Here is a 71,873-nt window from a genome sequence, read left to right as displayed (position 1 = left end):
TTTCATGGATGTTATCAACAAGATATTTGGAAGTGTTGCTGCAAGTCATCATTATATTCTAATAATCTCAATGCTTGCTTGTTGCCTTGCCCACTCTAATCCTTTTTTTTCTTTCATAAAAAATCTAGGTACTATGCAGCCAGAAGGACCACACTATGGAGCACGCCAATGGATTATCTGAAGTATTATTTGCTTCGGATGACAAGTCAAGGTTACATAGCTAGTAAAAAAGTGCACCAAAACTGAAATTTACTCGTTTGGAATATTTGTGTTTGATATGAGGTCAATTGAGAATATATTGGTTTCATAACATTTGTGCATTATATTCCCATTTTTACCAATTCCATGAGTTAAAAGGGATATGTCAGTCATATTCATTATTAGAGAGAACATTATATCTATATTATCCTACACAATTCCTGATGATATAATACCCCATGTGGTCCAAACCTTTATATCTAAACATTCTCCCTCAAGCAAAGCCTAGATATGGATCAAAGTCTAATTTGTTGCACAAACTAGGAAAATAAGACTGATAAGAAACTTACTGAAGATAAAGAAAATGCAATACTTTGCTACTGTTGAGAGATTTTGACTGCACAATGCTTTGTGCTGAAGTTGGAGGGCTGAGAATGGTGGAGGGAGAGGGTGATGGCACACTAATCAGGAGTCACAATTCATTGTCAATGGATGATAAATCTGCCATGTCTTATTGGCCTGACTTGAGACATGTTTACTTCTAACTGAATGCAACCTGTTTATTTTACGTTAATAGTTGTCAAATGAATATAAAATGATTCTAAATGTGTCGTCCCGATGTAAGCCATTTAGTCAACAGGTTAGACATATAAGTCGGATTATGTCACACAACCTATATTTATAGTGGCTCCATTTATGAAACCTGAGCATGTCTAGTTTAATTTTAGTCCATTTATCACTCGACCAGTCTAACACTAACACTCTGACTTGTGTCCAAACACAAATTTGAAGATTGGGCTATGCCATGTAAATAGGGTGTATCATCTTTACCGCCCCTAACTCTAACAGAGTGAGATGAGAGTGACAATGTGATGATGGGGAAAAACAGTTGTGAAGATGAGGGAAAGACAAAGCATAGAGGAGGGTAGGGTTATAAAGGAGCCAACCTGAGCTTGTTTTATTCAAGCTTGCTTGCCAAGAAATAGATAAACTCAATTTTTTATTTTTTATTTATTTACCGAGTTTTTTTTTATTGTTCAAGCTTGTTATTAAAATTCTTTGCCTATGTCCTAGCTTTAACTGAGCTCAAGCTTTTACTAAGTTCAACTTGGGAAAAAAAATGTACCTATAAGTTCAACTTTCAATTGTCATAACTAACCTGAGATTAAAGTATTAATTCTAACACCATGCTTTCAACTTGTTTGAGGATGTACATTTACTAACACCGAGAAGTGTTTCTATACCTTTAATAAGATACTTATAACATTTGAGTCATTTGTATTATTTAATTGAATGAATTATGCAACTTCTTGGAGTTTGGGGATATTTCATCTAACCTCTTTCAATTCGAAGATCTCTTTTCTTATTGAGGATACTGACATTCATTGGCAATTTGGCATTAATGACGCTCCACCTTCTAGTCCCACATGACCAAGTGCTGACATCCTTGGAATCTCCCCGAGTGATTAGTCACTTTAAGATGGATTGAGGTTTTTCCTTGCTCTAACATCATACCAAAGTTGGAGCCCTATTGCTCAAATCTTGCTAGTAGAAACCATATATTTTCAATTACGTTGAGCTAAATTTCTTTGTGTTTTTAGTAGAATTAACATTATTAATAGCTTACATCATATCAAAGTAGGAGCCCTAGTGTTCAAATCTTGCTAGTATAAATCATATATTTCCAATGAATCTGAGACAAATTTCTTTTTGTGTTATAGAATTAACATTATAATGCTTCACTATTGTTGATTATTGGTGTGATTATTTTGCTTTATAAATTTCCTCTTGTAGATTGTTTGCTTCTGGTTTAGATGGCAATGTTTATGTTTGGGATACACGATTGTCCAATCATCCATGCCTCACGCTTACAACTAATTCACGAAGAGAACTTAATAGCATTGCACTATACCAAGATCAGGTTTGTATCATAAATGCAACTGTAGTTTGTCCTAAATTATTCTATTTTACTTCTTGCGGTTCTGTTTTGCTATTTCTAATTTCTTGATGAGTAAATCCTTCTATATTTAGGTTGTATTAGGGGCAGACAAATGTGGATTTATTCACTCTTGGGATATTCGCGGAGGACAGTCATCTCATGCTTTTCAAAGTCACAATCAGGTGAGAAGCAAATATATAGAAATCTCTTCTACGAATCAAGTTGTCATCAGTACCTTGTTAATACTGAATTTTTGTTCTTCACAGTTAACATGGGCATGTAACTTATCTACCAAAAAATATTTTTCACATTATAGCCTCTCTAACACACTCCTGTTTATATATTCATATATCTCTCTTTCCAAAAATATCCTTTTCATTCAATCAAAAAATAAAACTTTTCAAATATATCCAAATGGTTCTATATTCATATGAATGTTCTGATGTCAAATGTGGCTGAAAATAGTCCCAATTAATTGATAACCACCAATGGTTGATGCTATCAAATTTTCTAACCCCAACCACCCCTTTGGTAAATAGGTCCCTAGTGGTTTAAGTGAAAATTGTCTGCAATATATCAAAATATTTCCTGCTTGGATAACTCAAATATAACTTTTTTGTACTATGAAATGTTGGTTATTAATAGTAAAGAAAATATGCAAACAATAGAAATTCATGGTTTTTCAAGTGGGACTCATTTATATTTCTAGATAAGTCTTTGTTTCCCAGTTTCTCTATATCATCATAATATTATCTCATTGAACCTTTTCCAGAGGTCTCTTTACCCTTCAATATCCATAAAGTTATCGTCTGAGCTGGAGAAAATCTCATCTTTGAAGGTACAATAACAAAATGATTTATGCTCATCTGTCCTATTTAATAGCTACTATTCCAACAATTTTGGATATTGATGTTAACACTGCGAATTGAAATATTATTTGTAAACTTGTCATATGTGGAAGACATGACTGTGCACAGCTCTCTAGTCTCTACATGTTTAGATATCATATAGTAACCTTTAATTCATCTAACTATTTTTCAAGTATAGTCCTTGTTGCAACATATTCCATCATGTTGAATCCTTCAGTTCAATTCAACCCGTGCATCCAGTTTTAAATGTATTCAGAGTGAAAATATTTTGTTAACTTTCAGGCACAGACAGACATTCTTCCAAAAGAAATCCACAGCATCAGCATCAATCCATCTTGTTCCAGGCAGTTAGCTTTCCATCTGGTTGATGGCTGGTAATTCACATTGGTTTAAATAGTAGCGTTTTGTTCAGCTCTTGGAATTTGCAACGTCTTCCCTTGTTTTCTGTGTTACACATAAGGAAAAGGCCATTGTTTTTGGTTGAGTGATTTATCTGAACAAATTCTTCGGTTGGTTACAGATAGTCCAATCAAGCTGTTACACGCAAGGCTTGAATTTTCTAATATACTCTATGATTTCTTACAGGTCTGGGGTTCTGGATCTTAGCGATCTTGTGGTGACACATGTGCACAGTCCACCTGCTGTGTTGTTAGTTTTTAAACTTGTGCCCATGCAATTTAGAGGTTTTATTTGCGTTTTTCCCTTGTATGACATTCTGATATTTCTATTATTCAAGCAGGGATGGAACAGTTATATCAACAAAGTCAATTATAAGAAGACCGTCTTGGTTCCCAACATTCTCGGTATGTTTTCTCATTACATTGAATCTAACACCATTTACACAAGATGTACTGCTCCAATCCCATGCAAATCATTGTTAGGAGTTGATTAAAAACATCATTTGTGCATTGTTGGTTGATTAAAATTAGATTTTTTTTCTTGGATACAACCACAAGACAACAGTTAACTTGTCCATAACAATTATCTTGTCTTCAGACATATGCAGTTGGGTCTGTTGCAGATAAAGGATTGTATCTGCTTGACTTCTTTCCAGGCAAACACTCAGCATGCCATGTGGATTTCGAGTGAGCTCTATTGTTTATTTATTTATATATTCTTAGGAGATCTGCTCATAAAATGAAGATGGGCTCTAAAATCCCTCGCAAAATTTCACTTGCACCTAAATCTTTTTACGACAACTCGAAAAGGCATGTAATGCTGATTTTCTGACAAATTCTTATTTGTATTTTTTTTTATTGCTAGTCCGGAATCAAGGAGCAATTCTCCAGACTGCAGTAGAATTCCAGAAAACAAATATATTCCTGTATCAGAAAACATTCTAGCTTGTGCAATTCATCCTCATAACGATACCATAATTGCTGGGACTAAGGTAAATAAACTCAAAACAAAACAAAACAAAACAAAAAAACTCATGTTATTCAAAACTTGCCCACTTTTGTGTCAGCATTAGAGTGAGAACAAAAATAGAAATCATAATTGATTTCTTGTTTGTGTTATTTTTTATCTCAAGAATCTACTTGATATTGCTTACCCAAGTAGCTACAAGAATGCCATTCACTCAAAACATTCTCCAAGAGATAATAACCACATCCTGACTTGCCCAATTTTATGTCCTTAGCGTAATTGATTAAAGTGTTTTTTTTTCCATCTCAGGAATCGTCTTTAATAGTGATCTCTCAGAAGCATAAGGTTGACAATGGTGATTAAATGCTACTAATACCTGAAGGCGGTTAAGTTAAGATTATAAACCAAATGAAGCTTATGAATTGGCAACGCTCTCCCTGGTCTGCACATAGCAAGTGAACACTCCACCATGCTTTTTAACATACTGCTCATTTGTTTACTACAAGGCTCATGATGATCCTAGAAAGGGAAATGAGGAAGCACTTTGATGAAGCAACTGTGAGCCAATTCAACCCCTTACGCACTTGAAACCTCATAAGTACTCCCTTCTTTGTGGTTTTTCTGATGTCTATTACCTTCATAAATGGTAGGAACCATTTTGAACCTAACCGATATTCCATCAGTGATATGGAGAATCAATTCTCCAAAAGAACGAATAAAGCAAACATTCGCGTTGGCATGAAAAATTCATTTTGCTAAAGAGCATAATATTTGGATTTTTCCTACAGAAAAGTGATTAGATGATCATGTTATCACTTGATTTCTTTCCCACTTGATCTCTGTTTCTGTTATCACAAAGCTCTGCATTTTCAGTGGGCACTTCAAGGATGGTGCATCTCAAAAATAAACTTTTACTAGAAGAATACAATTATAAAGTACATATATATCATATAACCCTGGTTAGTAATACAAGTTTCTCATCACCTGTGTTCAAGCTGAAATGATGATGTCAAACGTGATGCTTAGCTTATCAGAGTTTGAGCATAACACAAACTATATATAATAACAGTTTAGTAATCCAGGTTATTGTTGCTGCTAGGAAATTACAATGGTTAAAGAGCCTTTTCAGTATTTAATTAAAGCATACAGAATAAAGCTCGAAGAAATGATAGTCTAAAGTCTAAAGCTTTTGGATCGTGTATTTAAGAATCAATTCTTTGTGGAAGTGTGCATGGAATAATCGACCTGGCTAGAAGCACAATAGAAGCTTTTTTAGTCAATCCAGAAACAAATCTACCAGAGCCAGTAATTGTATGTTTTTTTCCTCACCTTGTGACACAATAAACAGTGAAGTCGCTCATACGAGTTGTCTAAATGATCATTTTTTTTACTTTATTCCTCCACTTTCTTCCTTCTTTTAAATAAAGAAAAGATCGAGCCCTTCCTCCTTCGACACTTCACTCTCATCTCAGCGGAGATTAATTTCTCCATGAAAGCAGTCATCTTCTTCCCTGCACGAATTGCAACGAAGAAACACACTCGAAAACGGTGATCCCTGCTACAAGATCGACGAAGCAACGGAGGTAAATTTGTAAGTTTAAGATTTGGTTGCCAAGGTAAAAATTTATTTGAGTTTGTTCTTGATGAATTGAAGACAGTGTTGCGTAGAAGAAGAACTGCACATCTCGAAAGAACAAAAAACCACGTCCTCGGTATTGAATCCGATTCGATGCCTTCGGGAAATGACCATGAAAGCAAGCATTCGATGTTCCTACTGTTCCAAATAGAAGTCGAAATTCTTCTCTGAAACAGGCTGATATAGTGGAGCAAAGCAGAGCAGAGCAGAGTAGCTAATCCATGGCGAACCAGCAAAACCAACCGGGACGCGGCGACGAGTACAAGTTGAAGGACACGAGCCCGAACCTGGGTGAGAGGTGGCCGCACCAACGGAGCAGCGGCTGGTTCGGGATGGTGACCGGCGACAAGCTCACCAGCACCTACGACCTCGTCGAACAGATGTACTACCTGTACGCGCGCGTGGTGAAGGCCAAGGACCTTCCCCCCAACCCCGTCACCGGCAGCCTCGATCCCTACGTCGAGGTCAAGCTCGGAAACTACAAGGGCACCACGCGCCACTTCGACAAGCGCACCAACCCGGAGTGGAACCACGTCTTCGCCTTCTCCAAGGAACACGTCCAGTCCACTGCCCTCGAGGTCTTCGTCCGCGACCGCGAGATGGTCGGCCGCGACGACATCATTGGCCGGGTGGTGTTCGACCTCAACGAGGTCCCGACGCGTGTGCCGCCCGACAGTCCGTTGGCTCCGCAGTGGTACCGGCTGGAGGATCAGCGCGGGGAGTCCAAGGTGAGGGGAGAGGTCATGGTGGCGGTGTGGATGGGGACGCAGGCCGACGAGGCGTTCCCGGAGGCGTGGCACTCCGACGCGGCGTCGGTGCAGGGGGAGGGCGTCGTCAACATCCGCTCCAAGGTCTACGTGTCCCCCAAGCTCTGGTACCTCCGTGTCAACGTCATCGAGGCGCAGGACGTGGCCCCCAACGAGAAGGGCCGCCTGCCGGAGGCCTTCATCAAGGCGCAGGTGGGCAACCAGGTGCTGAAGACTAAAGTCTGCGCCGCCAAGACCACCAATCCGACGTGGAACGAGGACTTGGTGTTCGTGGCGGCGGAGCCGTTCGAGGAGCACCTGGTGCTCACCGTCGAGGACCGGGTGAGCCCCACCAAGGACGAGCTCCTCGGTCGGCTTGTGCTCCCGATGACGCTCTTCGAGCGGAGGCTCGACCACCGGCCGGTGCACTCCCGGTGGTTCAACATGGAGCGGTTCGGGTTGGCGGTGCTGGAGGGGGGCGAGACGAGGAAGGAGCTCAAGTTCTCGAGCAGAGTGCACCTCCGCGTCTGCCTCGAAGGCGCCTACCACGTCATGGACGAGAGCACGATGTACATCAGCGACATCCGGCCGACGGCGCGGCAGCTTTGGAAGCAGCCCGTCGGCGTTCTGGAGGTGGGCATCCTCAGCGCGCAAGGACTAACTCCGATGAAGTCCAAGGACGGCCGGGGAACCACCGACGCCTACTGCGTCGCCAAGTACAGCCAGAAATGGGTCCGCACCAGGACGGTCATCGACAGCTTCAACCCAAAGTGGAACGAGCAGTACACGTGGGAAGTCTACGACCCCTGCACCGTAATCACCTTCGCCGTGTTCGACAACTGCCACGTCGGAGAGAAGCCGGCGCCGGCGACGGCAAAAGATACGAGGATTGGGAAAGTGAGGATTCGGCTGTCGACGCTGGAGATGGATCGGATCTACACGCACACGCACCCACTGGTGGTGCTGCAGCCGTCCGGAGTGAAGAAGATGGGAGAGCTCCACCTCGCCGTGCGCTTCACTTGCCTCTCCATCGTCGGCGTCATCTATCTCTACATGCATCCTCTGCTGCCGAAGATGCACTACATACACCCATTCACGATCACGCAGGTGGATAGCCTGCGCTACCAGGCGATGAGCATCGTGGCGGCGCGGCTGGGCCGAGCAGAACCGCCGCTGCGCAAGGAGGCGGTGGAGTACATGCTGGACGTGGACTCGCACATGTGGAGCATGCGGCGGAGCAAGGCCAACTTCTTCCGGATCATGTCTCTGCTGTCGGGGACCATCGGAGTGTTCCGCTGGCTGGAGGAGGTGCGGCGGTGGCGGAATCCGGTGACCACTCTGCTCGTCCACGTCCTGTTTGTGATATTGATATGCTACCCGGAGCTGATCCTCCCCACCGTGTTCTTGTACATGTTTTTGATCGGGGTGTGGAACTTCCGGTGGCGGCCGCGGCACCCGGCGCACATGGACGCGAAGCTGTCGTGGGCGGAGGCGATCCACCCGGACGAGCTGGACGAGGAATTCGACACGTTCCCGACGTCGAAGCCCCACGACGTGGTGCGGATGCGCTACGACCGGCTGCGGAGCGTGGCAGGAAGGATACAGACGGTGGTGGGCGACGTGGCGACTCAGGGGGAGAGGCTGCAGTCGCTGCTGAGCTGGAGAGACCCGCGGGCCACCGCGCTGTTCGTGGTGTTCTGCTTGGTGGCGGCGCTGGCGCTCTACATGACGCCGTTCCAGGTGGTGGCGCTGCTCGCCGGATTCTACGCGCTGCGCCACCCGAGATTTAGGAGCAAGCTGCCGTCGGCGCCGAGCAATTTCTTCAAGAGGCTTCCTTCCCGAATCGACAGCATGCTCTGAGAGAAACCGATCTACAGTTCCACGTCTTGTATTTCTTCAAAATCTTCTTGTTTTTGCAGAGCTATCAGCATAAAATCTTCGACAGCATTTAGACTGATTTTGCTTGCTGTTTGATATATATTTCATTTTATTTCCCAGTGATTGCAAGGATTGAGAAGTTGATCTAATATTGTGAAAAATGCTTGGATAATAAATAAAAAGGGCAATAGATGTTATGGAGTTCAATGATGATCCACTGAATGTATACTGTATCAACTATTTTTTTTTTAAAAAAAAAATCATAGTAATGGATCAAGCAGATTCGGCAGTTTAAAAATTAAAAGAAGAATTGTAAGAAAGTAGACTTGGAATTGAAATGCGCAATATAGCAAAAGAAAATTTTGATTAGCCAACCTCCAAAGCTGAGAAATATATATGAACTATTCTGATTTATGAATAATTATGTTGCTAGTTGAGGAATAACACTAGCAAGAACTTTATATTCACTGAAAGAGCATAAACTAGGCTACTCTTCAAGCTAGCATATATACTAAAACTTGCACTAAGCTTTATTAGTGGCAAAAAGGTCTTTGATCTCGGACTCCCCACACAACCAGCCTCATAATTATTTGTAGAGAGAAAAATCACAAATGACTTCTTTTTTACCTTTTGAATATTGACTATTACACGAGAAAGAGTAGAAATCTGACAAGTATTTCGTTGTCAGAAATTGACCTCTAGACCTCTTGATGACAACGTCCTATGTAATAATCATCTGTCCGTCTTATGGGGACTCACAATGAGTAAGTTTATAGAGGCATTTATCTCGGCTTTGTCGAATTCGAACCCCAGATTTCATGGTGTCAACACCTCATGTGCTAGCCACTGGACCGTCCCGAGAGGACACAATGAGTAAGTTTTATGCATCTACATATGGTGTAAATAGGTTAGGATGTTGTTATATCACGGCATCGTGTTATGTTTGCCAGAGGTCAATCTATATGGTGATAAAAAATGCTGGAGCATTATAACTTCATCTACCACAACACAACTACACTAGTATAAGAGCAAAATACACTGAAACATATCAATGCCTCAAAGGTGATCACCACAAGATCACTGAACATAAAAGTTGTTTGAACGTCGACTTTTCTGGTTGTCTTACAAGTAGTTGTTACATTCTCTACAAGAGCTTGTGTGTCGCTCTGCATATTATGTCCATCATCCTTGGAAGAAGTAGATCCAGGAGCATCTTCAAGGCCATCGATAGAATACTCATCGTTACAGCTGTTTGTCTCCTCCCTCTGCTCTACATTACCACTGCTGATCATGAACTTAGTGGTAGCTCATGCATTATGAAATTTAGTGTTTGCAGAAAAAGAAAAGACTGTTCCATTTGGAAGAGAATGTTTACAGTAAGGTTATAACTGCAAACCTTAGGACTGAAAGGATTTACTTTGTGTGTTTTATATCTTCTAATTATTTGCCCAGGTCAAAGAAGTCATATTGAAACAGCAAATGAAACAAAATGCCAATGTATATGATCTGATGCAACCTCATATATCAAAACTCTTGTTGTCTATATCTCCAACTTTGCCAGTAACACGTTACTGTCTAGACAAGGAGTTAAATGCAGACCATGTGCATTTAGTTTGTTACAGAATCATTAGTATACAACCAAACAATGGCAGTGGCACCTTTCTCTCTCACGCTGTCTCTCTCTTTTTAATGATATAATGCAAATAAATAGCCCTTCTCTGAGAGCCTATCAAATTTCAAGAGTGCAAAAGGAAGGCATGTGAATTGCATTTGGATCAGAAATCTGTCCTTGCACTGCAAGTTAAGACTGTCACCAAGGCATGGTTGCCACCTGAACCATAGGCAAGACATTCATGATACATCAAGGGACTTTGAATTTGAGTTGGTTACAACCAACTTAAATCTTATCAAGCAACAAACCAACATGATCTCAAACTACCAAATGGGGTCAGTCCTTGTTAAAGGAAAGTTGGTAGGTAGTTGATGGTGTATGCACGAACAACATAGGGGAGATCAACACGAATCAACAGGGTTTCTATCTACTGAATCTGACAAACGACAAGTTTGGGAAGTCTCTTTAGTAATCAGTAGTAACAAATTAAAAGTCAGAGTTTTAGTTTTCATAAACACTGAAGAACGATACCAGTTCTCTAGTATGGCAAATGGCACGATGAAAATCACCTGGGAAGCAATGAAACAAGAAAACCAAATGTTTGATAGTAGTACACCGAAAAGCATACTTGAATCTTCCATGTCTCAGAAACGTTACAAAAATGGAAAACATAATGAGATTACTTCTTGTGACTAATACTTTCCATCTTTAATTAGATGGCTTGTATATCACATAGAAACTAATTTGATGATCTTCATAAAGACACCAAGAAAAGTCTGCATGTAAATGGGTAAAATGGCGTTTCATCACTAGCAGAATGAAACTGAACTATGTCTTGTTTACTGAGGTTGTTATTTGGGTTAAGATGGTGTATTATTCCAGGAAAACATATTCCATCCAACCAAGACAAGATGAAGCAGTTATTGAAACAATGTGTGAAGTCTCCTTTAGATTGAAAGTAATGACAGGAAATTCGTTCAGAAGGAATTAGCTTTATAATGAAAAATGAAGAAAAAGATAAGTTAATCAGAGTATGGTATTCTTACTTAGAGTTCACATTAATCTGTACTTCATGTACTTTACTTACCCCCTATATATATATAGCACCAAACTAACTGAATGACTCGGATATTACTCAGGCATATCATAATCAACATGTCAATGAGTTTGATAGTAGACACACTTGCAGAGTAGATTAAATGATATATGAACAGTCAAAAAAGAATGTACAGAAGGACCAAGTACTCCTCACAATGTCGATAGAGAAGCATGGAATAAACAAGACACTATTCTATCATAGTAGGGGGCCAACTGATACAAACAAAGATTGACAGAAGAAAAATAAATGTATCTAGTTTCACAGCAAACTCCACTTTGAACACAATATCGCATTATTAACCAAACCAGTGCAACAAAATATAGGAATGTGAAACAATCAAAGATAGCTGAAAGTAGTCAACTAAGAAGAAACAGATACATGATTAACATCTAAAATGTCCTAATTGGCATTTAACGACCCTGCAAAATTTCAATGTGAATGAACCAAGACAATAAGAAATTTCTAATTCTACAAAAAAAAAAAAAGAGTATCAATCATGAAGAATAAAATATTTCAAGATCCTCATTATAAAGGGGGGAAATCAACTATAGCTAGCTTCTAGCTCTTCTTTGATCATGGAGGATGACAAGGCTAATAGCAAGAAGTGAACTGCCATGGATCAGCCATCAGGCATATTTTACAATGGAATAGTACAAGGACTCAGAAGAATCGGTCGAAGTGCTCACTTGCACACAACTCCAACTCCGGCAGCCCTACATGGCTTACCTTTCCGCCGGCTTCCACTCCGCCGAAAGCTATTAGAACTACTTGACTGTTCCATGGATTTGGATCCAGCACCATTTTCAGTCTTCACAGAGTTTTCTTCTGATTTTGAGTCTCTCTTCCTCCTCTTCTTAACCACTACTGTTGGTCCCTCAACCTCTTCCTTTGGTGCGCTAAGTTTCATATCATCTTCTCCACCAATTTTTTCAGCATCATCTTCATCAATGTCCTCCTTCAAAGGTTTCAGGGTCTTTCCTCTTCTAAATGCAGTGAGCACCTCTTCACCATCATACCCCCCTGGATCCTCATGAGAAGTGGATACAGTCAATTTCTTCCCTTTTCCTCTGCCTCTACCCATCGACACTAAATCAACAACACTTGGACAATCCGATATGCTGCGAAGAAAAGACAAGGGCCAGTTTGATAAGTATCACAAAACTTTACTGTTGTATGATACATGCTCTAGTATTCAGTAACTAATTTACATTGTCAGAGCATCGGCTGATAATTGTTTTAACAGATGGAAGATGCATAAGCGATGATTCAAAAACTAATATCCAGGACCCAGATCAAATATCTAGAGGTCAAGTTAAAATTCAAAGAGGAAAACTCTAAAATGCTAATAGGGAAAGCCAGAAGAAAAGTGAGATTGGATGCATATGAAGAAGCATCAAGGGAACTGGAGATGAATTCCAGTAATTATAAAACGATAAAACAAGATTACTCTTAATCCTAGCCAACGTCCTCCCCGATGAGAACACTCAAAATCAGTACCATAATAGAGGCGTAATAAAAGAAGAATGAAAACGAAATCTTTCAACATCAACGATCTCAATCGATGCCGACAGCCGCAATCGCACAAGTTGAACAACGCATGTCATCAAAGGGACGAAAAAAAAAAAAAAAATCCCATCTGAAGCGATATATAAAATATTCATTGTGGGAATCATCCAAAGAGTTACAAAATGGCACTTGTAGTTCTTGAATCGAACCTTATAGGATCAGCAGTTCTTCGCCACTGGCACCTCGCGCACGTTTCCTCCCTGTCTGAGAACTGGAGGAAGGAGGCGTTAAAAAGACCAGCTTTTTAGGCTCTTTGCTGGCACAAAATCGACGCTGTGAATGCCAAAGACCGATTCTTATTGGGAGAGAGAAAAAAAAAACTCGAAGTGATGAAGATGCGTAGTAAAAGAGAATTATCCAACTTAAATTATTATTATTATTACTAGAATAAATTTTGTTAGAATAACTGAAATTCTATTGATTAGGTCATATAATTTATATATTAAGTAAAAAATTTATCTCTCTATATTTTCTTAACTACCATATCACCCAATCTCAAAGAGAAGGAAAGAAGAGCAGAAAAACCGGGGAGGCAAGGAAAATAATTGATTGGATGACCTTGGGAAAATCCATAAATACTGGCCGCGTTTTTTTTAAACATTTTATTGTGATATAAATGATTAGTCAAATAAGGCCTTAGATCACAAGAACCAAATCTAAGCTATATTTACTAAACATACAAAGAAAACCTTTCTCTAAGTAAGGCCTGATGGTTGCAAGGTGCCCCCTCCTCTCCTCTCCTCTCCTTATTTCTTATAACGAACTTAAAATTCTCATGCATCAATTATTATTTCAAGGATTAGTAACTATTTGTCATTTATCTCCTTTGTATTGATCTAGGACGGATTAACAAGAACATTGGAGATGAACATAATCACCTTTTGCTAACTAGCACTATAAAAATACCCGTAATTAACGAAGGGAGTAGCGACGGAATTTATATTCCGTCGGTATTTTCCGACTGAACTAAATTCTATCGGAGTATACCGACGGAGATATATTCCGTCGGTAATTACCGACGGACTATAAATTCCGTCGGTAATTATCGACGGAATATAACTTCCGTCGGTAATTACCGGCTGATATAAATAATCAGTTGAAAATTATCGACAGAATGTAATTCAGTCGGGAATACGAACAATAGGCAACGGATCTGGGTTAGCGGTCTTCGTGAATTACCGACGGCCCTAGAATTCAGTCGGGAAACACTGACTGAATTATATTTTCGTCGGTGAGTTTTCGCCCGCACCCGCTAATTTTAAACCCGTTAAAATTTTATACCGATAAACTTTACTGCTTACCGACGGAAGTCATTATTCCGTCGGTAAATACCGACGGAAATATAATTCTGTCGGTATTTCAGTATTAGGGCACCAAATCGGCTGCTTTCCTCTTCGCGCGATCTGCTTCCTCCTTCTCTCTCGGCGATTTCCGTCCACGACTCGACGATTTCCCAGCGCGTCCTCTCCTCCCCGTTCACCGGCATCTGCAACCAGCAGTCAGGTATGCTCCGTGCCCCTCTCTCTCTTCGTTTTCACACAGCCGGCGGCCGCCGCGGCCTGCTCGCGGCGAGCGGGGCGCCGCTGCGGCAGCCCAGATTCCCTTGTTTGCGGCATCCCAGCGGTCGCAGGCACCTGCTCGCTGCCTAATCGCGGCCAGCCAAGTGAAGTTGATAAAGTTAGTGTTAACTGTTAAGCACTTTGTTCATTCTCTTCCATATCTAAATTATCCTGCTATTGAACAAACCAAGTGAAATTGATGCAAACTTGATATGTACACAAAAGCTTGTATTCTCTTTTAATGTTATAATTAGAAAAAGTTGTCTTATAGCAAATCTTCAGCTGCACTATGATATATCATTTGATTCTGCTTATGTAATGGATCACTGGATCACTAGCTCTCTTCCTTGGTTCATTCTCCTCCCTTATTTCTTTCTTTAGTTGTATAAAGTTCTAATGCTTGGAAAGAAAATGTTGCTTAAACTTTCACTTTGAATTCAGATATATGATATGTTAGTTGTTCAACAACAATAAGAAGTCCCTTCCTATTGGTTTTGAACGAAACGGGCATTACTTTATAGTTTGCATTTTGGAGATATATTAGTTTCATTTATTTGCTTTAGTGTAGAGGAGATTTATTGTAATATGATATGATGATTGTGAGATGAAATTGTGCAAATTTAAAATTATTTCAAGTGATATAAGTTTAATAATGTTTCAAATTATATTCTCTTTAGGTTATAACAATGTATATGAACAAAACTTGGATGTACAATCGATTAGATAATGGTTTTATTAGAGAGGATTTTATTGCTGAAGTTGACCAGTTTGTGACCTTTGCTAAAAGTCATCCAGAATGTATGAATGGTGCTGAGTTACGGTGCCCCTGCAATCATAAAAAATGTCAAAATAGAGCATTTCGTGATGAGGATACTGTAAAAATGCACATATGTAGAAATGGTTTTGTGCCAAATTACTACAATTGGTACTATCACGGAGAGGCTTATTTATATGAACCAATTGGGCCTTCTGCTGGTTCATCTTCTGGGACTACTGTTACCGCTCCTGAAACATCAAATAATATTGATATTTCAATGCAATCAATGGTTCAAGATGCGATGAATGCAGTTGATTATTCAAATATAGATGAAATACCAACCCCTGAATATCAGCAACTATATGAAATGTTACAGGCTAGTGAAAGAGAAGTGTGGGAAGGTATTCCTTCTGGTCATTCTCAACTATCAGCTACTGCAAGGTTATTGAATATGAAAGCAGAACATCATTTCTCAGAAAGGTGTTACGATGACATTTGTCAATTGATGTCAGAGTTGCTCCCTGCTGATAACATAATGACTGATAGCTTCTATGATACAAAGAAATTGATCAGAGGTTTAGGTTTGCCTATACAGAAGATTGATTGTTGTATAAACAACTGCATGATATTTTGAAATGAAGATAGTGATTTGAATGAATGTAAAATATGTACTCACCCGCGTTTTAAGCATCGTACTCGCATACCAGGGAAGAAAAAGAAAAATATTACTTGGAAAGTGATGTATTATTTTCCATTAACTGCTAGACTGCAACGCTTGTATGCATCTGCAGTTACAGCTGGCCACATGTTGTGGCATCATGAGCATGAGCATGAGCACGATGGAGGTATAATGTGTCATCCTTGTGATTCTCCTGCATGGAAACATCTTGATACTGTGTTTCCCTCTTTTGCAATGGAACCACGTAATGTGAGATTGAGACTTTCTGCAGATGGATTTCAACCATTTGGCCAGTCGGGACAACAATATTCATCTTGGCCAGTTATATTGACACTGTACAACTTACCGCCATGGATGTGCATGAAAGATGAATTTATGTTCCTTACCGTGCTTATTCCGGGTCCAGCTAATCCAAAAGATAAGATAGATGTTTTCATGCAACCTCTAATTGCTGAGCTGAATGAATTATAGAATGTAGAGTCGGTGACTTATGATATTGCAAGTAAAACTAATTTTACATTGCATGCTGCCTTATTATGGACGATCAGTGATTTTCTAGCATACTCAATGTTGTCGGGATGGAGCACGGCGGGTAAATTAGCATGCCAACATTGCATGACAGAGTCCGATGCATTTTCATTACCTTGCAGTGGGAAGGTATCTTGGTTTGATAATCATCGTAAATTTCTACCACTGGATCACCCTTTTAGGCGAAATAAGAAAAATTTTCTAAAGAATGTTGTAGTCAGAAAACCTCCTCCAGCAGTCCATGCTTCAGGTGAAGAAATCATTGAAGAAATAGATAGTTATGGATTTCTCCCAGTATCTCAGCCTAATTCTGATGAGATAAATAAATATCTTGTTAGGATGTGCAAGTGTGGTTGGAAAAAAAGGAGCATATTCTGGGAGTTGCCTTATTGGAAGTATCTACTCATTCGACACAATATAGATGTGCTAAATTTTGAGAAAAATTTCTTTGATAATATCTTCAACACTGTGATGAATGTACTTGGAAGAACTAAGGACACTGTAAAATCACGTGAGGAATTAAAAGAACTAGTCAACAGACCAGAGTTACATCAAAATGAAACAACCAATAAGTTTCCCAAAGCGTGTTATACATTGGACAAAGATAGTAAACAAGCTTTATGTAGTTGGTTAAAAGAAATTAAATTTCCAGATGGATATGCTTCGAATATGACTCGATGTGTTGATATGAACAAGTTAAAAATGTTTGGAATGAAGAGTCATGACTTATTTTTTTAATTATTATTAATTCATTTTCTTTTTTTAAACATATAGCTTATGTTTTAAAATTGTTTATATGCAGATTTACTCCTGACGTCCATCGAGTATCCACATATATTACAAAAAAAATTAAAGAAAGAGTCTGCATTGCTGGTACTACATGGAGACATGTAGATAATGCGACTAAAGATTTTTATTTTAATGAATTTCTGGTAAGTAAGTTGAATATGTACAATATATTTAATCTTTAATATACTAAATTTTTAACTTCTATTTGCAGAAAAAATATACATGGGAGGAAGGACAGGAGGGAAAATTTGTAGGGACTTGGAATATTTACTGTACCAAGTTATACAAGGACCTTTTATATTATATGAGAAAGGATGGCACTAGACCAGCTTATGTATCTGAGGAGATTTGGAGTGCATGGACGACCACTTGGTCTGCAGAAAAATGGCAGTCAAAGGCTCTAAAAGCTCGAGAAAATAGGAATACAGAGCCATGTGGCCCGAGTACCGGATCTGCTCGCCATACATCAGGATCACGATCTATTGTTGAGCACGCCATGGATCTGGTGAATTGAATTTAATATTTTGTAATTTATATTTTTATTTATTAACAAGAACCAACTTATTTGTGCATGCAGGAGCGTTCTTTAGAAAGACAACCGACTTGCCTGGAGGTTTTTCTTAAGACTCACAAGAGAAAGCATGACACATACGTAGATCTTCGATCGAAGAACATTGGGGTTTGAATTTTTAACTTTATTATAATTAATCGTTATTCATTATTAAATAACTCTAGTAATTGTGTACAATATATAAATTGTATATTTTTTCCTACACAGGAGGAAATGACAAGTAGGGTTGCTCAGGCATCTCAGCCACCAGTAGAGGGAGGGGAGTCACAGGATCTATCCACCCAGCAAATAAATGAAATTTATTATGATGTTGTGGGTGGAAGGACAAAGAACTCCTCCCTCTACGGTCTTGGCTCCCAGGCCAAGGTGGTATTTGATCGCTTGAGGACTCCTAGGGGTCGTGCCAGTTCCTCTTCTTCTTCTTCTTCTGAGGTGGAGTCATTAAGAAAAGAAAATAAAGATTTGAAGACTCAGATGACTACCATGGATCAGAGGTGGGAGGAGAGATGGGCTGCTCAGGAGCAGGCATTGTCCCAGATGCGAGCAGTCATTGCTAGATGGGACCGATCACAGCCACCCCAGTCACAGGATCCCCAGTCAGAGCATGGTATTGAGTCACAGGAGACTCGAGGCCCATTAGACCCTGCTGATGATTAGATTTTCCTGAGGTATTCAATCAATTACAACTAAATTTTTTTCTTAGGGCAATCATTCTAGTTGTTATTAATTCAATATTAGTGTTGTTTGATTGTGAACCGAACATATGGTTTATTTTCCCATCATAAAATTTCTCATAAACATTTAATAACCATTTGGATTAATTATTTATATTTTTAAATCATAGTATTTTTTCTGTCATTTGTCTTATTCTAATGTTTATTTATTATATTTTTAATTTTTCTTCTCATGTTCCAATAATGTGCAGTGTACAACTTAAGTTTCATTTTTAGTTAAAGCATGAGTTTAATTTATATCACTTTCAGTTTTGCATATTGTTGTAAAGAAAGGATTTGAAAATCCCATCACCTCTGACTAAAATATCTGTAAAGTTAAATTGCTTTTATTATAACACAACTATTAAAACTTATAGCAAGCTTATTCAATTGCTTTATGGTATATATAGTAGTTGCTAACAAAGCTATTATTACTCATTAATGATAGCACTATTGTATCAAGATACATACTTCCAAGTTTTTGCTATGTCTTGTGTATTTTCAAAATTCAAATACCAAATGCATGCTGAAAATAAATCTGACACTACCATGAGCATATTGCATACATCTTGCTTTCCACTAATGCTTGAATATGATTAATTGTTTCCTTAATCTCTTATAAGATAGAGTAGTCATAACAATTTCATATTCTTATTAGGTTTAGATATTTATCTTAAATTGAATTACATTTTGCAGGAGTCCGTATTGATACAATCACCACCGTACTATCATTGGATATCTACAATATAATCTAGGTATTTTATTACATGCAAAATTACTTATATATTACAATTCTTGAGGTATATATTACATTTATATCCATTCAGTCTGATTATAATCTTTTATATTTGACTTTTATAGGATTATATTTGGATATATGTGTAGGTGATGTATCAGTGTAAGTTTGAATATTTTGTATTTGATGCTAACTTGTTAGTACTTTTGGATATTTTTGATTGTCAGTATGTTTTGGATATTTAGAATTTTGGAGATATGGGCACTTGTTACTATATTTTGTATTATTTTTTAGACAGTTTTATTATTTTTTTGTAAGCATATTGTATGTTGTGTTGATTGTGTATTGTATGGATTGTTATTATATATGATTTGAGTTTGTGTTACCATCGTTTGTGATGGTTTTTATTGTATAAAATTTGTATGTATGATAATTGAAAAATGCAGAGCAGACATTTCAAAACTTACTGGATATTACCGACGGAATTCAAATTCCGTCGGAAATCACCGACGGAAATATTCATTCCGTCGACAATCTATCGAATCGCAACAGGTATTTACGATACAATCACCGACGGAATTCATAATTCCGTCGGTATATTACCGACGGAATTGAAATTCCGTCGGCAATCACCGACCGAAATTACTATTCCGTCGGAAACTATCGAATTCCCAATACTCATTTACGATACATCACCGACGGAATTCATAATTCCGTCGGAATTCCGTCAGTATATTGCCGACGGAATTATGAATTCCGTCGGTATATTGTCGATGGAATAATAATCCGTCGGTAAACTCCGTTACCCGCCGTTGGCCCTTTCTCCGACGGGAAACTTTTCTGTCGGTAATACTTATCGACGGATTTTATATTTCCGTCGGTAATTACCGACTGAATATAGTTTCCGTTGGTAAATTGACCGCCGACCCAATTCTTTCCGATAGATAAAACTCCGTCGGTATTCCGTCGGAAAACGCATTTACCGACGGAATACCGACGGAATATTCAGTCGTTATTCGTGACTTTTTTTGTAGTGTAGAACGGGCTTAAAACCCTCCCCAAATTAATCATTTTTTTTATTTTGAGTGAATGATCTTGCGCTAGATTTTCCATCATAGATTTTCAACATGACATAATCCTCTCTAGAGATTGATTGAATTTCAAAATGATTTTAAGGAGATTTTATAGAACATGGCCATGAATAATCGTTTTTTGAAATGTCACCAAATCTCTTAATATATACTAGTGATCGTGCACACGCGTCGCGTATGTAATATAATACATTGAAATCACATTGACGCTTTATAATGAAATTATATTAATTAAAGTATTTTAGCATTAAAATACTAAAAGTAGAGTCATTAGGGTAAAGTACCTTACTTTTGAAAATCTGAATTATTTGGGTCTTTGAAAATCCGAATTGTTTGGATTTTCAAATGTTGCCCTTACGACTTTCCTATGAAAAAAATTAATTTAATTTAATATTATACTTATCTTAGTAAAAAAAATTAAGAAAAGTATATTTTTTAATATTGTTGGTCTAAAATATTTATAGAAACTTCTTTGATTATAGTGTTGTCAATTTTAAGATGTGAGACTAAAGAGAACTATATTTTTTTATATAAAACAATTAGAGAAAATTAATGATGAGAAAAATTCATAATAATATGCCGCAATTGAGTCTCGAACTCTAGATAATTGATTGTTTCGCTTGTGGAATTACTAATAAACCTTGAAATTATTTTTAGTGTGAATAGAAAAAAGGATATTAACGTAAATTCATTTTAGGCTTCACCAAAGTTAGTTAGTAAAGGGGGGAGATTTTTAATAAAATAGTAAGATATGGTGATTAATCCATAATATTAGTTCATATGTAAGCATAAGAGTAAAACTAAGTAATTATCATTGATGCAATGGATATAAATTTAATGTTGGTATGCTAATTTTTAAATTCTTTTCACAAGTATTTAATATAGTTATGAATCTCCAATTCAAAGCGTCCATCTAAGAAGCACATCCGGCAAAAAGAATATCGAAATGAAAAAAAAATACTTGATAGACTTGTTTGGTGAGAGATAATAAAAATATAGATCCAGGTAGCCTAACAAATTGATAGATTTGAGAAAGTAAAAGTGATTACGTTCGAGACATCCTTCATAGCCACAAGATTAATTTATAGTTGATTATCAAATGGTTAAATTTATAGTTACAATTTACAACTTATAATCGACCATTAAATGATTAGAAATGGAAGGAATTATTTCTTTGAGTGCATGTGCCCATCTGGAATTGATCTCATACACCATTATAATAAAGGTATCATCCTCTACCCAATTGGACACATCGTGAGATATAAATTTATATATAGTTGTAGCAAATGATAATATTAGCAAAGGACAAAAATTTATATATAATTTAATTTGTAAAAGGTGAAATTCGTCACACTGACAATCCCCCACGACTGCCTCATATTATTAGGAGGGAGTAAATTTAAAAATTAAAGATAGTCATTATATGAGCGGATAATTCTCGATCTTTGTCGGGATTAAACTCTTACTCAATTTTATAAATTTGTCATGTGAAAACTAACTAGTCTATGTCGGGGTAAAAACTTATATATATCGTAGTATATAGATTTAGTTGATACAATACTAATAATTTAAAAACAACTTAAGTTATGGTCAAAATTATGATAACTATATACAAATAACATTTTAATAATTTTTAAGATACTTTAATATATATTTTTTTAAAAAAAACTCTCTTGTGCAACTACCCAGAGTAATAGTTTATAATATGAAGAATAATAATATAATATAATAGATATGGTGCAACAGTCAATATGTTAGGCGACGTTTTGTGCATGATCGTGAGCGACGTATAGATATGGTATTGCTAGCTCAATTTCTTTATAAGAAAACTAGTCCTTTTATTCTCTCTTCTCTTCGTCTTCTATTCAAATCGGCGGCGAGAGAAATTTTCCAAATTCTAAATTTCTCTTGTCGCTCTCTCTCTCACTCTCGCCTCTTCCTTCGCAGTCATCTTCCTTCGTAGCATGCTCCTTTCGGACAAGAAAAAGCAAAGCCACTGCAAACTACTTGGACAACTTACAGTTGCATGCTTGTTCTCGAGCTGACTGGAAGCTTGAGAAACTACCACCGGACACATACCCTATGCTGGTTTGCTTACCACCCCTCTCCATTCTCGATCGTAAACTTTTCTCCACTCCACTGTCTGGTTTTCAGCCTGTACAATGATATATCCTACAACACATAAACCCTAGCTACTTTCTTACCAGTTTCTGCTTATGTAATTTGCAGGGAACTTGTCAAACATCAATTCTCATATTTCATAACCAATGATAATTCATTTCATTTTAAGTTGTAATTCTCGATCGTGATCCTAATATATATTAGAAGGAAGGAAGGATTTATGCTATACGTGTAAGGTCGACAATTGCTACAAATGCCTGCAGCCATTTGGACAATTAGCTGCTGCACGTTGTAGCAGTTACTTCGACAGTTAACTGCTATACCTTATAACAGTTAACTGTCCAAGTAGCTACTATTACACCTTGTAGCAGCTAACTGTGCAAGTAGCTATTACAACATGTAGCAGCTACTTGGTAAGTCGTTTCATTTTAAGTTGAAATTCCCTCTCCTGTATACCTATTATATATTGTTTATACGTGATTATCTTTATTGGATGTTCCGGGTGTTTTATTGTTAATTAATTTCATAGCTAGTTTCTACATCTTTGTAGCAATTACTTGGAATGTTAGTTGCTACAATATTGTAGCAGCTAATTCGACGGTTAGCTGCTATAACGTTGTAGTAGCTACTTGGAATGATAGCTGCTACAACGTTGTAGTAGCTAATTTAACAGTTAACTGCTACAACGTTGTAGCAACTACCTCCACAGTGTGGGTGCTACAACGTTATATTAGCTACCTCGATACTTCAAACAACCTTTTTTTATAATTTTTTGTTATAAAATTTGCCAAACATCATTTTCCACAAACCATTTGATGGTAATTTCAAGGTAGTTACTTAGATGATATTATACTAAGTAAGTAGTAGACATTTATATTTAGGATTTAGGGTTTTAATTTTTTATGATTTAAGTTGTAACTTCTACAACATGTATCAGCTTTCAATCGTGTAGTTACAACACCTTATACTAGCTATCCGACAGTAGCTGCTACATAATGTAACAACTACCCTACAATAGCTGCTCCACATTATAACAACTACTCTACAATAACTGCTCCACATTATAGCAGCTACGCTACAATAGTTGCTACATGTTGTAGCAGCTACTTTGATACTCCAAATAAACATTTCTTACCAATTTTTGTTATGTAGGTTATAGGAAACTTGGCAAACATCATTTCTCACAAACCTTTCGATGGTAAGGCTTTTTTAATATAAGTTGTAAATCCCTCTAATCTTAATATCTATTATCAGGCACGGGCGGAGAAAGTGAAAATATATTATGCAATTACCTTTTTACTCCCAAAGGCAAGATGTTTCACTAATTCTAGGACTCATAAACCAAGACGACGAAGTAAATTTACAGAAGCATGTAGCCACCACCCCATTATTTCTTCAACACTTTAGTAATGTGGAGTGTATACAAAAGGAACTAAAGAACAAGGTGATCAACTTCTGCAAACAACCTTTATCTGTTGAATCTGATACTCTCTTTTGTCAATTTTTAATATTGTATTTCTTTATTTATGTTTTATTTACTACTACTACTAGTATATCTAGATTTCTAGTATAATCACTAATAGATTGTGCAGATGATTTTAATAATTTAGGTAGATATAATTGGTGTAAGGCTGTATATGACTATATGAGCTCACAGTTGGGGGTCATTGGTGTGATGCTTTCATAGAAGCCGAAGCCAGAGGGCCTTAAGGGAAATCAAGCTCCCATGATCAAAGGGTTCACACATCTCTTCGCTGTAAGTTCTTAAATATAATGATAGACTCATATAATTTATGCATAAAATTTTATATTTAGCGATTTTTATTGTATTGTAGGTGTGGATGTGTGAACATGTCAGAATAATGGATTCTTACAGACAACATGCCCTTCCAAGAATATGTAGATAGAAGTGGTCAGGATCCCGTGTAGAGACAATAAAATCTAGGATTGTAGAAATACCTGCTACTAAAATAATTGTTAATTTAAATCCATCGGATCTAGAGACACATCTGCTCTCAAATGATTCCCTAAAAGATGTTGTAGAGCATATTGATCAACAAATTACTGAGGGGTTTATACAAGGAAAATCCTGAACATGTTTTTGAGCAATTGCTTGAACAGGCAGCCGAAGCTCAGAAATATATTGCATAATGTATTCAAGAGAAAGAGACTTGTACAAATTATCAAGTAAGGGAGCACGAAATTGATCATTTGGAGTTTGTGGTTAAGGGCAAGGACCAGCTCATTGCAAAGATGGAGGTCAGAATTAGTGAGTTAATTGATGAGATTAAAATCTATGCCAGTGATTTAGAAACTACAATAGCTGCCAAGGATAAAACAATTAATGAAAAAGACATAATTATAGTTATAAAAGATAAAATTATAGCAGAACATGAGAGAAAAATCAAATATCTTCAAACTCAGTTACTTGACAAGGATATAGAGGCATTACCTGCTAATCGGCCAATAATAAGGTCAAAGAGGAGTGCTACAAAGAGATTCACACCCCCACCTATAAAAGGAATTAAGGGAGTGCTCGTGGCCAAAATAATTAAAAAAGTCAATTTCCAAGATATGCATGAGACAAAGATGCACAAGGACAAATGAGATGAAAATATTGAGCATCTTGTTAAAGTTCAAGAAGCCCCTATCTTATGTACAAAGGTAGCTGCCACATCTTCATCATCTAAACTCTTGTATACGCTTGTCAAATAAAAATTCAAAATCATGAAGGTACGATTTAGGTTGGTTAAATGTTTTGTCTTTTATTCCTATATCACATATAATTACTCATGGATAAAACTTTGTCTATGTATTTGTTCAACAAGTGAAGTCATATTTTAAGAAAAATAAAGATGATGTGGTGACAGAGGCATTATTGAAATTGAGTCGGCTAAAGTGAATCAAATGTTTGTGGAGTTATACACTTACTGTAATACAAATATATGATGAATTATGGTAATACTTCTATTGTGAACACAAGGATAAATTACATTGGAATTATCTTCTTATTGTATAGTCAAACAAACATTTTATATTATTGAATAAAATCAATCACGGCTAATTTAGAAGTTGCTATAACACATATAATTTCTATAACTACTCCAATTGTAGCAGCAATATGCACTAGTATTGTAAAACATAATTTATGGACATGTTTTATTTTTTGTTTATGTAGGGCTATGACAAAGGTAATATGATCCAACAGAACGATTTCATTGAATATGTCATCTTTCCTGTGTGTTTTTGATTGGACCGTAGCCACATATGACGATTTCATAAATACATATTTTGCAATCATTGTAGAGGAAGCCAAAACCTCTGTCATACTATATTGGCCATCTATATTTTGTGTTGCTGGTTTTGTTGTAAGTATAACACCAACTGCTACTACCGAGTTTTTTCTCTCCATATATTCTTTTAACAATGTGTGTCTGCATACACAGGATTTATTTGAAATGCTATCTTATGAGACATTTAATCTATCAGCAAACACTGACAATGACAAGCCAATTAAATATATATTCTATTTATTAAATAACACAGACGATCACTGACACCTATTGATCATAGACCTTCAAGAAGCTCACTATATATATTATAACTCCTTGGAAGCCTCAGGTCCAACATCTAATTTTTAAAGTTCTATAAGTACCTGCTATGTTGAAGAAATCAATATGTATTTGATTTTAGTGTGTATTGGTTACAAACTTCAATCTAATGCAGGTGGATTTTTTTTTAAAAAATATGGACCCATCTTACTACGATATATGGTATCCAGGGTTACATTCGTTAATGTCAAGAGACTTTAATATATCTATAATCCCAGGTCCAACACAAGTAAAATCGTAAGTATATGTTTACCTATATTTTTTATACATCTCCATATTTTTCGTTGCAATTAGATTATTAACAGTGTGAAATCAACTCTATCTTTTAGGCTAGATTGTGTTTTTTTTGTTATACGGTACACCGAGAGTTTAATGTACCGAAGACCAATAAATTTTGGATAAGCTGAAATACAAGAATATAGTTTTCATGTTGGTCATAAAATTTTTACTAACAAACATTGAATTACTGACGAGTTGGTGGTATACATTTATTATAAAATTGATGTCAATTTAAGTTACCATATCATTTTTTCCTAGGTGGTGTAAATATTTTGTAAAACTACTATAAATATCTTATTAAACTACTACAGGGTGTAGTAACTACTCTCGAGTAGTTGCTACATGGTGTAGCAGCTAATATTGAGTAGCTGTTATACATTGTAGCATTTAATTGGTAGTAGCTGCTATAACATATAGCAGCTACTCGGTAGTAGTTGCTACAAGGGACAAATAAAAGCTAAATTAATCTATTGTAAATCACTTGTAAATGTATTGTCAAGTTGTCTAGTGCATGTTGTAGCAACTAGTTAGTTGTTGCTACTACACCGTGTAGACCAACAAACTTTAGACAAGTTGGAATGAGAGAATTTAGTTTTAATGTTAGTCATAAAATTTTTACTAGCGAACACTGGATTATTGACAAACTGGTGGTGTAAATTTATTGTAAAACTGATGACAATTTAAGTTACCCAATTACTTTTGCCTAGGTGATGTAAATATTTTGTAAAACTACTGTACATGTCTTATCAAGCTACTATAGGGTGTAGCAGCTACTCTCGAGTAGTTGCTATACGGTGTAGCAACTAATATCGAGTAGATGCTACACGTTGTGAGTGAAGTCAGACAGATGGAAAGATCTGGTGAGTGAAGCCAGGCACGTGTGTTGATCCCTTTGGAGGCTGGCAAGAGGGGAGAGGTGAATTGCCCTATAAAAATTAAACCAAAAACCTTTCTCAGATATTCAACTAATTAACATACACTTGTAATAAAAAAGAAGAGACTAAATTAAAAGATCAGACACAAAAGAGTTTACTTGGTTTGCAATCAGAGGATTGCTAATCCAAGGCAAAGATGACACACTATCTGATTCTCCTCTAGACGTAGTAGCCTCTTACAGCGTTGACAGTACAAAAGAATAGAAAGCACAGAAAGAAATGAATTACAAGTTCGTTGATTTAACTGTGCAGATCAGTGCTATATTTATAGCACTGGTCGGGGCGCCCCGAAAGGGTTCCGTGCGCCCTAGGGGGATAAAATTTTATCCCCCAACGATCAGATCGTGTTTGACGTGATCCTGGTCAAAATCCAGGTCCGGGCGCCCGGAAGGGTTCCAGGCGCCCCGGAGGGCTCCGGGCGCCCCGGAGGGCTCCGGGCGCCCCGGAGGGCTCCGGGCGCCCCGGAGGGCTCCGGGCGCCCCGGAGGGCTCCGGGCGCCCCGGAGGGCTCCGGGCGCCCCGGAGGGCTCCGGGCGCCCCGGAGGGCTCCGGGCGCCCCGGAGGGCTCCGGGCGCCCCGGAGGGCTCCGGGCGCCCCGGAGCCCAAAGTCAACAGATGTTGACTTTTTCGTCCGGGATCTCTTCTCTGGTTCAGTCCCGCCTCGGTCCGGTTTTTCTCCTCCGGATCCACTCGCTTGGGTGATCTCTGCAATTCGGAAAAGGGCTTACCCGAACCCAAGTTCCGGCCTTCTCCTCGAGCAGCCTTCCTTCCCGGTTTCTCATCCCTCGAACGCCGCGCACGTTCTTCTCATCCGCCGGTATACTCTTCCGCGAACACCTCGTTCCTCGGATGCACCGAGCCCGTCGGCTCTCTCCCCGTGTCGTCCTTCTCGTTAGTCGCGTCTTCCGCTCGACTTCTTGTGTTCATAAGCTCCTGCACACTTAGACAACGCAGGACCTAACTTAACTTGTTTGATCACATCAAAACACATTGTGGTTCCAACAACGTGGAGATCCAGGTGGCTCAAAGTTGACCAGACACCTGGTGTTGGAAAGCCCAAGTAGGTCAAATGATTGACCGAATACTTGGCACGAGAAAATCCAGATGGGTCAAGGGTGACCGGACATCTAGTGGAAGTCTAAGTGGGTCAAGGTTGACCAGACACTTGGCACTAGGAGAAAAGTCCAAGTTGGTCAAAGGATTGATCGGACACTTGATTAAGAAGTCCCAGCAGGTCAAGGTTGATCGGATGCTAGGCATGAGGAGTTCTAATAAGTCACGGTTGACGGGATGTTAAAATTGGGGATCCTAAACTTGATTTAAGCAAGTCAAAGGGAGGTCAATCGATCAACCAATCGATTGGACCGTAGTCCAATCGATCGATTGGTTGTGTGCGCGAGTGAAGGCTGACCCAATCGATCAGTTGATCAATTGGTAAGCAAAATCACAACCACAGAGGAGCTCCTAATCAACCAGTCGATCAATTGGGCACCGTCAATCGATCGGCCGATCGATTGGAGCTAGTTTTCTCATGTGGTCGCGAGAAACACAAAAGAAGGCTGAATCGATCAGTCGATCGATTCAGCTTCCCCAATCGATCAACTGATTCAACTTCCCCAATCGATCAATTGATCGATTGGGATGTGATCGTTGCGCAAGTTAAAGCCGTTGGCGAGCGATTTCTTTGTCATCTCTTCGCCAGCTCGATTTAGATTAATACAAAAGTTTCTCCACAACTCTCCACCAGTTCTTGAAACTTCTTGGAGCAAAGTATTGCTGCACTTTCAAGGTCAAGAGGCGTTCTACACAAGGAGAAGAAGAGAACTAGGGTTTTCATTTGTGTAAATCTTGTAAGAGATTTTTTTATTCGCTTCTTCTTTCTTTCTTGTTGTATTGAGAGTTTGTATAAACCTTCTCCGCCTTTGATAGTTACCTTAAAGGAGTATTTTTCATAGTGGATGAGTGAGTGAGGGTCGGATCCTTGGATTAGTCAACTTTTCTTGAGGTGGATATCAAGTAAATTCTTTGTGTTAGCATTGTGAGAGTTGCTTGAGTATTTTCCGCTACAACAATATTATCAAAGTAAGCAACTGAAACACGACGAGTTATTCCCCCCCCCCCCCCCCCCCCCCCTCCCTCTTTTAGCGGCATTAAGGTCCCAATAAATAGTACCACAATCCCATATAGTAACTTAAAGGAATTATATACCAACTATTGTAAAGGAATGTGGAAATATCTATAGATTTCGAAGAAGAAAGGAGGTATTGGAAAGCGGAGACCAGCATACAATTGGTCTTTAAAGAAAAGGAAAAAGTCATTCGTAGGTATGTGGGAACGATCATAGGCAAAAGGAATAGCGATTTGGTGATCATTAGGGATATGAGAGGTTATTCTCATTTGATCCACCTCATCGCTATTGAAATCCAACAAGGTGGAGGTGAACCATAGGCTTGGGACAACAGGAGGAGGAGAAGGAGAGTGCGCCATACAGAGGAGAGGACAAAAGATTAAGATCGAGGACTAGAAATGGAAAAGAGAAGGAACTTACTAGGTTAGAATCGTTGGCGATGAACAGAGAGCAAGGAGCAAAGTGAATGAAGGTAAAGATGAAGGTGATACAGGGAAAGGAGAAGTAAAGGCTTTAAAATCCCGGTCGAAGGTTATCCAGAGCCATCTGATCAAGGGCTTAGGAAAATAAGAATCAATCAGGACTGTTAAAATTCAAAAAAATGGTTATCATATCGAATCCCAATAGTCACCTATCACATCGAATAGTTAACAGAAAAGGATGATGACACGTGGCATTCGACCATAGGTGGCATTAATGAGGAATGACAATGATCAGTAGAAGTATAATTAAAAAGCATGCTCGACGTACTTTACATTAATGACAAGGGATTTAAGCGATTTATGAGAAATCTGGATGACGTCAGTAGTAATTAAAAGACACTATGAGTATGGATGGCTGCTTAGGGAAGAGATCAGAAAAGAACTAACAAACAGCTACGTGTCATTCACATCTGGTCCGAGCGGCATCAATCTCATAGTCTCCCGACCAAGAAGAAATTAGTTTCTTTAGGAAATGAAAGTGTAGTAACTGTGCAAACCGAGCAGTGGCCCTAGACCCTGGGACGCCCGGTCAAGAAGAAGAGTTGTAAAAAATACTAATTGTCTAGTCAGTCAGACTTACAGTCTCTTTCGACAAGACTTAAGGAAAAGACTTGTGATACGATGATAAAGATAGACCCCTCCAAAAGTGGGTCCAACCAGTGAAGACCTGCCGACGTGCGGTCAAAGTCAAATGGTCAAAATCACAGAATCAGGTGACTACGAAACTAGAAACTGTGGATGGCGGAGCAGGCCCCTAGAGCCAGTAGAAGGTGAAAGGTCGACCAGACCATTCGAGTAGTCACCCTCCATAACTTGCAGCTATGTCAAGAGCCAAATATTAAGTTACCCGGATCATCGCCCTAGCCGATCGAACCTTAGGTCCGATCGGGCATAATGCGCCTCTCCGACGACAATAGAGCCGAGTGAAGAACAGGTCGGCCGCTTCACTCTATACGGCCGAGCTAGTGACGTCCTGGCTGAGCATCCTCCGATCAACCTACAACAGGACCCACATTCATATTTTACCATACTTTTTTGAAAGTTTGTGCCTCTGACAATAAAGAATGTCCAACAAATAAATAGTACTTTAGAAGCTTCTAACTTGTCATATTAGATATTTACGTGCTCGTTTAAGGAAAGGTGTCAGAGACACTTTTCGACTTATCTTTCTTAGGATGCTTTGAAAAATGTGCATATACTTTAGGATGCGTGCACAGACGTTAAAGTGGTACTATAAAAGGGAATTTGCATCCACAGACGAATCGTATGCAATGTTTCACTATTCTACACGCCCTTTGTTACTGTTCATCTCTACTATTCTTCTCCACTGAACCAAAAACTGACTTGAGTGTAGAAGGGTTAACGCCGAGGACCCCTTCTTTAGCCCGGTGCTAATACTTTTGGTTTTACATAACAACGTGAAATAATCTTCTTTTAGTTAATACCATAGCACATTCCTAACTAACCATCTTCTCAATTTTTAGATAGAATGCCATAGGCTTTGAGGACCGAGTGGGGAGAGAGTGGATCCCAAGCTTACGTAATTGTGAGAGCTTTGAGCTTCCATTAAGGGACTACAGAACTTAAACACGCAAAATACATGAATAAGGAAGAGAAAGGAAGAAGACGACGACATCACCTATATATTATGTTTCCTGCATATTTCTTTATATAATACTTTACTTAACTAGCCATTAAACTACTAACAGCACAATTAATTAATTTGATAGAAAAGTTATTCGTATTTCATATGTATTTTCTTCGTATTATTTTTTTGTGTGATTACTTTTTTCGAACAACAAACTGCTCATTTTATAATAGGAAAAAAAAAAAGACAAACGAAAGAATATACATAAAACTTGATGACAAAGGATAAGGATGATGTCCTGGACTAATAAATCTGACAATAAGTATAACCAACTGATTATATATATATATATAAAACAAATAAATTAAACAAATTTAAATATCTGCCCGACTATTATTACGCAAATGAATATGCATCAAAGACTAGCTCCTTAAAGAATAAAGACTAATGGCCATCTCATAAAAGAAATTGAAAAATATTTAAAAATCAATTGAATCCCAGTTTTAAATGCGAGAGATTTATTGCGCTGGCCTTATTTGAAAATAAAAAAAAAATGACAGTTTTAAATATCAAAAACTCACATTCGTTTTCTGCCTGAATTTTTTCTTTTTGTATTAAAATGAGAAAAAAAGGTGAATGGTTGACATAAACCTTTACAACTACGGTAAATCTGAAAGGATAAGAAAGCCAGAAAAGCAGAGAGGTTGAAGGTCTATCCATGAAATACCATGCATGCAGCTTTGTGTTAATCAGATAGTAGAATAAGAAGAATAAGAATCACTAGCCAAGCACAGACCTTCACCTTTGGAATACTGAACGAGAACCAAAAGGTGAGCTGCAGGGTTCTTCCATAGAGATCGATGACCATTATATTTTTCTTGTGGTAGTTAGAGCTCCTGAAATAGATCGCTTTCAAGAAGATCAATCAGCCTCCACAGTGTGCAGGGAATGTTCAAAACTCCATCAAAACATCAAAGGAGTTAGATAAAATGGTTGGCCTTTACTTCTCTGAATTCCAAGCTTTGACCCTTCTAAGTATAGATATTCGATTTACGTCATCCTCAGCTTGGACTCTTCTTCTAATTATAGATGTTCATTTAGGTCACTCTTCAGCTAGTTGTATGAAAATTCATTTCAAGTCACTCTTCTAATTATAGATGTTCATTTCAAGTCAGATTCAGATTGGAACTTCAAGTCACTGCAGTAATTGATTTATTAGCAACCGGCCAATTGAGCTCAGGATAGACAACGACAAAAGATAAAACTTAACTCGAACAACAATTAAGAGGAAGTTTATGTTTGTTTTGACGACTCAAAACTTATTTTTCAGCCTAAACTTAGATAGACACGCAACGCACATGGTGAAGTTAAAGAGCAATTTGGAATCCTTAAAGACTCAGATCTAAATCTTCATCGTTATGACTCTTCTTACTCTTTGCATGAGAGTTAGCCTTCAATATTATATTCCACCAAGAAGATCAAGTGTTTGTAGCTCCTCATCGTCACCATGCAGACGATGCACCATAACTGTACAGAAACTGTTGCTGATCATGTATTGGTTGGGTGCAGCATGATCCTCACCTCCATTTCTAGGCTTCGATGTAAACTGATGAATTAGAGCAATTTGCACCTTGTTTTGGAATGGGACGACTGATGAACTGAGGATTTGAAGGAGAGATTTTATCACTGCTGTGTTCCAGTTTCTTTAATTTCTGAGTAGCTATTGAAGTTGATGGAGTCGACAATGGTGGCAGAATTGCTTACTTGATCAGAGTTCGGCGAGGTGCCCTCCGAGTGCCTGGCCATTTGTGAATCGACGAGCGCACATCTGACGAGTGTACAAGTCATTCATCACAGTGTTTTCATATGACAAAACCAAACCTTCTTGAGTGGATAATCTTGCGATTGATTGATTGAATGAATTTCAGAATAATTTAAGGAGTTTTTATAGAACATGGAATTAATTAATGTGAGTCATTCGTCATTTTTAGGATTTAAATTTATGATTTTTTATCATAAAATAATAACTTTATTATTATTACACCAAATCTCCCTTCCACAAGAGCAAAATAAGTAATAAGTATAAATCTAGAGCAAAATAAATAACAAGTATAAATCTTGAGTTGATGTGCTAGATTTATTTATTTTGACAAGTATTTAATAAAATGATTCATTCTCCTACTAACCAGAGGAATAATTTACAATATGAGAATAATAATCCAATAGAAAATAATATAACAGCCATAATATAGACACACTTTTGATGGATATTTTTAAATATAAGAAGTTGCGAAGGAGATATGTATGCGCGATTTAACCCTTATTCATGGGATCGAACGGCTGAGAATAAAATCCGACGTATGCGATTTTGCATAAAGCACCCTTCATTCTATTATTTTGCATTCGGGACCACGATTTGAGGCATAACGTATCCCCAACTGGTAGCTACTCCGGCGAGGCTACTTCCGCCTCCGCCTCCTTCTCCTTTGGGTATCTTGATGTACGCCGTTCTATTGACGAAGCCTCCGGACATCCCATTCGACATCGGATGCCGCTTCTTCCAGCAATCGCCCGTCGAGTTCCAAAAGATCACGGCGGCACATAAACAATCCAGCGAACACCATTCCTTGCACTTCTCCTCCTGCACCGGCCAGAAGTGGTCGTAGCCAGCAAGAGGCCAGTCGACGTTCGGCATGGGCATCAGCTCAAACATCGACGACTCGTCCACCTCGCAGCTTTGCATGCGGAAGTCCTGTTTGCAGCCTCCGAATGTCCTGTTTGGGTCGAAGTAGGAGTATCTCGGAGGGCACTTGCAGTCTACTTTGTCTTCGTTCATTATGCAGTAGCTGTTGAATCCGCAGATCCCGCTGCCGTAGGTGAACTCCGCCTTGCAGATCCCCTCCGGGAAGAAGGCGACGGTTTTCCATCCCATTGTCGCGTTGTTCTTTGGGTGCGCGTAGTGCCGGAAGACTCCGTCGTCACCAATCGTCGCTCTTTGGTACATATCTCTCTCTGTTTCCGGCGATGGCGAAGTGATGCTGATAACCGATTCGTTCATTAGATTGAGGCGAAGTCCCGATTGCTGGAAGCAGAGTTGTGTAGCAATAGTAGACGTGTTGACCGACCAATAAAAGCCGTAAGATGAGCCGGACAGCGTGTTGATGGCGTAGAGCGCGAGGTCGCTGCCATTGGCCTCTAGAAGGAGCTCGAACCTCCTGTGCAACTGCAAGAGGTCCGTCTCCATCGACCGGAGCTTGTTCCCGGGCAGGAGAGATTGCCCCGGTAACAGAGTGTCCGTCGGATGCTGGAAGCTCTGCCACCGCGGCGATCCGTCGGGACCGGCGAGGACGAAGTTTCCGTCGTCGAGCATGGCGGCGTGAGAGACGTCGTCGCTGACTCCGGAGGAGTTCCACAAGATGCGATTTTGGGCGTCGGTGAGGACGAGTCGGCCGTCGGTCTTGAGCTCCAGCGTCGCCTCTCCGGTGGCCGATGGATTGACTTCCGCAGACCAGACCACGGTTTTGGGGTCGGTCTTGTCGAACCAGATCGCGAGGAGGAATCGTCTGGTGGCTCTTCCGTCCTCGACGACGGGAAGGAATCCGAAAGCGAAGTCGCCGGAGGAAGACGACCATGAGATTTGACGACCAAGCGGAGAGAGAGAGGATCCCAAGCTTATATTATGAGAACTTCGAGCTTCCGTTGAGCAATTACAGAGGATGAACACGCAAATCTGAATAAGGAAGAGATACGAAGACGACGACATCTGCAAATTTTTTTCCTGCAAATTTTCTTTCCAGAGCTCGGAATATATAAATATATATACATATAATTTTTTATTTTTGCAAAAAAAAAAAAAGGCTGCTTAGTTGAAATTTCAACTCAAAAAGTCAGATGATAGAGGATAAGATTATCTTTGGATAGATATAACTTACAGATTATAATAAGAAATAGAATGAAATTTCTCCTCGATGAAGGAATAATGTTTAACTCATTATAAAAAATTGACAAATATTTGAAAACCCAGAAATCTGCCAAGTTCTCTTAAATGCTAGAGACTTATTGCCGGGCCAGGTTTTATTTGAATACAAAAGTCGCACACTTTTTTTTTTCTCTTCTGAATTCCAAGCTTTGACTCTTCTAAATAAAAATATTCGATCGAGGTCATCCTCAGCTTGGCCTCTTCTGATTATGAATGTTCTTTCTCTTCAGTTAGTTGTATGAAAAAACAATTCTTTACCCATCAAACTTGAACGTGAGTTAGACATAAGATTACAAGAGATTCCAAATCTAAGGTATAAGAAAAAGAGTATATCAGACAAAAACTAACAGGAAAAGAAGGTTCAAAAACCTCACTTCTCCTGCTCTCCATACACCAAACGCTTATTCCCACACCGTTACATATCATCGATTAAGTGTTTCTTTTGTTATTACAATCTTAATTAACAAAACTTGGAGTGTTGTTAGTGTGCTTACACAGATACAATGAACAAACTATTTAGCAAGCTACCAATTGTGTGCATGAAAGATGATTTACCACAACTTATTTCAATCCAGTACAAGATAGAAAGATGTAAAGGAGTTGTATTGCATTCCATTTTCTCAAGACACACTTATTCTGATAGCAACTTCAATGCCCAGTACCAACACTGAGGCAAACAGATAGTTAAAACTCTAAAGATGCAAAGTGAGATCGAAATCGTTCTGGCAATCACAGATAACTTCCTTGCTATCAGACTTGAATTTCATTCTGCTGAGATGATCTCGAGTTTGCAGGCTCTCAGCACCATTCCTCTGGCCACTTACTTGAGTTAAGCTCCTGCCTGCACAATTAGGACTCAAAGTAAATTGTTGACTTATTTTTGCATAATCAAAGTGAGGATTATAATGAACTTTATGATGTGAATTCGAGTTACTTATTTCCAAGTGGGAGTTATTGAATCCAAATGGGGTGGTTGTTTGTTGCTGGCTTGACGGTCTTGGGGCCGAGCGGGCCGTTTGGGTATAGTTTGTTGAGACAGCAGTCTTTCTTTGTTTCTTCATCTCCATGCGACTATGGGAAGAAAGGTGACCGCCGAGTTCTTGGCCAGTGAAGAAGCAACTAGAGCACTTTGGACAAGTAAAGAAGCTATCCATCTTCAATTGTGGAGGAGGTGGAGGAGGAGGAGGAGGAGGCGCATTCCCCTTGGCGCCATTATTGTTGTTCCCTTGCATAGGCCTCATCTTTAGTGAGCAATGAACAATTTGGATTGCAACTCTCAGAGGGTATTTATATATATATATTTGGAATGATCACTAAATCTTTAATAGATATGAAAAATAAATTTAGTATGTATAGTATATAGTATATGAAAGAAAATTAAACACCAATCATGCGTAGAATCTATGTCATGCAATGTATAATAAATTATGTGTTCAACACAAGTGATTCCATTTTATAGGGGATTTAAACTAGAAATAGAATCAATATAAATTTTAATATATCTTAGTTGAAATTAAAATTTTAATGAGTTTCCGATACGACAAGGCCCGATACGACAAGGTCCGATACGACAAGGTTACACAAAGTATAAGAAAATACGAGTATTTGTGTGTATAACTTATTAACTTTGCTTATAGGCCTAAAGTTATGAATCTATTTAGGGAGATAGTGGGAAGATTTGATGGATGTTGAAATCTATAAAACCTTGGGCTAATTGAATGAAAAAGAAAATGTGGTGCATCTTTTATCAAGATTTTGATTCCTTTTTTTAATTAGGGCAATCAAAATTTAGTTAATATATATATTTTTTTAAAATTGACATTTATTAAAGGATAAAAGGCCTTAGAATTTATTTAAAATAGTATATCTTATTTTCAAAATATTTTTACTGTTGTCAATGCCTCTAAAATGTTTAAAATTTTTTGATAACCTACAAGGGGTCAAACTTAATTAACCCTAAGAAAAATAGTTCAGTCAAAATTTAATTAAAAAACAAAAATATAAATGAACTTCTAAAAATGTTATGACTGTAATAGTGGTTTTACCATTACAAAGAAGATTAAAATGCCATTTTGACCACTAAAGTAAAAGTATGAATGCACGTTTATAAATGTAAAGATGCTCTCATATATTGGTGGTCTTCTAATGATTAAGATGATAATGTGATATGATTATTATTTTCATGGTACTTCAATAAATCTATTTCGATCTTTACTTTTTATTTTTATCAACTAGGAAGGTCGTTAAAGTATTTTAGTTAAAATGTCTCAATGATGTTTTTATTGTCACGACGAAATTATTATCGCGTTTATGATGCTCTTAGAAGTTTATTAATGTCCTTAAATTTTAATTTTAGTTATTAGAAGGCAATTTAGTATTTTGATAAAAGCATACAAGATCATGATGCTCTAAGGTGTACAAGACCATCAAAGTGTTTTGACTAAGAGACTTTGATAGTATTTTAGTAGTCAAAATGATAAAAATAAAACCATTAATAATTCATTAGAAACGATCCTAAAAATAATATGATTTTGATCTTTTAGCTAATATCATTTTGATATATCATTTGATTGATTTGTATATTAAAAAGTAAAAAACTAAAGACTTCTATTTTATTTATTTTTTTACAATGAGCCAAATTGAAATCAAACTAACTAACTCAGATCAACTTAAAAGTTTATCAATTTTAGTTGGTTTGATTTCTATTGAAAACAATGTAAACTTTTTTTTTAAAAAAAAAAAAAAAACTAAGAGACTGATAAATCAGCGTGGCCACCTCCATGGTTCATGCATGAAAGACAGTGGAAAGCATAACCCTCCCATTCATCACAAGTTCCCACAATCGCATCATAAATCTGATCCAATGACATTGACCCGTGCAGTATTTGATTGAATCTTGTACAAGAATGCTCTGGACAGGTCCGGTCCCTTCCCTCTGCTATCTGTTGTTTCCTTTCAGCAACATTGAAGACAATATGATGATGTGCTTGTCAGAATCAAAATATATATTCATTCTTTTTTACAATCTCAACTCCATTTTTCATATTGGATGGGGTGATTCTTTGCCACCGTGAAGAAACTAGCTCAACTCAATGGAGAAGAAAATGAAATAATATAATATGTACAGCAGGAGAAGATAATAATACCAAACTTGCGCCATGGTCTAATTCATGACAGAGATCACTTCTTTTCCTTTGTCACTTTCTCTTTCCCCTTTTCCTTTCTTTTGCATTCCTGCTGTTAATAATATTTTAACTCACCTTTTACTTTATTTCCTTTCCTACAATTTCCATAAATTCCTAACAATACTTTGACACAAAGGCAACAAAAGCAAGCTTGGACTCATTAATGCTTTGTTTACTCAGGATGACAATCTTCGAAAGCATGATCTTGCATCTTCCCTTTGATTACTTTAGAGGAATTCATTGAGGAAGGGGTGGATTGTTATTTGTTATAGTTTGTGCCCTAGTCGTGATCACCCTCCTTGTGTTCCTCTGACAGGTGGCATCCAATGCAAGCAAAGTGATCAGGCCTTGACTTCCAACAATGTCGTCAATAACGAACCTTTGATGTATGCAATCATGATAACACGGGCAAACCCCCTCAAATGTCTAAGATTGAGGGCCTAGATTGGCAGGTAATGATAAAGTTTGACAACTTGATTGGTGTGGATAAAAACGAAGGTAGACTGCCCATGGTTGATCAACAATTAGACAAGACTTAGAAGTGTTGGGAGTGTTAGAAGATTTGTAATTTTCTATCCTTTCCATCCCTTTCCATTTTTCCCCCCTTATTTATGTTTTCTCCTCTTCTCCCTATTCCTTTCCTTCCCTTCCCCTTTCTTTTCTATGGAGTAAACAGAGCCTGATATCCACCTTCATACATCTCTCATTGCCACAACTCCTCTGTCTCTCTATCTTTTTCTCAGGGCAAGCCTTGATTTTTGAGCTCACCTATGCTTCCTTTAAGAAAAGCAACAGAAACAGAACAAGGAAGCTCTCATTCCCTGATTGAACTCTTGGAATCAGTAGACCAACTTTGGCCGCCCCTTCTCTTCTGGTACCTCTACACTATATAAGCAAGCCTTCTCTCATACAAGTTCTATTGATTCCCATTGCTTTCATTTGTCTACCATTTCCTTCTTCCACACTCTTCCACAATCACTCTCTTCAAATCTTGGAGTCTGCATGGAGGTAATAGTATGTAAGATACAATGTCTTCTTCACAATTTTGTTCATAAGAAACAATGCAGATAAGATTCAGTTCATAGTTTAAAAGAATGGTTGAACGCTATGGAACCCCAGAATTCATATTACTTGGTTTTCTATTGGTTGGAGTCCTTTTGTTTTGTTGATAGATCCCCATAGTATTTTGTTGTTGATGAGTCTATGTCAGCTCATGTCCCTAGTATTGTATTAGCACTTGTCTTTGTTTCAATATATCGTGTGAACCTCTTTAGTCTTCCATTTTCTTCTGTCAAAAAAGAAAATATCTTTTTTCATGCACAGGCTATTGAGTTAAAGGTGGACATGGTAGCATTACATGAGAAGAGAGTGAGAAAATGCCTGTCCAAAGTGAAAGGTTAATTGGAAGGATTATTCATCATCTCAAATTGTTTCTAGTTATAGAAATAGGCATTCTTGATGGCATTTGTGTTCAGGGATAGAGAAGGTTGAAGTTGAGGCAAGCATTCAGAAAGTTGTGATCACAGGATACGCAAACAGGAACAAGATACTCAAGGCACTGAAGAGAATGGGGTTGAGAGCAGAGTTGTGGTCTGCACATAATGAAATTCTCAGTAATTATGCCACTGGAAGCTTTATGTTCAACAACTACAGTTTCTTCTAGTAAAGCATTATATATATATATATCTATATATGTATAATACCCTTCAATTAAGATAACTTTGTTCTTTTAATCTTTCTTTCTTTTGTTTGTTTTTTTCATCTCTTTGCTTGAGAGTAACCAGTGACTATATAGGCTAAGAGAGGCTTTGTTCATCCTAATAAACCTATGGTTCTTTGGCTAAGAGATGGTAAAGAAAATTGTAAGATTTTGTTTGAATTGTGTATGCATTTTTATCATCAGTAAGTCCTGTTTGTCTTAATTTTTAGTCAGACTACAAGAATTTATACCTGCATTTCCATATAGGATTATACATCATTAATATTTAGAGTAATTGAATCATTTTTATTATACGATTAATATTCATCTGCTGTAAGTATCAAATCTATTAGTTTAGTGGATATCTATTCAGAGTTATAGCTTAAACATAACAGTGGGATGCCCAGTAAATTTTAGTTTATAGCAAGTGTTTGAGACTAAGGATGATAATAGGTAACTACAATACCTAAGTATTTGAGGTGGAAAGTCCATGAAACACTGTAACTTCACAATGATAAAACATACGATAAAAAATTTGATGTTCTCGTTATCTTTGGTCTAAAAGAACAAACTTAGAACTTGAACATGGAAAAACCGCTACAGATCACAGCTAATGTTGTTCATCATCAATTGTCTTTCCTTAGGGATGGAAGCAATAAATAAGTAACAAAAGTTGTAAAGATAGCTAGACTTCTTTCAAAGCGCCAATTCTTCTAGAGAAAAAAAAACATAATGGCTTCATAATAATAATAACAAACAAATATTAATCAAAACTTTTCATAAATAACTGATGTAAATCTTTAAGTCAGGTTACAGAGGACCAATAAGGAACTTCAAATGCCACTCACTTCAAAGAGTTACCTGACAAAATATACAAGATTCCTCTGTGAACCTACATCACTCATTATTTTCACTTAGCTTGTAATTTACACAGAAGGAAGAAACAAGAAAACTCTAACACGCACTCGAATTCTAACAGCAATTGCTAGATTTAAGTACGCAAACATATATGATATAATAATATTTGCATGGCGTCATCTTTCTAGAACACAAAATAATTCCTCAAACATGAAATATAAACTCTGATGCATAACAAATCTTCCCAAACAAAAATATAAAGCGTTTGTGGATGATCAAATGAGTACTAAGCAGCCAGAACTACAAATAATGCAAGCTGATGATGATCAAGCATTTCTTTGCGCACCAGGTGGAGCAGTGGGCATGGGGAAGTTGTAGTTAGCACCAGTAAACTCGGGCCTTCACCACCTATGGACTCTGACAGTGACAATAAAAATATATACGTGGAGTTTTTAATGAACTTATCCATTATATTTGTTCAGAAAAAACAGTCGAAATGAAGAGAAATAGTATAGATCCCTCAAACAGATGGAATATTATAGCAATGCGTTATATTTTCACAGAAAAGCAGCACTACCTGTGTAGCTGTAGGCTTGCACATGAAAATTGCCACCATTGGATCCACCATTTCAACCCAATTTGTAACGTGCCAACAGTGATTGTGATTCTTCAGTCCATTGTTAAATTTAACCCTCAAAGAGAACGCAAAGAACTTAGTTTGTACTCGGAAAGTTTCAGAGGGTCAAAATTTACTACAATTGTTGAAAAAAAAGAACTAAGATATCGGAGGAAGAGGAGCATACCTTCATGGAATAGGCCTTCTTCATCTCGGCCTCGAGGCTGATGGGCTGACACCAAGCGCATCACAGTAAGCGGTCTTCTTAAACATCTTTCCAGACGTCGCCTGAGCCTCCGCGTTCTCTTCTCCTCATGCTCCTCACCTAGCTTCCTACCTGAGCCCAAGTAGCAGAAGTAGCACTGCTTGGAGAATCTGCTCCTTGTTGAGGAATCAAAATCAAATCTTTCTTTTTTTCCTTTTTTACAAATGCTCCCTCTCCACGTCGTCAATCGTTAGCTCCACAAACTACGGGTGTCAAGGGGCCGATCGGTAGGGGGACGGATCATGCGAGGCCAAGGGCAGCCGAGATGATAAAGAGGAAAGGGGAAAAGCGATGGATCAAAACATGTCTTACTGCGGGCAGACGGAGTGGAATCGTACGTCGGCGCGACGGCGTGACGGCCGTCCTTCTGCGGGCGCTAAGTCAACTCAGTTAAATAGTTATTTTAAAAGCAAGCTGGAGTGATTTATTCAGCCGAGAATGATTTTATTAAATAAAAAAAAACGATTAGAAAGTTGATGCTTTTGCAAAATTCCCAACATAAAAAATTGTGAACAAGATCTCAGTTAAAGTTGTGAACAAGATCAGGTAGGTGAAATGCAATCCATAAGTAACTTATAAAACAGCACGCTTAAATAGAAATTGGATATAGCCATTGTAAGCTTAGCAATGCCAAATTTAGGGAAGAAGAACAGGAGAAGGGAAACTAACTCATCTTGGGCAGCGTAAGAGCATTATTCACTAGCCAAGATCAGTTCAGCAGCCGCGCCCATTGCCATAACTCCACCTTTCTCGAGAAGTGCAAGCGCAAGCTCACCCTCATTCAATTGCTTCAGCCCTTGACTGACACTCGTCAAAACATGCAGCTCAACCTCGAGCACCCAACTCGGCGCACAATCCACCACTAAACTCACAAACCCAGAAACATAAGCACGCCATAGCACCCAATCACATCCTAATGAGATCTTCCCTTCTAATGCGCTCGCCAAGAACTCCATGTGCGATGTGATGACCCTTGCGCGACGCTTAGAGACGGATACTGAGTCAATGCCCCAGGCAAACATTCCGCAGAGGACAGAAAAGTAAGCCAGTGCATGTCCGATCAGCATACATACGATACCCCCATTGCCTCCTTCCTCATCTAACTCATGGGCTGAGATGAACCATGAAGGGAGCATCTCTTGTAGCAGACACTGGACGATACCTGATCCACCAGATAGCCACACAAATGTGGCTCCAAGAGTAGCTATTGCTTTAACACGTGCCATTGCGGCGGCAAGTGAGACCTGACCATATTTCATCCCGTACTTTGTTTTCTTCAGTTTCTCAGATGTCTCCTTTGAAACTACAGTTCCCATGATGTCTTTAACTGAGGCCATTAATAGGGAGAGTGTCATTTCGGTTAGTAGGAAGATGTTCTTGATGCATCTGTAGACTCGGAGATAGAGGATTCCCGGAGCAACAGGGGAAAGACCGCCAGAAAAATGAGAACCAAATCCATGTCCAAGAAGTCCGCCCACACCTCCATGGTTTGGTATTTGAGGAGATAGACCGAGCATCGCACCGAAACAACTTTTGAGAAGCTGAACGACTGCATCTTTGTTGTGGTGGAAGACGGTACGGGATGCAGAAAACACTAGGAAATCAGTCCATCTCTTCACCTTTTGGGTCCACAAGGCAGCAACGATCGGCATGCTTGGCCAAGGACAACTAGCTGCGAGATTCTCCAACGCCGGACCAGCCAGGTTAAGGAATCGCTCCGAGGCTTTGTCGAGTTTATAAGTAATCGTGAGGCTGACAAATGCTGCTAAAGGTAGTGGAAGAGTAGCCAACGAGCTTCCTCCTGCAAAGGAAGTCAGCATTGACACTTAAACGTGGATGTTGTTCAATACATAAGAAACATTGAAGATGATCCAAAAAGAGACAGTTGGACAAAAAATAAATTAAATGTGTCATCGGATACCTGCAACCAGACTAGGGACATCAACACCGGTGGTGGCCACTATCTTTTTGATATTCTCCTCGACACTGGACAAATTTGCAGCAGGGCTAGGCCAATCTGTTCCATTCATATAAGCTGGCTTCCAAACACCACGAGTTACTTCAGCCGAGAAGTAACTCACGATGGTGGCCAGAGATGCAGGAAGGAAATCAGCAAGATCTTTGAGGCCTAAAATTGGCAGGTTGAAACTGATGAATTTCTGTCTTTTCCAAGCACATTTTTTGATCCACCACTATAACATCCATTTTAGTACAAACTTACAAGCTCACATACATCCATGATAATTATGTTATTCATCTAGCTTTTACATGCATATCTGAAAACTTTGGGGCGAATGAAAATACAATATTGGTCCAATGACCGAACAATAAAATAATGTGCAATTAGTTGGAATGGTATGAATACTATGACTTAATGAGAAGCTGGTTATGGAATATTAGTACCTATCCTGAAAGTCAATGTGCAATTATGAATATTAAGACCTAATATTAGTACTTATCTTTCATCGCACAATCTGATTCTCTAAAATACTTCAAATCACCATTGTAGCAGAACTCCTAGTTTAAGAAAGAGAGCTCAATACTGCAAAATCTACTTTATCTTGCAACATTAAGTAAACTTAACAAACCTGTAGCTAATTCCCGTGGATATAGCCTTCCATGGGAACAAGCAGTAAGAGCAGCATCAACTACAAAAGGAACAGCTTCCATAATATCCCAGGCAGCTAACTTGGGTCTAGAGGAGATGTCATCAGCAGGGCCAGATGAACTGCTTAAATTGCTATTTCCAGATGTTCCAGACACAATTGTTTGGTTACTCCCTCCGGTGAATTTCCCAAACATCATGTTGAGAAGAACATCCACATTTTGATGAACTGGAGTTCCGTGAACAAGTCCAGAGAGTGTTGATGCTAAACATGCCTGATGCTGTCGGTACCATGTCTTTAGTTTTGGAAATGAATCCATAAAAATGGGCTGCATAGAGGATGAACTTGTGGCAGCTGAGAGTGGTTCAGAGCTGCTTCTGTTCTTTGTTATCTTTCCATTTGATAAAACACGTGAATTACGGAGCAAAAGAAGGAACTCAGGAGTCAATTGTGAGCCAACTGGAGCTTCATCTCCCATTATGCAATATTCAAGTGGTGGATGATTAAACTTCCATAATCTCAGTAGAAGAATAAATGCATTTGAGAACACTGTATGCACGGAGATCTCTTCCCCAGTGATACTGGTCCACGAGATACTAGGAAAGCAAGATCCAAAAACTTCACAAATTGCCATCAAGGCTCCTGCAAGTTCTGGTACCTGGATGCAAGTATGCCCATAGATGAAATTCATCGACAACATCTGCAAAATGGTAAGTCTGAATTCAGAAATTAAGCCTACCAAACCATGAAATGAGAAGACTTGGACACAGTCGACAGATGATATTCCAGTAAGAACAACATTAAGTATAGGACCATGACTAATCAAATGGCTTTCAGCTTCAGCATAGTCAGCAGGAACAGAAGGTGAAAGCAGCTTCGCAACAAAACGAACAGTATGCTCCTACATTTAAAAAATAATAATAATAAATAACCATTAAGATCATATCAATAATGAAATACGAGCAGAGGCCTGAACATTTAACTTAAAAGATACAACTTCCATTTTTTTCTTAAACACAAATGATAAACAGAGTATATCAATGATTTAAATTAAGGAAATAAACTAAACTAATGATTACGTTATTACAAGTAATACTAAGATCAATAAAAGATGTGAAAATTCTAAATCATAGCTATAAATCAGTTGATTACCTGAATATTCCATCCACGAACTAGTGAGGCTCCACACAGGATGGTTGCAGCAGATACTTTGTCATTGTCAGATCCATTAATAGCAATTTCAAATATCTTCTCAAGCTCTGCCAAGCTTCCAATGAAATAAATGTTTCAGTGGGGTGCATTCTGGAAATTCACCACCTAGTCGACAACATGAAATAAATCTATCGCCATATACAAATTGCTTCACGAAAAGATTTTAGTGAAACTTCAGCTTTACATTGATGAAAATGAATCCAAGAGAATCATAGAACTATCCTGTTCTGGTAGTTGAACATTTACTTGATTACAGCTTATTATGAGGTTTTTTCACTATTATGTTTTTTATATTAGAAAATTTTATGCAAAATCAAAGAATACTACTGAGTCATCTTAAAAAATGTTCAGTATGTTTCACAATAACTTATCTAACAAACCTACTGTTATGCATTATCTAATGCTTTTAGAATATACGACTATAAAAAATTGATCAGGACAAAATGTCAGGAAGGCAAACCTTGAAGCGGGAGTTGCCACCAAGGCATTTACCACTGACGAAGTGAGAGGTGCGCCCTTCATCAATGCAGACCAATTAGGAACTTGATTAGGCAAAGCACGAGGTATCTGGTTGATATGTCCACTAATGTAACCTGGCCAATAGTATGCTGATGTATCCAACAAATTACGTGAAATACAAGCCTCAACAATCAAATGTCTCATATTGCCAACTGAAACAATCCGACAATACAATAAGGGAAAAAAAGATTAATCAACGGCCAAATCCTTGAGAAGCAAACAGAAAAGTATGAATTTTTTAGACTGACAATATTGATATGCTTAAAGTGTACAAAACCTACTGCAATTTACTGTCTTGTCATTCATGGCACTCTCAGGATGTCCACTGCCACCTGCGAGACCTGAAACAAACAACATAGCTTTTGCTGCAGCCTTATTAGCTGCAGATGTAACAGATGGAGGAGGAACCAGTAAGTTCTCATAATCACCAAGAATCTTTATACTAGACACTAGATCTTTACGGCATCTCCCAACAGATGTTTTTTCTTTCCATTGGTTGCTTGGTTCTACTACATCAATAGCTGTTGCTTCTTCTTCCTCAATGATGTTAGCAATGGAAAGTGTGGTTATTGATAGTAACATGCACAATCGTGTGTCAAGGTGGGGCACTGGACCTTCAAGAGGATCCCTTTCCTGAGTTCAAGAATCAAATATCTAGATCAACCTTTATTTGATACCAGTAACATGGCAGCATTTTCCTAGAGAGATGAAGGCGGTGCTTACCCTTTGTACAACTCGAAGGGAAGCCATCCAAATTGCCAGAAATGCATCATACCAGGTGCTACCATTAAATGCATGAAGAGCCTTGATTAAACCTATAACATAATAATCAATCTATGGTTAGAAATAAAAATAGCAATTGACTAAAGTGAAATTCAAGAAAAGGAGTATGAAAAAAAATACAGTTTGCCCCCTTGAAGTTATTCAGACCTTACAGATAGTTGTCTCAATTTGGCTTCTTGATTTAATCTTTCAATCCCTATTTAGTTGTTCCCCACAAAATCATGTTTTTTGTACATAAATATACACCTACATCTAATAGTTCTGTTTGTAGGTATTTTCATTCAAACAGTCTTATCTGTGGGTACTTTCATTTTAGACTCACTGCTTTGGGGAAAGAGGGAGGAGAGTTCCAAATGAAATAAATCAAGAAAAGGTACAGGTCCAGTTTTTTGGTAATCAACAATCTACAGACTAAATTGAATCAAACTTATAGGCAACTGAAAATTCCCCTACTTGAATAGGATCGGAAGAAATGATTTATTTTCATAATATTCAAGCTTTTTACCACTAAGGACTTCAATTGCGTCTGTAGCAGCAACTGATCCATCAAGACAGTCTTCAAGATATAAATCTATGGGAATCCAGAGGGAACAATTACTATATCCTGGGCCATGACCACCAGAAGATGTTAAAGAACCAGAAGAAACTACAGTGGAAACTGCTTGGCAATGTCTAGATTTTCCTTCTCTGCCAAATCGTGAAGTGTCAATAATGAAGAACTGCAATTTTTCAGGTGATACTGTTGAGTTACGCAATGCTGAGGAGCTTGTCGCTAGTAAGTTTAAATGATGAGTGAAAGCATCCCAATGAGATGGCCTAAATGATGCACCAAAAGGCATGTAATTGTAAGCAAAACAAAGTTCTTGAAATAAGGATCAAAGTTCTATATTTATTTCATAAAACTTGTATGAATACACTATACACCTTGATCAGATCAATGATAGAATCCTCGGTGATCAAAAAATATTAATTTACAAAAATTATAGAATAGAAAACATTCTTAATGTATTTCACAACCAGGAAGTACAAGTCAGAAGATTGAGAAATTGTACTTCACAGTTCAATTGGATGCACAATTGAAGCTTGAATTTGTTTCTAGCAAAGCATCCTTTTAAAACATATATATTGAAAAATATGATTTCTCATTTATATAAAGCATATTCTACATAGTTCATATTTATTGGTAAATCCTTGAGTTGCATGAATAATGGTTTACTGTCAAATTTCATGAAGCAATGCCAAGTTTTCTTTCCCTGTTACAACTGTGTTAGTTTTCAAGTTAAGGTAATGAACTATCGAGTGGAAAGAACTAATATAGAAGGTGAAGCTTGATAGCTGTTTTATTTGCCTTGTATTATGGGAATTGAAGAGGATATCCAACTATCTCATTTGGTATCATTATTCAATCACATGGCATGAAATTTGGAAGATCTGTTTACCTTTGAAGTGAACACAACACCCATTCAAGGGAAGTAGGTTAATAACTATCCACTTTCTCAAGGAAAAGTCTCTGATAACTAACATATGAAAATTGAATTGATAAGCTTTTTAGTACTTATAAGCTTTCCAATCAGGTGTTTCAAAGAAGGGATTTAAGTACTCCCAGAACAAACCTCTTGGTGTTCTAATCGAAACACCAAAACAACCCAGTGAAGAACCTTTAGCTGAAAATTCTCACTTCATAAGGTCTGATAAACTATGTCAAATTTTTAATTCCTCAAAATATGTCAACGTAGACTCTTGCAAAACAAAACTATGCAACTATTTTTTTGTTAAGACCTCTCATAAATATGTTGAACAGTCAAAAAGAAAACATCATACATGTTTTCACGTGCCAAGGAGAGAAGCTTGGAAATTACTTTCTGATGCAGAAAATGCCAAACTACTTCAATTGCCATTATGGTATTTAGTTTCTGCAGCTTTTCATTGTATTCAGTTTTTTTCTCACTGAGTGCAACTTCTCCCTCTATCTCCATGTCTTGGGTCTTAGTTACCCACTCGGGGTTCTTCACAGGTGTTATTTCTTGCAACCCTTCATCATCTAAGGTTGCATCAAGTAACTGCCATAAAATGGCAAAGACATACTCAACTACTAAGGCTCCTGGTTCACATGCTTGAACACCAAATTTTTCAGAAAGATGAAGAGTATCATCAATTGAAGCCATTGTCCTGCTCATTAAACAGGAAAAAAAATTAATGTATGTGACTCCAAAATAATTATTATCTGCAACAAGAAAACGGAAATGAAAATGCAAATGATCGCTTGCTCCATTAAGAATACTAAAAATTATTCACGAAGCACAATGGCTAATAGAAATGCCGAACACACAATCAGATTTAAGGTAATTAGGAATATTTTGTCTTACTTCTTAAAATGTGACCCCTTTATCTGCGATGTGAAGGAAAATGCATGCCTCCGGATAAGTTCCAGATACAGTCTATATGCCACCGGCTTATAATGGCGATTTGGAATAACCCTGTATAAGGAGAAAAAAATCATGATACTATCCAGCAAAAGTACTCTGGATGTAACCCATTTAAAAAAACACCACTGTATCATAAGCAAATTTTTACAGCATGTAGTAAAATTATCTGGAAACAGTGCCCAGTTCAACAAATTTAGGGATCAAAATGAAAATTGTTTCACAGCTGAAGTTGCCATTTCCAGTTTTTTCAAGCCTTCAAGGGTCATTCGTCTATTAATCTCAGTCAGAACACAAATTCCATGATATAACATCTATCAACAAATCTGAAAAGGCCCCAAACAGACCGCAGCTGCTTCTTTTTTTTTTTCCTCAAAAATACTGGCGTATAAATGTTTTGTTGAGAACATCTAAATGGTTCCAACAAATCATTAGTTAAAGCACTGGACAAATCGTTAGTCAACGATTAATTTTATCGTGTACATACTTTTTGAAGTGCTTTGTCAGGTTAGCAAATGGGTACATTTTGACCATTAGCTATCAAAAAATTCAACTAGCGTCATGTATATACAAAATCATAGGGAAGAAACGACTTTGATGAAAGAATACATCTTCCTCAGTTTACATCAAGTGAGTAGTTTAAGGATGACTCTTGTGTTTGATGATGCCCATTCCTTAGGAAATTCCAGTGATCTTCAGTAGAGAATTAAAGAAATAGTTTGAAAGAGAGATAACTAATGAATCATGCATTGTTCGAATTCCCGGTGAAATCAATGTAAGTTACGACTTCACTTAATTAATTAGACAGTTAGACCAGTCACCGAAATATAGAAAAGTAGATGTTGACTATCCTAATAACCCTAGATCAAATGGAACGAGGTCGATTCAAGCAAACATGCGATACCAATTCAAACTCTCCTTTGTCGAAGAACAGAGCTCTGGTGCATTAAATACCTGACGGAGAGGAGCGCCACGAGAAGCATGGGAGGCGCTATGTTGGCTGCGAGGGCCTTCTCGACGTACTTCCAGGCGAGCGGCACGTCGTTTTCCCAGCACAGGTGGGATGCCAGTAGCTGCGCTAGCTCCGGCGACGGAATCGCGACGCCGTGTGCGGCCAGCGCGGAGGAGACCTGCACCGCCCAGCCGGAGGGGTCGCAGCCCATCCCCTGGGCCGCCTTGGTGAACTCCACCACCTCGTCCCACGGCCAGGACATGGGACGGCCGCCGCCAGCTACCAAATACAACAACACGATCACGGAGAGCGCATACGGAACCCGGCCGCCTTCCGCCGACGGCCGAGGATGACTCGCCGGCTGGGGTAGGTGGAACGATCCGCCGCTGCGGGGACGGTAGTGGGGGAGCTGCCGGATATGGAGTAGTGGAGCGGGCAAGTAGGTCCACGTCAATTTTATGAAGTAGTTTTTTTTTTTCCAATTTGGTTCGGTGTCCGTGTCACAATTAGTCGGGGGTGGGTGAGCGATTGGCTACCCAATTCCAGACAGGATTCTCCACTCCAGGATTTGCTGGTGACGCCGGCCACGCACGGACCTAACTCAAGTTTGCTTTTAAAAAAAAATCAACAATTACAAGATTTTAATAACAGATGAATATTTTTGCGGAGTAAAAATAAAATGCAAAGGAGTAAAGTCAAGTTTTGGTTCATCTGCTAAGGAGTAAAGTGTTAACCACTACAAAAGCCGATTTCCAAGTTTACAAAAAGGAACTGCATTTTATTTTTATTTTTTTTATTTATATTCTAAAACATTCTTAAGTCATGTCACACTCACACCCAGTCGATAACCTACCTAACACACGACGACTCTCTGCTTTCTTCTTTTCTTTTTGAAACTGAACGACGATTCTGGCAAAGCCTGCCAATGGCCTGACACGACTAGGCCCGTGTGTTCGGGTAGCCTGTCGCCGCTCAGCCTTGCAGTTGTGCTTGGTCCGATTCAGGTTTAGGTCATATCCAACATTACACATGATGAAGCAGAAAGATGAGATCCCTGTTCAGGGTTGCTCATCAACCTGCAAGGACAAATCGTATAGAATTAGCTACTGAAGTTGATTGTCAGCTAACATAAAACCAGAAGAAGGGAAAAGGAGAATTCACTTAACCGTTGAATAAATTCCATCAGATTCAGGCCAGCTTCCAAATCTCCATTTCTGGATGATCAGCTTGTATTCCTGTAGCTGTTAATTGACGCCAGTGATCGATTTATCAAAGAGGCTGAATTGTCCTCCAACTTCCTTGCTAATCCTCGCGTTGCTCCGAGAAAATATTTTCCATCGGTTCTCATCCATCTGGATCTCATAGATATCCCTCGCCCTGCAGTAGAATTTCTCCGTCAAAGATATGTTTTTGAAACCTTCCTTATTCTTCTTCTTCTTCTTCTTCTTTGCCTTTAATGGTGCCGCTGCCGCTGCCGCTGCATTATTAACAGGAGAGGCTGCAGGAGCCCTTCCTCCAGCTGCCGGAAGTGGAACCGTCGCCGAGGGAGGTTTCTTTGCGTCAAGTTCGTCCTTTGCAGAGACGCCCTTGGCCACTGCCTCCGCAAAGATCCTAAGTTTCTCAAGAACCTCCGGCTTGCCATTGGCAAGGAAGGCGTCCTTGATCCGGCGCCCAATCGGGCCATCGTCGTCCCGGACCGTGAGTCGTGGCAGTAATCGATAGCGAAGGAGCAGGAAGGTGCTCCGCTGGCGACGGTGGTCGGATAGGCACGGCACGGAGGAAGACACGTGCAGTAGCTTATTATTATATATTTATATTAAACTTTATTGAAACTAACAACATCGTCGCTTTGGCCGAGTGGTTAAGGCGTGTGCCTGCTAAGTACATGGGGTTTCCCCGCGAGAGTTCGAATCTCTCAGGCGACGAATGATTTTTAGCTTTTTGTTTGTTTAATTCTGTCATTTTCGCATCTTCATTCTCTTTATGACTGTCTTGTTTATATTCCAGTAAAAATAAGAATTTTCTATCAAGAATAATGCTTGTTTTTTAGCATAAAATAGTTTCTTCATTAAAAAATCAATTATGTGATAATAACACAATTGTTCCTTTAGAAATATTTGAAATCCTTGCCCAAATAAATATTATGGAAAGGATTGAATATAATTGAAAAAGTTGAGTTCGTTTCTTTATTTTGTTAAAAAAAACAAAAAAAAAAACGACTTTTTATCCAACCATATAAATAAGTTTTTGAAATTATCAAATTATATATTCATTTTTTATTTTACCAGATTTTTTTAATCAGTTGAATTAATTTAGCTATGTGTCAAAATGACTGATTTATTTATTTTTATCAAAGTTAATTTTAAATAAAATTGATTAATATATCAAATAATCTCGGATTGATATTAAACTCATTCTTATATATGTAACTACCTCTCTTAATTATATTCATGCTCTCAAATGTCAATTTGACTCAATATATAAGAGTAATGATTTTTTGAACATGAATATATTTAAAAAATTTAATTCGTGTTTAAAATATCATTGCTCTCAATATATTGGGTCAAATTGATATTTGAGAACATGGATATAGTCAGAAGAGGCGAACACATAAGAACTAGTTTCATGTCAATCCGAGATCATTTGATCAATCAGTCGATTTTGAATAAAATCGACTGATGGACCAAATGACCCCGGATTAACCTGAAACTATTTTTATGTGTTCGCCCACCCCTCCTGAATATATTCATGCTCTCAAAAGTCAATTTTAACCAATATATTAAGAGTAATGATTTGTTGAACACGATAATATTTGAAAATTTTAATATGTGTTCAAAAAATCATAACTCTCAATATATTAGGTCAAATTATTATTTAAGGACATGGATATAATCAGGATAAATAAACGAACACATAAGAACTAGTTTTAGGTCAATCCGAGGTCATTTGGTCCATCATTTATTTTTGCTCAAAACTGACTAATGGACCAAATGAGGATTGACATGAAATTAGTTCCTATATATTTTTCTACCTCTTCTGATTACATCTATGCCCTCAAACACCAATTTGACCAAATATATTAAGAGTAATAATTTTTTGAATACAAATTAATTTTTTTCAAACATATTTGTGTTAAAAAAATCATTTCTCTCAATATATTAAATCAGATTTGCGTTTCAAGGTGTGGATATGATCTTGTTGGGACCTTAACACCCGCTAAAGAGGGGGGGGTGAATAGCGTCTCACCCAAAATGTCTCTTCCAAGCTACACGATCATTTAACGTGGTTCAGAGATCAGGGCTCCTACTCCACGGCAATCCGTAAGGTGGACAATCTCGATCCGTCGGTAGATAACTTCGCGACAAACTCCGGGTAGCTCACGAAGCTCCTTGTGGGTGGAGAAACCTCACCACAACTCTCACAAGAACAATTGAAACGCTAGGGCACAGGGTAGACTACTAATAAGGGTTAACCAGCTCTATTTCGTCAATCTCAACCAAGCTCCCAAGGCTTGGTTATATAGGCCACGGGTTGGAAAATTCCGCCTACTAGTCGACTGCCAAAACCATTAGTCGATTGTCCTCTTGTGGAAAATCGACCGTTACATCCCAACGGCTCGATACCAGTCGACTGGTAAAAATACCAGTCGACTGCTCCACACTGGCCGAGCGAACAGAAGCATTCTGTTCGCTCTCAGTCGACTGCCCAGTCGACTACACCAGTCGACTACCCAGTCGACTACACCAGTCGACTGATGTAACCACCAGTCGACTGCTACAGTAATGTTACAGTACTGCTACAGTAAAACCCTAATTTTAGGATTTTACCCTCGAGTACATTCACTCAGCACTCGTCCTCGCCCGACCAACCTAGACCTAGCTTTCTAGCCTCCTCCATCAGCCTTGTGTCCCTCGGATGCCTCTCCATCTTTCACGTCTTACCTTCTGGAGCTTCTATCGGTCTTGTCATTGTTGTCGGGTCTTCCTTTGCCAAAAGGTCGCACCTCCGGAACTTTGTCCATTGTCAAATCACACTTGGACTTACGTTACCAAGACTACATCCTTGGACTTACACCACCAAGACTCATCCTTGGACTTTCCTCCTTTGCCAAGATCACACTTGGACTTTCCTTGTTGTACCTGTATCCTGCACACTCATAATGCGTATCAAATACAACAATAAATCTAACTTAAACATTTGCCCAAACATCAAAACCTAGGGTACCCAGATTGCTCCAATAATCTCCCACTTTTTGATGTTTGGCAATCCGTTTAAGTTAGGGAAACAATAATAATGTAAATAAATATGCAATCTACACATGCATAAATCATGAAACATAATCCTAGGCTCCCTCTTCACCTAAGCTCCCCCACAAAAGACAAACTTCTCCCCCTTTGCTAATCAATGAGCAATTGCGGCTCCCCCTTCTCCTAAGCTCCCCCTTGAGTTAGGATTTCTTGCAAAGGTATGTAGATTTCCTACTTAAACCTAAACTTCTCCCCCTTTGTCATACATCAAAAAGAGCTCCAACAATATCCCAATTATTGGGCTCTTTGACCTCTAATGACCATAAACATCATGTATTAACCTCCCATAAGATTACATACAAGGTCTCCACTCTTTTGATCATTTTCTAATGCTGGAAAATATTTTCAGACCGTATTAGTCGACTGCTATAAGCCCCAGTCGACTGTCATCATCAAAATGAGCTTACAGAGACATTCTATGCTCGTGAACAGTGTTACCAATCGGTTGGTAACTGTACCAGTCGACTGGTACTCTATTTCTGAAAAAATCAACCTTTTCTGATCAACTTCAGAAATGTACCATAAATTCTACAAACCTCCAAAAATTTCTAAATTTTGTGGAGAAGTCTATTTTAACCTTATCTACTTGGGAAAAATATATTTATCACAGATCCCAATATTGACACAAAATTCAAAACTAACTAAATAGTTCAATTGAACTTTGACCTAAAGTCCTAGTTTTGGCTTCTTCTTGATGTATCTGCCTATACTAAACCATAATGCATCTCTTGCATTAGTTTATATGACATATATATATCAAAAATCAATTTTCATGTAATATGAACCTAATTCATATTTTCATGCATGAAACTTAACCCAATTATGTCAACCAACTACAATAGAGACTCGAATCCATCTCTAATCCCTTTGGTACATATTGGTTCACTTGAGATCATTTATCATATGTCCCAAATACTCTTTGAGCTCCCCATTGAGTTCTTAATCTTATCCACCTCCATTGGTGACTCATTTACTATGACTAGGTCACTTCGGTACATCTCGGGTGACACTTGACCTACAAAACTCACCTTCTTAACCATAGACACCTTGTCTTTGGTTAGTTTCTTCCTATCCTTCACCTTGGACACCTCATCCTTGCTATAATTATATGCCACCCTAGCATATTCCTTCTTATTATCCTTGGATGACTCTCCCTTGTCCTTGGTCACGCCTCTCTTACCAATGTTATGTGCTATCATAACACTTGACATCCTTTTGGTCTTGGAGGGACCTAATTTGACATTTTTGGGTCTTTGACCATCCAAATACATGTCAAGTCCTTTAAGTCCAATAATGAACCTCTCTAGTACTTTCTCCATTTCCTCAAGTTTTGCCTTCAAGGCTTGATTTTCTAACTCTAGGGTTCTAACCCTAAAGTCAACATGTCCACCTTGGACATCCCTAGACCTACCCACCTTCCTAGGCATATGTCTCCCTTTCTTGGGATTAATGCTTAGGTTTTCACCTACTTTTCTTCCCTTTGGCAAAGTGGTTTGGGTCTTATTAGGTCTATTCTTACTAGATTTAGTATGAATAGGTCTCCTAGGGTTATCTCCTACATTGACCCTATTTTTATCATTATATCTAAATCCATGATTATGCTTGGGTAAATAATAAAAATTATTTCTAGAATGCATGGAAGAATTTAAATTTTAATTTAAATTTATGTTAGGGTTTACCTCCCTTACCATTGAAGCTCTCTTCTTCTCCCACTTCTTCAAGTGCGCCAATTTCTTGAGCTCTCCTCTCCTTGGCCACTTTGTGTGGCAGTGTCCCCACTCACCACACGTGAAACACCTAATGTGTTTTTTGTCCTTCTTTTTCTTCCAACAACTCACATTAGTTTCTAAATTAACTTTAGTGAGTTTAGGGTTTACCTCCTTTACCTTCTTGAGTGAAGGACACCTACTCTTGTAGTGCCACATATTACCACACTCAAAACATTTGATGTGGTCCTTTATGCTCTTCTTGGTAGTTGAGGTGGAGGGTTGAGCTTCCAAGATCTCCTCTTCCTTGGATTGCTCTTCTTCCTCTTCACTTGAAGATGTGGACAGTTCCACTTCTTCCTCCCTTGATGATGTGGATGATACCTCCTCATCTTCCTTCTCCTCCTCGGATGTTGAACCTGTGTCAACATCCAATTGATTCTTCTCTTCTTGGACCAATGAGCCTTTCTCTTTGGGCTCCTCCTCTTCTTAGATTTGGGTAGGACTCTCATGAAGCGCAATTACCATTTTCCAAATGTCACTTGCATTCTCGTATTCACCTACATTCAATATCGCATTAGGAGATAATAAATTAATTAAAATTCTAGTTACCTCCTTTTCTGTCTCCGATTGCTCCCTTTGCTCCTTGGTCCAATATCGAGGTCAGAGACGCTTTCCCTTCTTGTCCGTTGGAGCATTAAACAGTTCCTCCAACGCAATTCATTGGTTCCAATTCATTTGGAACCACATCTCCATGCGCTTCCTCTAATAATCGAAGTCCTCGCGCTCGTATGGAGGTGGGATTCAGATGTCCTATCCTAGCGGACCTTCCAACTCCATCTTCTTCCTCTAACACTTACTCCCTTGGCGATTAGTCCAACAAGAGCTCACCTTGCTCTAATACCACTTGTTGGGACCTTGACATCCGCTAGAGGGGGAATAGCGTCTCACCCAAAACATCGCTTCTGTAAGGAACTAGGGCGCTAAACACGCGAAAACATCCAGTTCCTTTCCAGAAGATCCATGCAAAAGGAAACCATATACTAAGTACTAATTTTTATACATGAGAAAGTTATACCTTTGTTGTGTGCCCTTCGCAATCCCGACAGCAACGTTTCTTTAGATGCGGATCTTAGCGCGATCAAGTGGCTGCGCCTCTATGGTATCCACACGAACAAGTCTCGTTTGTCTCACAAACTCACCAGGTGGAGAATGAAACAACCAAAGGTTGTACTAGCAACCCTTCTTGGAAGTTTCGACCAAGTGGAAGAGAGGAGGAAGAAGAGCAAGAATACCAAAAAACTCATCATGAAAATGAATCCAAAAACTCCCTTTTATATATTCATGAAATTGCCTCATGCCTTAATATCAATTGCCTTGATTGACATTAATATTTGTCTTCATCCAATGAATCCAATGCATCCTATGCATGTAATGCATGAGCAATCAAATTGTTCACTCTTCATCCAATGCATGAGTAATTCAAGTTGTACACTCCTCTTTCTTCATGAATTCAAATTTATGAAATCATATAATGAGTCCAACTCATTAATCATCAAATAATTCATGAAATCATATAATGAGTCCAACTCATTAATCATCAATCCAATTGATTCAATGAGTCAAATTTGAATTTGATGCAATCCAATAGTTGGATTTAATTGAGTTTTACTCAATGAGTCTTGATCCTGTCGGGAATCTGGGAAGACGAATCTACCGACGTGACGTATCTGGAAGGTTGACCGCATCTCCATGACCCGTATGGGGAGATGCCCTCTACGTTGACCAAGTCGTCCGCAGTCTTCTGGTCAACAATGCCTGTATCTAGTGATCAGGTTGCCCCGGTCCCTGGTGCCCCGATGCTCGAGGCGGGTCCCACAAATGTATAAGTAGTCGAACACTAATGACAGAATAGTGAAATAAATGCAGGAAAGGTACGATGACATACCCTGGCCCCGGGGGGGGGGGCACCCTCGGATGGATGGATGAGCTGGTTGCGGTGCTTATCGAGTCGCTGCGACCGCGAAGAGCAGATAGACGCCCGCCAGATGAGTAGCTGGCTCCGGTGGTTTGAAGCTGGGCACGATATGGATCCACAAGGCGACGGACGGTCCGACTACAATCTCGGCTCGCAGGCTGGCATGCAACAGTGGTACGAAGGCCGAACACTCCATCGGCTCGTAGGCCGGGATACAATAGCGGCACGAAGGTCGAACACACTCTCGGCTCGCAGGCTAGAATGAAGGCATAGTACGATACCTGAGCCCTCGGAAGGCGACTGCTCGGAGGGTGACGATGCAGCCCGGAGGTGTTGGCGGCTGCGATAGTGGCTACCAGAGATGACGGCGCAGGACGCCGGAGGTGCTGGTTACCGCTATGGGCGGCTGTGGCGGCTGCGACCACTATAGGCGGCAGTGGCGGCTGCTGGGCCCGGCGATGGTGACTGCTGGACTCAACGGTGATCGCTGGACTTGACAGTAGTGAGGGGTGTCGGCGAACGCTGGGGACATCGGCAGCAGCGGAAGACGGCGTTGGCCGCTGGGGGTGCTAGCTGCCGGAGGTGGCTGCGGCAGTGGCTGCCAGAGGTGGCGGTGCTACACGACGGCTAGAGGCATCGTCGGTGGCTGGAGGTGCCATCGTCGACCGCTAGAGATGTAGACGGGCGCTGACCAACAGAAGCTCGCTCGCGGCAGAGGCTCACTGGCGACTGGGCTTGCTGGTAACAGAGGCTCGCGAGCGACAGAGGTCCGCTGTCGGCGGAGGAGGTGTTGGCGGCTGTCCGCGACTACTAGAGGCGGAGACCCGTCGACGGCAGCACTTACTGAAGGCTGCCCCGGCGCCTGCCGGAGGTGGCAGCGCTCCCCATCAGCGGCGTCTACTGGAACCGGTGTCCGCGGGAGGTAGGGGTGGTGACGCCCGCTGGCTTCGACACCCACCGGAAGTGAAGGCAGAGGTGCCCGCTAAAGGCGGCCGCGCTGGAAGGGACGAGGCAGAGATGGAGAGAGATGGCTGCTCACTACGGTGTGGCTAGTGCCGACACGAAGAAGCGGAAATGATGATGTGCAACTGGCGGCGATCATCGGAGCAAGGGAAGGAGGGTGATGACAGATCCCCCTTGTTCCTCCTGGCGACCCCTTAAAACACGAACCACATCCCTCTCCCAACCCTAACCTTCACATGCCAAAAGACCAAAATACCCTCCTCCATCTCCTTAATCCCTCTCATGCCCTAAAACTACATCCGGATCACAAACCTTCCCTTCGAGTCTAGTCGAAGGAGGCGCAAGTCCGACTGACTAGACCAAGCCCACAACAGAATCACTATCGAATGTGAAAACAGATCACTGGGCTCGTCCTATCATTGTGGCAATGCCGAGCCAGTGACTCAAGTAGTATCGAGCGAGCGACGAGAAATAGTACGGTTCAGACAACAGAGATAATGCTTATCAAGTAGAAATACGAGAGACCGAGCCGAGCGCACGATCGCGAAGATGTCGATCGGGCTACCAAAATAATGTGGACCGAGTAATCGAGAGAGCGTCGTGCGAGAGATGGCAGCAATGCCGAGCGAACAGGAGATCAGGAGGATGCCGAGCGCGAGAATGCGAAGATGTTAACCTGACGACCGAGCAGGCGATGCTGCATGCGTGACCGCGGAGATGCCAACCAGGGGTCTGTACAATGCGACTGGGTGACCTGTCACTCGCAAAAGGCTGACCAAGTCATGTAGAGAATGTTGAGTGTTTAACTAGGTAGTTCATGCATGCGGTCGACCGGACGACCAAGTGATACCAATCGGACGACTATGAGAGTGCTGATCGGGTGACCCAGAGAATGCCTACCGAGCGCTCGTAAAATGCTGCCCCGACAATCAAATAATACCTAGCGAGATAATGCTGCCCGGGAGATGACCACGGGAGAATGAAAAGTACGAAGTTGGCGTCTCGAGTGGATGTGAGGCTCATGCAACCAAAAGGCCTGGGGCCCGCGAGATGCCCCGGTCGGCGAATCAATGAAGATACCCTAGTCCAGGATCATTGGCGACAGCTTAATAAACTGGTTCGTGACTAGTGGAGGCTGCTCACCCCAACGAGAGAGATAGAAAATCCGATAAGCTGGTCCGCGACCCGTAAAGACACTCGACCCCGAACGGGGGAGATGGATGCTCTGATAAGCTCGACCCTGAACGGGGGAGAAAGAATATCTGAAGCTGGTCCGAGACCAGTGAAGAACACTCGCCCCCGATCGGGGGAGATAAAATATCTGGCGACCGCTCGACCCGAATGGGGGAGATACATGCTTTGATAAGCTCGACCTCGAATGGGGGAGAAAGAATATTTGACGGACTGGTCCGCGAAGGCGGGGTTTTAACGTCGCTACTCGACGGTCTTTAAGCCGGAGTTTTTATAGTAGCCGGTTTGACTCTAGAATTTAACGTCGCCGCTCGACCGTCTTCAAGCCGGGGTTTTTATAGTCGCCGGTTCGACTCTAGAGTTTAACGTCGCCGCTCAACGGTCTTCAACAATGAACTTGCAACTCAGATAATATACGCCCGGCCGATCGGCTCGGGGTCTTCGACATCGAGCTCGGGGCTCGGATAATATATGCCTGGTCGATCGGCATGGGGTCTTCGACATTGAGTCGGTGGCTCGGATAATATACGTCTGGCTAATCGGCACGAGGTCTTCGACATCGAGCCGGTGGCTCGAATGATATACGCTTGGCCGATCGGCACGGGGTCTTCGACATCGAGCCGGTGACTCGGATAATATACGCCCGGTCGATCGGCACGGGGTCTTCGACATCGAGTTCGGGGCTCGGATAATATACACCCGGCCAATCGGCGCGGAGTCCTCGTCAATGAGCTCGGGGCTCGGATAACATACACCCGACCGATCGGCGCGGGGTCTTCGTTAATGAGCTCGGGGCTCGGATAACATACACCCGGCTGATTGGCGCGGGGTTTTCGTCAACGAGCTCGGGGCTCGGATAACATACACCCGGCCGATCGGCGCGGGGTCTTCGTCAACGAGTTCGGGGCTCGGATAATATACACCCGGCTGATCGGCTCGGGGTCTTCGTCAACAGGCTCGGGGCTCGGATAATATACACCCGGCCGATCGGCGCGGGGTCTTCGTCAACGAACTCGGGGCTCGGATAATAAACACCAGGCCGATTGGCGCGGGTTCTTCATCAACGAGCTCGGGGCTCGGATAATATACACTCGGCCGATCGGCGCGGGGCCTTCGTCAACGAGCTCGGGGCTCGGATAATATACACCCGGTTGATCGGCGTGGGGTCTTTGTCAACGGGCTCGGGGCTCGAATAATATACACCCGGCCGATCGGTGCGGGGTCTTCGTCAACGAGCTCGGAGCTCGGATAATATACACCCGGCCGATTGGTGCGGGGTCTTTGTCAACGAGCTCGGAGCTCGGATAATATACACCAGGCCGATCGGCGTGGGGTCTTCATCAACGAGCTTGGGGCTCGGATAATATACACCCGGTCGATCGACGCAGGGTCTTCGTCAACGAGCTCGGGGCTCAGATAATATACACCCGGCCGATCGGCGCGGGGTCTTCGTAAACGAGCTTGGGGCTCGGATAATATACACCCGGCTAATCGGCGCGGGGTCCTCGATCGAGGAACTAGGGCAGATCATATAACTGAAAGAGGAAAGATAACGCAAAAACTGACCGAGGTCATGAGGATGGTAGACTTTTTCGGCATCGTCCATCTTCACGTTCCCAACCAGGTGCGTTCCCACAGACGGCGCCAATTTGATCCTATCGGGAATCTGGGAAGACGAATCTGCCGGCATGACGTATCTGGAAGGTTGACCGCATCCCATGACCCAGATTGGGAGCTGTCCTCTACGTTGACCAAGTCATCCGCAATCTTCTGGTCAACAGTGCCTGTATACAGTGATCGGGTTGCCGCGATCCCTAGCACCCCGATGCTCGAGGCGGGTTCCATAAATGTATAAGTAGTCGAACACTAATAACAGAATAGTGAAATAATTACAGGAAAGGTACGATGACATACCCTGGCCCCGGGCGCCCTCGGATGGATGAATGAGCTGGTTGCGGCGCTGATCGAGTCGTCGCGGCCGCGAAGAGCAAATAGACGCCCGCCAGATGAGTAGCTGGCTCCAGTGGTTCGAAGTCGGGCGCGATATGGATCCGCAAGGCGATGGATGGTCCGACTACAACCTCGGCTCACAGGCCGGCATGCAACAGCGGTACGAAGGACGAACACTCCATCGGCTCGCAGGCCAGGATACAATAGCGGCACGAAGGCCGAACACACTCTCGGCTCGCAGGCCGGAATGAAGGCATAGTACGATACCTGAGCCCTCGGAAGGTGACTGCTCGGAGGGTGATGATGCTGCCCGGAGGTGTTGGCGGCTGCGGCAGTGGCTACCAGAGATGACGGCATGGGACGCTGGAGGCGCTGGTTACTGCTAAGGGCGACTACGACCGCTATGGGCGGCTGTGGCGGCTGTGACCGCTTTAGGCAGCAGTGGCGGCTGCTGGGCCCGGCGATGGTGACTATTGGACTCAGCGGTGATCGCTGGACTTGACGGTAGTGAGGGGTGCCGGCGGACACTAGGGACATCGGCAGCAGCGGGAGACGGCGTTGGCCGCCGGGGGTGCTGGCTGCCGGAGGTGGCGGTGCTACACGACGGCTAGAGGCATCGTCGGCGGCTGGAGGTGTCATCGGCGACCGCTAGAGATGTAGACGGGCGTTGACCAACAGAAGCTCGCTCGCGGCAGAGGCTCATTGGCCACTGGGCTCGCTGGTAACGGATGCTCGCGGGCGACAGAGGTCCACTGTCGGCGGAGGAGGTGTTGGCGGCTGTCTGTGACTACTAGAGGCGGAGACCCGTCGGCGGCAGCGCCTGCTGAAGGCTGCCCCGGCACCTGCCGGATGCGACAGCGCTCCCCATCGGCGGCATCTGCTGGAACCGGCGTCCGCGGGAGGTAGGGGTGGTGACGCCCGTTGGCTTCGACACCCACCGAAGCGAAGGCGGAGGTGCCCGCTAAAGGCGGCCATGCTGGAAGCGACGAGGCCGAGACGGAGAGAGATGGCTGCTCACTACGGTGTGGCTAGTACCGACATGAAGAAGAGTAAATGACGATGCGCACCTGACGGCGATCATCGGAGCAAGGGAAGGAGGGTGACGGTGGATCCCCCTTGTTCCTCCTAGCGCCCCCCTTAAAACACGAACCACATCCCTCTCCCAACCCTAACCTTCACATGCCAAAAGACCAAAATACCCTCCTCCATCTCCTTAATCCCTCTCATGCCCTAAAACTACATCCGGATCAAGTCCAATTTAAATTAGACTTAATCCAATGATTCATCACATGAATCTATCTCTATTGATTTGTTCTTTGTGTGTGACCCAATAGGTTCTCGTAACGTTGGCAATGTATCCAAATCAACATTTAAATACATAAGCAATGAGTGGCATCTAGCAAGGCATCATTGCTACCCAAGTAACGAGAATGTCGAGATCTGACTTAACCTTTCCGTGGCTATTATCTTGTATGACTTGGTCCCTCTATTTTTGATATCTAATTGATCAATGAGGCATAGACTATGTCATCCTCTTATCAATCTTTGTGTTTCTTGATCTCTAAGTAGACACACTCAAATAAATGAACTTAATATCTCATATTGACTAATTTACGCATGACCATGCTTTCTTATGTCCTACTAATCAAGGGGCCCACAGATATCACTTCCGTCATATGGAAGGGATAGATCCCATCTACATCACTCACATCCCCCCGCATAATTTATTGCATACCCAGTGATTGACTTTATAGTCCACCCTATTACGGGTGGCGTTTGACGATACCAAAGTATGCAACTCCTTATGTAGGGAATCATAGTGACTTAAGGTATAAGAACTATTCATACCAATAGTCACATGAAAATGTTTATGACACTCATACGATGATCCATGAAACATTCTCATGGCGGGTCATTCAGTACATATTCTCTAATATATACCCATGTGTCAACCTGATATCTCATATCCATGACTTCTGAAATCAAGTCATCCGTTGACCTACATGCTAGTCTCAACGCATTAATATTGTCTTTGTATATTAATGCTCGACTAGGAACAATTAAGAGTAGTGTTCTCTACAATATCTCACTATCAATTCAACTAATTGACATACTGTAGATAAGAACCTACTACCCAAGGATATTATTATACTTATTTAATTGGCACTGAACTGAAATAAATATAATAACCAACTTTACCTTTTATTAATAATGATATATGATACAAAATGAGCCATTTACAATCATCTCATAATTAGTACTAGGGTTAATACTAACAATCTCCCACTAGCACTAGTGTCAATCACTGAGGTATCGAATACCCATTGACCTAGTGTGACCATCATGCTTTCCTTGTGCCAAAGCCTTGGTCAAAGGATTCGTAATGTTAGCATCAGTTGGTACTCTGCATATTCTCACATCTCCTCTATCGATGATCTCTCGAATGAGATGGAATTGCCGGAGTATGTGTTTGGATCTCTGATGAGAGCGAGGTTCTTTAGCCTGTGCAATAGTCCCATTGTTATCACAATAGAGGTCTATTGGGTTTCCTACACTAGGAACAACACCAAGCTCTGTAATAAACTTCCTGATCCAAACAACCTCCTTTGCTGCAGTTGATGCAGCAATGCACTCGGCTTCTGTTGTAGAATCAGCGACTGTGTCCTACTTCGAACTCTTCCAGCTCACAGCACCACCATTTAAACAAAATACATGCCCTGACTGTGATCTGTAATCATCCTTGTCAGTTTGGAAGCTAGCATCGGTGTAACCCTTTACAACAAGCTCCTCATCGCCTCCAAATATCAAGAAATAATCTTGAGTCATTCTCAAGTACTTAAGAATATTCTTAACTGCTGTCCAGTGACCTTCACGTGGATCTGACTGTATCTGCTCGTCATGCTTAACACATATGAGACATCAAGGCGAGTACAATGTTAGCTAGAGCCCTAGAGCCAATCATTTGATGATTGTATTTTGGACTTGTTGTATCATATTCTATATAAATAAAGACATTTGGTTTTTGGTTATTATACTTACTTGTATTGGTGTCAAATAAACTAAGTATAATAACGTCCTTGAGTAGACGGTTCTCACCTATATCAATCGGTTAGTTGAACCGATAGTGAGATGATATAGGGAACACTACTCTTAATTATTCCTAGTCGAGTATTAACATTCATGGACAATGTTAATGCAATAAGACTAGCATGTAGGTTAACTCGATGACTTGATCTCACAAGTCATGGATATAGAGATATCAAGTTGACACATGGGTATGCATTGGAGAATGTATACTGAATGACCCGCCATGAGAAAGTATCATGGATCGTTATATGAGTGTCATATACTTTCTCATGTGGCTATTAGTATGACTACTAGTCCTTAGACCTGAAGTCACCATGGATCCCTACATAAGGAGTTATGTACTTTGGTTTCGTCAAACGTCACCCGTAACTAGGTGGACTATAAAGGCGATTACTGGGTATGTAACAAATTATGTGGAGGGATGTGAGTGATGTAGATGAGATCTATCCCTCCTATATGACGGGAGAGACATCGACATTCTTGATAGAGTGAGACCACAAAGTGCATGGCCATGCCCAAATTAGTCAATATGAGATATTAAGCTCATTTGATTTAGTGAGTATACTTGGAGTTCAAGATTTAGATTGATCAAAGGATGACACGGTCTATGCCTCACATTGATCAATCTAGATGTCTAGGATAGAAGGACACTTGTCATATTTTTGTGAGGAGTCACAATTAGTAGTCACAAGGTGATGCTGGATCTCAACATTCTTGTAACATTGGGTAGTAATGATGTGTTGCTAGATACCGCTCATTATTTATGTTCCTAAATGGGTTTAGGGGCATTGCCAACGTTACAAGAACCTATAGGGTCACAAACTAAGGACAATTAGATGGAGATTAGGTTCATATGATGAACCAAGAGGATTAGATTCATTTGATGAATCAAATTAGATTAAGAGTAATCCAAATTGGGCTAATTGAGTTGGACTCAAGTTGATTCATGTATTCAATGAGTCTAATTTAGATTATGACTCATTAAATCAACTTAATTTAATGAATTAGATTCATTATATTAAGTTAGCTTGAATCAAATGGTTAGATTAGATCAACCATGGAAGAGATTTGGTCAAGTTTGACTTGACTTGAGAGGAAGAGGAAGAGTCAAGTTTGACTTGACTAATTGCCACATCATTAGTGAGATGGCAAGATGTGGACCAATAATGATGCTCCACATCATCAAAGTGTGCCACCTCATGGGAGTTACAATGCCATTCTCTTTATGGCTACATTAATTGTGAATGGGGGTTACACTTCATGAGTGGCCGACCACTTTAGTATTGGAATGAAAATTGATTTTCATTCAAGTGCTCATTCACTTCTTCTTCCTCCTAGAGTTCTTTCTCCTCTCCCTCTCTTCCTCTCTTGGCCGAACAAGACAAGGTGCTAGCACACCTTTGTTTGGTCTTCTCCATCAAGGATTGTTCGTGTGGATACTTCTAGAGGACCGTACACTTGACGGTCTAGAGATCCGGCACCTTGGACGAGCGGGATTTACGAGGGCACGCTTCAAAGGTATAAAATGTTTTTCCTTTGTAGATCTACTGTAGATCATAATTTGAAACTCGTACTCGTATTTTGAAATCTATCCTTCGCACGAGATCCAGTGGCATGGGTGATTCGGGGTTTCCGCGACGCGAAAAGCGATTTTCGCGGCCCGAAAAATCCAACATACAAAGTATGGCTTACATGATAGACCCTATAGCAGATGTATAAGGAATTTGATCCATGCGGTCTCTTTCTACCTTAGAAGAAGGACATTGATTCTTCGAAAGACTCACACCATGTGACATAGGCAGGAATCCCTTCTTGGAATTCTCCATAGCAAAATATTTAAGCACCTTGTCAATGTACATACTCTGGCGTAGCCCAAGCAATCTTTTAGATCTATCTCTATAGATCTTAAGGCCTAAAATGTAGGTTGCTTCACCTAAGTCCTTCATTGAAAAATAATTCCCAAGCCAAGTCTTCACTGATTGAAGAGTAGGGATATCATTTCCAATGAAAAGTATGTCATCTACATACAATATGAGAAAGATGACTGTGCTCCCACTAACCTTCTTGTAGACACAAGATTTATCTTCATTCTTAATGAAATCAAACGTTTTGATTGCATCATCAAATCGAAGATTCCAACTTCTAGAAGTTTGCTTTAATCCATAAATAGATCTTTGCAACTTACATACCTTTCCAGCATTCTTTGGATCTACAAAACCCTCAGGTTGTGTCATGTACACATCCTCAAGTAGATTTCCGTTAAGAAATGCAGTTTTGACATCCATCTGTGAGATCTCGTAATCATAATAAGCTGCAATAGCAAGCATGATCCGAATGGACTTGAGCATCACAACTGGTGAAAAGGTTTTATCATAGTCTATACCATGAATCTGCTTGAACCCTTTAGCCACCAATCTACCTTTATAGGTATGCATATGACAATCCATGTCTGTCTTCACTTTGAAGACTCACTTACACTCAATGGGTTTGGTCCTTCAGGTGGATCAATCAAAGTCCATACTTGGTTAGTGTACATGGATTCCATTTCGGATCTCATGACCTCTAGCCATTTCTCAAAATCTGGGCCCTGTACAACTTCCTAATAAGATGTAGGCTCATTGAGACCAATAAGCTCTACATCACCATGGTCAGATAAGAGAAAAGAATATCTCTCAGGTTGACGACGGGTCCTATCAGATCTGCACAGAGCTTGTTCTACTTGAATAGGTTGTTGCTCCACAACTTCTTGTGGTGTAACAAAATCATGATTCACAACATCTTGTGGTACCTATTCAGTTTCCATCAAGGCGTCGGTGCTAGTTTGTGTATCTTGAATTTCTTCAAGATCGACAGTACTCCCACTAGTTCTTCTAGAAATAAATTCCCTTTCTAGAAAGACACCAGTTCTGGCAACAAACACTTTGCCTTGCGTGGGACTATAGAAGTAATATTTCTTTGTTTCCTTGGGATATCCTGCAAAATAGAACTTGTCTGATTTGGGTCCTAGTTTATCGGAGACTTGTCGTCAAACATAAGCCTCACATCCCCAAATATTCATGAAAGATATCTTGGGACTCTTCCCAGTTCATATCGTATATGGTGTCTTTATGACAGCCTTGGATGGAACGCAGTTAAGTGTGAAAGCGATCGTCTCTAGAGCATGTCCCCAGAAGGAAGCAGGAAGTTCTGTTTGACTCATCATCATTCATACCATATCTAATAAAGTACGATTTTTCCATTCTGATACACCATTCCATTGTGGTATTCCAGGTGGAGTGAGTTACGATATTATCCCATACTCAACGAGATGGTCATGAAACTCTTGGCTAAGATATTCTCCACCTCGATCTGATTGAAGCATCTTAATATTCTTACCAAGTTGATTTTGTACTTCATTCTTGAATTCTTTAAACATTTCAAAGGATTCTGACTTATGTCGCATTAGATACACATAGTCATATCTACTGAAATCATCAGTAAAAGTAATAAAGTAATTGTAGCCTCCTCTAGCTGCTATTCTGAAAGGGCCACATACATCTTTATGTATGAGTCCTAACAAGTCATTAGCTCTTTCGCTATGCCCACTAAATAGAGTTTTTGTCATCTTGCCTTGAAGACAAGATTCACATATTTCATATGATTCAAAATCAAATGAGTCCAAAAGTTCATCCTTATGGAGTTGGGATATGTGACTCTCATTTATGTGACTCAAGCGACAATGCCAGAGATATGTTTGGTTCAAATCATTAGACTTGAATCGTTTGGTATTTATGTTATAGATTGGGTTGTCAAAGTCTAGAACATAGAGTCCATTCACAAGATGTGCACTATAATAGAACATTTCATTGAAATAAACGGAACAACATTTGCCCTTTATTACAAATGAGAATCCTTTCTTGTCCAAACAAGAAATAGAGATGATGTTCTTAGTTAAGGTAGACACATAACAGCACTCTTCAAGTTCTAAAATAAGTCCAATGGGCAAAGATAAAGAATATGTTCTTATACCTATAGCAGCAACTCTTGCGCTATTGCCTACTCGTAGGTCCACTTCACCCTTTGTTAATATTCTACTATTTCTCAAGCCCTGTACATTAGTACAAATGTGAGATGCACATCCGGTATCTAATACCTATGAAGAAGAAATAGATAGATTGACTTCTATAACTTGTATACCTGAGGCAGAAGTTTCACTTCTCTTCCTTTTCACTTCCTCTAGGTATAATTTGCAGTTCCTCTTCCAATGTCCGGTCTCACCACAGTGGAAGCAGGTTCCTTCCTTAGCCACCCCACATTTGGGTTTCAATGCATGAGCTTTGCCCTTGCCTTTGGCTTGGGTCTTACCCTTACCTTTGGGCTTCCATTTTCCTTTGACCTTTGGCACCATTAAAATGGTGCTAGACTTTGCCTTCTTAAGGTTGAGTTCAGCAGTTTTCAACATGCTCAACATCTCATGCAATGGTTTGTCAATTTCATTCATGTTATAGTTCATGACAAATTGACTATAGCTTTCGGGCAATGATTGCAGAATTAGGTCAGTGGCCAATTCTTGGCTTTATGGAAATCCCAGTCTTTGTAGGTTCTCCACATACCCGATCATTTTGAGCACATAAGGCCCTACGGGACTTCCTTCTTGCATTCTGCATTGAAATAGAACTTTAGAGATCTCAAATCTCTCATGCTTTGCTTGTCCTTGATATAGTTGTCTAAGGTGTTCAACCATATCATAAGTGTCCATGTTCTCATGTTGCTTCTGAAGCTCAGAGTTCATGGTAGCGAGCATAAGGCATGATACATCTAATGCATCATCTTGATGATTCTTATAAACATCCTTATCAGCTCTAGTGGCAGTAGTGGGGAGTGCTTCAGGAATGGGTTGCTCTAGGACGTACAATTTTCTTTCTTGCTTGAGAACTATTCTTAAGTTTCTGTACCAGTTTAGGAAGTTAGCTCCATTAAGCTTGTCCTTATCAAGGACAGATCACAGAGAGAGAGAGTATTTGATGTATTTGATGACATGGTGATCTACAACAATAAAATGTAAAAATAAGTATCATATTTTGATCATTTAACTAGGCCTTTAATTAAATGATTCTCCCACTAAATTGCAAAGCTTTGGTAGAAGCAAGTCATGAATGTGGTTTTACCCACACTACTAGCTCCAAATCCAATCGCGATAATATTTATGTGGGACAAGATCCGTATTATACCGCATCTTGAGTTAGCTTTGGCTAATCACCCAAAACTTAGTATAAGTTAGGTAGACAATATTTACCAATTATATCATATGTAACTCTTGTATCATTGTGTGAACAAGACTATTTGTTCATTTGCCCATCTTATGAAATTTCATTATAACTCATCTTGAGTTAGCTTTGGCTAATCACCCAAGACTAGCTAGTATAATTTTGAATTTCATCGTATGGGATATATCTCTAAGTTCTCAACTTAATTAAGTCACACCCAAAGTTTTAGTAGTCGGACATCACAATTGTCCTTCGCACTCTAGCAAGATAAATCGAGTCACTTTGCTTTGGCAAAACCTGACTACAATTGATCGAGCTAGAAGTGAGTACTAAACTTTGGTAGGCATATTTGAAAGACCTAATCATGATTAAACTACACATGTATCGCATACAATCATAACATATCATGGCATACATCACATATATGCATAAAAGAAATTGTGGCATGGTTATGACCCCATTATCTATGATCCTCTCAAGCCAATGAGAAGATCGAAAAGTCAACCTAGGCAAAAACATCTTCTCCAAGTGCTTCCTTGGTCACCATGTGTTGTTGTCCTTCTCCCTTTCTCACCGTCGTCAAGTAGACTTATTCTTCTCTAATTTGTACATTACAAAATCTAAATAAAACTCGAATTACATTCGAGTGTAGTCTAAATTTATAACTAAAATAAAAGAGGAGAGGCACGACACGCAGACCGTATTATGAATTACAACACACACATCCAATCACATCGGGGTTTAAGGGTCATAACCATACACCATGTCATATAAAATTCTTAATCTATTATGACAAAATTTACTATGATTTAAACAATTAATTATGAGCCACAATGCCATGATGGTTTCGCTAAAAACCTCTTGGCTGAAACTT

The 71,873-nt window shown here is 39.9% G+C and overlaps 5 protein-coding genes, 1 long non-coding RNA gene and 1 other non-coding gene across 10 annotated transcripts in view; 4 read left to right on the top strand and 3 right to left on the bottom strand.

Moving 5' to 3' along the window:
• The window catches only part of LOC122006372, a 10,870-nt gene extending 5,586 nt beyond the window's left edge, over positions 1–5,284 (top strand). Inside the window, exons 9-18 of the mRNA XM_042561846.1 lie at positions 129–211; positions 1,993–2,119; positions 2,230–2,319; positions 2,910–2,975; positions 3,289–3,380; positions 3,592–3,654; positions 3,746–3,809; positions 4,003–4,091; positions 4,270–4,396; positions 4,681–5,284. Of these exons, the coding sequence (XP_042417780.1) occupies positions 129–211; positions 1,993–2,119; positions 2,230–2,319; positions 2,910–2,975; positions 3,289–3,380; positions 3,592–3,654; positions 3,746–3,809; positions 4,003–4,091; positions 4,270–4,396; positions 4,681–4,734 (855 nt within the window). The 3' untranslated portion in view covers positions 4,735–5,284. The remainder of the gene's footprint in view (positions 1–128; positions 212–1,992; positions 2,120–2,229; positions 2,320–2,909; positions 2,976–3,288; positions 3,381–3,591; positions 3,655–3,745; positions 3,810–4,002; positions 4,092–4,269; positions 4,397–4,680) is intronic.
• A 503-nt stretch (positions 5,285–5,787) lies between these two features.
• On the top strand, positions 5,788–8,750 carry LOC122006370 (FT-interacting protein 1-like). 2 transcript variants are annotated; one of them, XM_042561845.1, is made up of 2 exons: positions 5,788–5,954; positions 6,030–8,750. In XM_042561845.1, exon 2 carries the CDS (start codon positions 6,229–6,231, stop codon positions 8,611–8,613), a length of 2,385 nt encoding a protein of 794 aa, XP_042417779.1. In that variant the 5' UTR covers positions 5,788–5,954; positions 6,030–6,228; the 3' UTR covers positions 8,614–8,750. The 2 variants fall into 2 exon arrangements, with proteins under 2 accessions (XP_042417779.1, XP_042417778.1); XM_042561844.1 differs by having other exon boundaries at positions 5,796–5,954; positions 6,026–8,750.
• A 3,448-nt stretch (positions 8,751–12,198) lies between these two features.
• On the bottom strand, positions 12,199–13,220 carry LOC122006371. Its single transcript, XR_006118684.1, has 2 exons — positions 13,058–13,220; positions 12,199–12,460 (listed from the first exon to the last, which is right to left on the bottom strand). It is a non-coding gene; the product is annotated as an uncharacterized LOC122006371 (long non-coding RNA).
• A 20,646-nt stretch (positions 13,221–33,866) lies between these two features.
• On the bottom strand, positions 33,867–35,237 carry LOC122004562 (G-type lectin S-receptor-like serine/threonine-protein kinase LECRK4). Its single transcript, XM_042559428.1, has one exon. It carries the CDS (start codon positions 35,235–35,237, stop codon positions 33,867–33,869), a length of 1,371 nt encoding a protein of 456 aa, XP_042415362.1.
• Positions 35,238–39,467: 4,230 nt separating this feature from the next.
• Positions 39,468–40,560, top strand: LOC122006369 (heavy metal-associated isoprenylated plant protein 28-like). Of its 2 annotated transcripts, XM_042561842.1 has the most exons (3): positions 39,468–39,646; positions 39,962–40,034; positions 40,114–40,560. In XM_042561842.1, the coding sequence occupies exons 1-3, from the start codon at positions 39,641–39,643 to the stop codon at positions 40,299–40,301; spliced, it is 267 nt and encodes an 88-aa protein (XP_042417776.1). In that variant the 5' UTR covers positions 39,468–39,640; the 3' UTR covers positions 40,302–40,560. The 2 variants fall into 2 exon arrangements, with proteins under 2 accessions (XP_042417776.1, XP_042417775.1); XM_042561841.1 differs by having other exon boundaries at positions 39,468–40,034.
• Positions 40,561–42,541: 1,981 nt separating this feature from the next.
• LOC122006367 (mediator of RNA polymerase II transcription subunit 33A-like) lies at positions 42,542–51,022 on the bottom strand. Of its 2 annotated transcripts, XM_042561840.1 has the most exons (13): positions 50,574–51,022; positions 49,563–49,673; positions 49,018–49,365; positions 47,702–48,012; positions 47,137–47,228; positions 46,842–47,046; positions 46,695–46,754; positions 46,355–46,565; positions 45,835–45,949; positions 45,422–45,583; positions 44,665–45,340; positions 43,998–44,204; positions 42,542–43,877 (listed from the first exon to the last, which is right to left on the bottom strand). In XM_042561840.1, the coding sequence occupies exons 1-13, from the start codon at positions 50,831–50,833 to the stop codon at positions 42,769–42,771; spliced, it is 3,867 nt and encodes a 1,288-aa protein (XP_042417774.1). In that variant the 5' UTR covers positions 50,834–51,022; the 3' UTR covers positions 42,542–42,768. The 2 variants fall into 2 exon arrangements, with proteins under 2 accessions (XP_042417774.1, XP_042417773.1); XM_042561839.1 differs by having other exon boundaries at positions 46,695–47,046.
• Positions 51,023–52,414: 1,392 nt separating this feature from the next.
• Positions 52,415–52,496, top strand: TRNAS-GCU. The gene has a single exon. It is a non-coding gene; the product is annotated as a tRNA-Ser (tRNA).
• The last annotated feature ends 19,377 nt before the right edge of the window (positions 52,497–71,873 follow it).

Source organism: Zingiber officinale, chromosome 7B (genome assembly GCF_018446385.1).
Source record: "Zingiber officinale cultivar Zhangliang chromosome 7B, Zo_v1.1, whole genome shotgun sequence".
NCBI lineage: Eukaryota > Viridiplantae > Streptophyta > Magnoliopsida > Zingiberales > Zingiberaceae > Zingiber > Zingiber officinale.
The sequence above is the reverse complement of the archived record's forward strand: the minus strand, read 5'-3'. Positions and strand labels throughout refer to the sequence as shown.

What these genes read in the sequence shown, in the direction of transcription:
- LOC122006370 (XM_042561845.1), top strand. Translation starts at nt 6,229, where the DNA reads ATGGCGAACCAGCAAAACCAACCGGGACGCGGCGACGAGTACAAGTTG.
- LOC122004562 (XM_042559428.1), bottom strand. Translation starts at nt 35,237, where the DNA reads ATGTCGTCGTCTTCGTATCTCTTCCTTATTCAGATTTGCGTGTTCATC.
- LOC122006369 (XM_042561841.1), top strand. Translation starts at nt 39,842, where the DNA reads ATGTCAGCTCATGTCCCTAGTATTGTATTAGCACTTGTCTTTGTTTCA. An exon ending in ATGCCTGTCCAAAGTGAAAG is followed by an intron (nt 40,035 to 40,113) that starts GTTAATTGGAAG and finishes ATTTGTGTTCAG; the next exon opens with GGATAGAGAAGGTTGAAGTT.
- LOC122006367 (XM_042561839.1), bottom strand. Translation starts at nt 50,833, where the DNA reads ATGTCCTGGCCGTGGGACGAGGTGGTGGAGTTCACCAAGGCGGCCCAG. An exon ending in TCCTTGGCACGTGAAAACAT is followed by an intron (nt 48,013 to 49,017) that starts GTATGATGTTTT and finishes TGCATCATTTAG; the next exon opens with GCCATCTCATTGGGATGCTT. An exon ending in TTCGTGGATGGAATATTCAG is followed by an intron (nt 45,584 to 45,834) that starts GTAATCAACTGA and finishes TTTTAAATGTAG; the next exon opens with GAGCATACTGTTCGTTTTGT.